The sequence below is a fragment of the Bos javanicus genome, chromosome 23 (assembly GCF_032452875.1).
Source record: "Bos javanicus breed banteng chromosome 23, ARS-OSU_banteng_1.0, whole genome shotgun sequence".
NCBI classification, from domain to species: Eukaryota; Metazoa; Chordata; class Mammalia; order Artiodactyla; family Bovidae; genus Bos; species Bos javanicus.
In genome coordinates, this window is record NC_083890.1 from 28,068,378 (window position 1) to 28,138,859 (window position 70,482).

General features: G+C 45.3%; 2 protein-coding genes, 1 long non-coding RNA gene, 1 other non-coding gene and 1 pseudogene across 5 annotated transcripts; 2 read left to right on the plus strand and 3 right to left on the minus strand.

The window, feature by feature from the left end:
- Positions 1–3,386: 3,386 nt before the first annotated feature.
- LOC133236501 (BOLA class I histocompatibility antigen, alpha chain BL3-7-like) lies at positions 3,387–9,045 on the plus strand. Of its 2 annotated transcripts, XM_061398561.1 has the most exons (8): positions 3,409–3,557; positions 3,847–4,116; positions 4,316–4,591; positions 5,204–5,479; positions 5,589–5,702; positions 6,141–6,173; positions 6,313–6,376; positions 6,540–9,045. In XM_061398561.1, exons 1-6 carry the CDS (start codon positions 3,485–3,487, stop codon positions 6,149–6,151), a joined length of 1,020 nt encoding a protein of 339 aa, XP_061254545.1. In that variant the 5' UTR covers positions 3,409–3,484; the 3' UTR covers positions 6,152–6,173; positions 6,313–6,376; positions 6,540–9,045. The 2 variants fall into 2 exon arrangements, with proteins under 2 accessions (XP_061254546.1, XP_061254545.1); XM_061398562.1 differs by lacking the exons at positions 6,141–6,173; positions 6,313–6,376; positions 6,540–9,045 and having other exon boundaries at positions 3,387–3,557; positions 5,589–5,845.
- A 6,142-nt stretch (positions 9,046–15,187) lies between these two features.
- Positions 15,188–15,260, plus strand: TRNAG-CCC (transfer RNA glycine (anticodon CCC)). Its single transcript has one exon. It is a non-coding gene; the product is annotated as a tRNA-Gly (tRNA).
- A 24,310-nt stretch (positions 15,261–39,570) lies between these two features.
- On the minus strand, positions 39,571–42,638 carry LOC133236506 (uncharacterized). The gene is made up of 4 exons (XR_009732913.1): positions 42,557–42,638; positions 42,291–42,420; positions 40,240–40,466; positions 39,571–39,946 (listed from the first exon to the last, which is right to left on the minus strand). It is a non-coding gene; the product is annotated as an uncharacterized LOC133236506 (long non-coding RNA).
- Positions 42,639–44,129: 1,491 nt separating this feature from the next.
- Positions 44,130–45,372, minus strand: LOC133236505 (histone deacetylase complex subunit SAP30L-like; annotated as a pseudogene).
- Positions 45,373–52,147: 6,775 nt separating this feature from the next.
- On the minus strand, positions 52,148–56,585 carry MUC21 (mucin 21, cell surface associated). Its single transcript, XM_061398565.1, has 3 exons — positions 56,267–56,585; positions 52,922–53,880; positions 52,148–52,564 (listed from the first exon to the last, which is right to left on the minus strand). The coding sequence occupies exons 1-3, from the start codon at positions 56,328–56,330 to the stop codon at positions 52,376–52,378; spliced, it is 1,212 nt and encodes a 403-aa protein (XP_061254549.1). The 5' UTR covers positions 56,331–56,585; the 3' UTR covers positions 52,148–52,375.
- Positions 56,586–70,482: the final 13,897 nt, after the last annotated feature.

The following is a 70,482-nucleotide window of genomic DNA, read 5'->3' on the forward strand; positions in this document are numbered from 1 at the left end:
AGCTCCCCCTGTACCCCCTACCCACCCCTCCACGGCCCCCCTCCCGCCTCTCATTATCTCTTCCTATGCTGACTGTATTTTCAAGTTAAATCTTCAATTTAACAATTTTACCACATCGAAATTTCCCTTATGCCAGTTTTTATCATCCTGACATTTATGTATTTGACTTTACTAGTAAGTTCTACTTTTTAAATACTTGCAGGTCTGTGATCCAGTTTCCAACCCTGCATTGTACCTCAGTGCCGTTCACAAATCGGGTATCAACTGCAGGCAGCTAAACACAAGCAGTGAATACTAATCAGAACAAGGAAGAATGGATCTGTTATGGTCTCAGGGTGAGAGAAAATGCCTCTGCTCCAAGCTCTCCTTGCTCGCTGCCCTTATGGTTACATGGCTGATAGTAAATGTCACTGCTGAAGGCTCCATGACTTTTTTAAGGTTCCCAAAGAAGGTGTAGAACATTAAGAAATTTAACAACTTTTGCATCTACCTGACAGCAATGTCCACCAGCTCCCCCCAGGCACCTTGAAGGCAAAAGCTGTTTATATGGCTCTCCACTGTGTCCTTGGAGCCACACAGAGTAACTGGCATATGTGTCCTTAGTCAAGACCCGATGGATGGTTAAATGAATCACCACATACCATCTCTCCCATGGGTTCCAAATAGGAAAAGGGGTACGTCAAGGCTGTATATTGTCACCCTGCTTATTTAACTTCTATGCAGAGTACATCATGAGAAACGCTGGGCTGGAAGAAGCGCAAGCTGGAATCAAGATTGCCAGGAGAAATATCAATAACCTCAGATGTGCAGATGACACCACCTTTATGGCAGAAAGCGAAGAGGAACTAAAAAGCCTCTTGATGAAAGTGAGAGAGGAGAGTGAAAAAGTTGTCTTAAAGCTCAACATTCGGAAAACTAAGATCATGCCATCTGGTTCCATCACTTCATGGCACATAGATGGGAAACAGTGGCAGACTTTATTTTGGGGGTTTCCAAAATCACTGCAGATGTTGATTGCAGCCATGAAATTAAAAGACGCTTACTCCTTGGAAGGAAAGTTATGACCAACCTAGACAGCATATTAAAAAGGAGAGACATTACTTTGTCAACAAAGGTCTGTCTAGTCAAGGCTATGGTTTTTCCAGTAGTCATGTATGGATGTGAGAGTTGGACTATAAAGAAAGGTAAGTGCCAAAGAATTGATGCTTTTGAACCGTGGTGTTGGAGAAGACTCTTGAGAGTCCCTTGGACTGCAAGGAGATCCAACCGGTCCATCCTAAAGGAGATCAGTCCTGGGTATTCATTGGAAGGACTGATGTTGAAGCTGAAACTCCAATACTTTGGCCACCTGATGTGAAGAGCTGACTCATTGGAAAAGACCTTGATTCTGGAAAAGATTGAGGGCAGGAGGAGAAGGGGCTGACAGAGGATGAGAGGGTTGGATGGCATCACCGACTCAATGGACATGAGTTTGGGTAAACTCCAGGAGTTGGTGACGGACAGGGAGGACTGGCATGCTGTGGATCATGGGATCGCAAAGAGTCGGACACGACTGAACGACTGAAGTGAACTGAACTGATGGAGCTAAAGTTTAAGGATGAGACTTAATTGACAAGGCCAAGAATTACATGGACAAGTAAAGGTCTACATGACTTAACTTGATGGTGTTGTTTTCCTGGAGCAATGAATGGTAAACTTGTGGCATAAAAGAGATTATGTTTTTTTCTTTGAAGTGAGTGTGCTTGGTGAACATTAGCTTTACTCTGATGATGCTGTAAAAGATCTGATACACTGCAAGAGGAACAGAAGTAAGTATATCATGTTATAATAGGGCATAGAATGGTATGTTAATTCTGCTGCTGCTGCTACTGCTAAGTCACTTCCGTCATGTCTGACTCTGTGTGACCCCATAGACGACAGTCCACCAGGCTACCCCTTCCCTGTTATTCTTCAGGCAAGAACACTGGAGTGGGTTGCCATTTCCTTTTCCAATGCATGAAAGTGAAAAGTGAAAGTGAAGTCGCTCAGTCATGTCCGACCCTCAGTGACCCCATGGACTGCAGCCTTCGAGGCTCCTCCATCCATGGGATTGTCCAGGCAGGAGTACTGGAGTGGGGTGCCATTGCCTCATCCGATGTTAATTCTACAATCTGCTATTATCCACTTGTGTTAGAGTAACTTAAGAAAACCTGGTGTGAATATCGGCCTCTCAGAATTCTCATGCTTAGATGAAATTCAAAAGATGGGGTTCTAATATTAATATAGGTATTGCACAAATATTGCTATGTTGTATTTCTTATTGCAAAAATGAGCTGCTTTTTTAAGGAAAATCAAAAGGCTTACGGTCATATTTCAAAATGCAAATTATTTTTCTAAAAAAAAATCTTCTAAGATGACATAGGAAGTACACATCAAGCACTTCTGCTACATTCCAAAGTATTATGTCCGAAGGAAAATAATTTGTGTGACCTGAAAGCCTCTCTTTCATGGAATACAGTGTTTACTGCAAAGAATGAATGACGCTGGAAGATCTACAAAACTTAGTGAAGCATTGTATTAGTTTTAAAAAATCTTATATTAGTATAAAAGACAGTCAATGTGCAAAATAAGCTTATGGATTTTAGTGTAATAGAATAGGAAATATTCAATAATATCATTTCACGTCCACTTTGAAAATAACCTTTGAGAAACTACCACTTTTGTAGTTTTAGTTTTGGATCAAAGATGAACTTAGATAATTATCTGAAAAGTTATTTAAAATACTATTACGTGTGTGGGGGCTTTTTATTTTCATAGACTTCAACCAAAATAATGGATTTAACATAGAAGCAAACGTAAACATCCAGCGATCTTCTAATGAGAATGACAAGAAGAGACTTGCAAAAATATAAAAATGTAAAAAGCTCCACTGTTCCCACTGTAGTGTTTATTTGGGGAAATAGTTATATTCCATGTTAACTGTGTGAGTTATTAATATTATTCTAAATAAATGAATAAGCAAATTCTAACTCTATTATTTCTACTATGCAAAATATCGATGGAAGTAACTATAAACAAAATTACCCTTGGGGTCCACACTAATTTGTTGGATTGTATAAATATTCTGACCAAAAATGTTTTGAAAATCGCTGCCAGAAGCCCTTGGGCCAGGACTCAGGGAGTGTGACAAAAAGCTCTCGGTGCAGGAGAGGAGGGATCAGGACAACGTCCCAGGTTCCCCGGCGGGCAAGGGTCTCAGGGTCTCATAGTCAAGGGCCATGTCTGGCTGGGGCCGGGACGCTCCATCTAGGGGCTTCCCGTCTACACGAGTTTGACTTTCTCTCTCACAACCTGTGTCGGCCCTCCTATCGGGATACTTGTGACGCGGCCCCAGGTCTCACTCCCATTGGGTGACCGATTTCTAGCGGCCAGTATTCATCCCCGCGGTACCAGGTTACAAAGTGTTCATCCACCCGCTGAACTCGCTTCTCCCCAGACCCGGGAGATGCGGGTCATTGGGCTGAGAACCCTCGTCCTGCTGCTGCCGGGTGCGCTGGTCCTGACCGAGACCTGGGCGGGTGAGTGCGGGGTCTGGAGGGAACGGGCTCTGCGGGGAGGTGGGTGGGCAGGACCTCCAGGGAAGGAGCGAGCCCGCCGCCCTCGCCCAGACCTGCCTCCTCCCCCTCTCCCGTCCTGTCCCTCCCTTGCTTCCCGCCCCCTCTTCTCTGCCCCCCAAGTCCTGGTCCTTCTCCGACCTTTTCCGTCTCACGAGCCCCTGGCCCTTCCCTCCTCCCAGTTCCGTCACCTCAGGCCCGGGACCCGAACCACGAGGAGGTTGGGCCGGGTCTCACCCCTCCCCGCCCCCAGGCTCCCACTCCCTGAGGTATTTCGTCACCGCCGTGTCCCGGCCCGGCCTCGGGGAGCCCCGCTTTATCATCGTCGGCTACGTGGACGACACGCAGTTCGTGCGGTTCGACAGCGACACCCGGGATCCGAGGATGGAGCCGCGGGCGCGGTGGGTGGAGCAGGAGGGGCCCGAGTATTGGGATCGGAACACGCGGAGAACCAAGGACTCCGCACTGACTTTCCGAGCGAACCTGAACAACCTGCGCGGCTACTACAACCAGAGCGAGGCCGGTGAGCTACGCGGGCCCGGGTCCAGGTCACGACCCCCATCCCCAGGGACAGGCGGGGTCGCCCCGAGTCTCCGTGTCCGAGGGTCACCCCAACACTGTGAGACCCGCCCCTCCCCCCGACCCGAGAGGAGCTCGCGGGGACTTGACCGGGTTTCATTTCAGTTTGGGTTTAATCCCTGCGGATGGTCGGGGCGGGTCAGAGTCTCACACCGTCCAGGAGATGTACGGCTGCGACGTGGGGTCGGACGGGGGTTTCCTCCGCGGGTATGATCAGTACGGCTACGATGGCAGAGATTTCCTCGCCCTGAACGAGGACCTGCGCTCCTGGACCGCGGCGGACACGGCGGCTCAGATCTCCAAACGCAAGTTTGAGCAGCGTGGTGCTGCGGAGCGTGTGAGGAACTACCTGAACCGCGAGTGCGTGGAGGGGCTCCGGAGACATCTGGAGAACGGGAATGACACGCTGCTGCGCGCAGGTACGAGGGGCGCGGGGCTTTCCTGATCTCCCCTCGGGCTGGAGCTGGCTTCCCACGAGGAGAGGAAAATGGGATCCCTGTGGGAATAGCGCCCCAGGTTCTTGTCAGGAGAGGGAAGAATGCGCCCGGATTTCCATATTCTGTACAAGACGGTGACTCGCCAGTAGCTTCATTTCTCTTGAAGGACAATTAAGGAATCCAGTGCCTTTGGGGAAGAAGCAGGAAACCATCCCTGAAATAACTGGTCAGTGGTGCCCTTTCACCCTGCCCGCCATCTTGTGACCCATGACTTTCTCAAGGCCTGTTCTCAGACCAAGAGCATCATAAGAGGCCAGACTCCAGCTTTTCTGAGTCATTCAGTTTCCAACAAAGTCAGGACCATTGCTCTGTATTCTCCCCCTTAAGGTGGAGCATCCTACCATGGCTCTCACCCTGACTCCAGAACTTTACAAGGACTAGGAGATTTTCCCACACACCAGAGCCCAGGCTGGTGTTTGTGCTTTTTCTTTTCAAACTCATGCTCTCATCATTTCTCAGAATGATCACGTGATGCTTCCTCTGTGCCCCATGGGAGTAACATAAAGTGTGAATTTTCTGATTCTTCTTCCTCAGACCCTCCAAAGACACATGTGACCTGTCACCCCATCTCTGGTCGTGAGGTCACCCTGAGGTGCTGGGCGTTGGGCTTCTACCCTGAGGAGATCTCACTGACCTGGCAGCGTGACGGGGAGGACCAGACCCAGGACATGGAGCTTGTGGAGACCAGGCCTTCAGGGGATGGAACCTTCCAGAAGTGGGCAGCCCTGGTGGTGCCTTCTGGAGAGGAGCAGAGATACACATGCCGTGTGCAGCATGAGGGGCTTCAGGAGCCCCGCACCCTGAGATGGGGTAAGGATGGAGATGGGATGTAGCTTTTCTCAGATAAAGCAGGAGCCCTTCAGGACTCAAAGGTCAGGACTCAAGCCTGAGGTCAGGGCCTCTTCCTTTTCCTCCACAGAACCTCCTGAGACCTCCTTCCTCACCATGGGCATCATTGTTGGCCTGGTTCTCCTCGTGGTGGCTGTGGTGGCTGTGGTGACTGGAGCTGTGATCTGGAGGAAGAAGCGCTCAGGTAGGGAAGGGAGGGAGGGATCTGAGTTTTCTTGTCTCACTGAGGGGTTTCAAGCCCAGGTAGAAGTTTGCCTGCCTTGTTCCTGGGAAATACCATCCACACATATGGGCTTGCTGGTCTGGAGCTGATGCTAACATTGACCCTTTTGTAAAGTACATGTGAAAATGAAAGATAGATTTTTCACCTTCATAATTCCAGTTGGGGTCTGTTTCTCAGCACTTGAAGGTCAGAGGGGAAGGTCCCCACTGAGTTCACACCTCTAGAAGGGTTGGAGATGGTCCAGACCCCCCACATCTCCTTTCTTTATATTCCTGATTCTGTCCTGGATTTTTGGTTACAGTTCCAGAAAGTTCTCTGGGGTCCAGAAGTAGGGGGTTTCTTTAGGATATCATGATTCAGTCTTCTCCATGGATTCTCCATGATGTTTTCTTCTTGCAGATGAAAAATGAGGGAGCTACACTCAGACTACAAGTAAGTGCAGAGAGGATGCGATTCCTGGGACCCTTCTGAGGGTGCAGACAAGAGGTCATGGGGGCTCATCCTCCTCAAAGTGCCTTCTCTAGTTTCTTTCCTGTGGATTCTGACCACATCCTGGTCTTTTCTCCCCCAGGCAGTGAACGTTTATCAGACTAGAGCTCTGATGTGTGGGACCAGAGCTCTCATGGATCCTAGAGGTGAGACCCTGGAGGTTCTTGACTGGGAGAGGAGTTGGTGCAGGGGGGACACACTGGGTGGTGGGGGTCTTTGAGTGGGACATGTGAGCATGTGGGGGGCTGTGGAGAATGTGAGCCCTTACATGACTGACCTACACTGGTTCATGATTCTTTTCTTTCACAGTGTGAAACAGCTACCTCGTGGGGACTGAGTGATGCAAGACTCCATATCCCACCCCTGCATTATGACTTGAAGATCTGACTTCACTTTCTGCAGAAGTCATCTGAATGTGTCTGTGCTGCTATTAGCATAATGTAAAGAAGTGGTGAGCCTGGCCCTCCTCTGTCCACCACGACCCCTCCACACCCTGGACTGTTTTCTCTGATGGTCCTTCCTGATCCAACAGAGGCCGGGCTGGGCTGTCTCCCTCTTTGTCTTAACTTCTTTTCCTTTTTCATATCTTATTGAAAATCAGGATCCAAACTACAGATTTCCCCCATAGGTCCTCATCAATCTAGTCCCCTAGTGTTTGCCTGTGTGGGTCTGTTTTGTAAAACTTAACAAATGTTTGTACAGTTTTAGTATGTCTAAATGTCTTTAATAATATTAAATTTAGTAAAAGCAAAGAAATTGCTTTTCTTTTACGATCATTTTAGTCATCTTCATATATGCTTTATCCTTACTAACCAAGTCTTTTATTTCATTTTTCTTTTTTTTTTTATTTCCCTCAAAATATCAATGTTACTGGTTTCTAAGAACTCATTTATGGCTAAGGATAGTAGCTATTTGTCATGCAGTGTAAATGAAATACCATGTTTTATTGCCACCTGGTAAGCCCTTAAAGCAGAGTCTAATTTGGGCTTATATTTGGTTAGAAAATAGGACCCATAAGTCAACAATAATTGTTTTCTGAAAAGAAAAATATCCTGTGATGTAGTGTGAAGGAGGGTTGGTTGCCTAGAAGGGAAGAACAGCACTTGTGAGAAACACACAAGTGGCACTGATGTCAGTGTGAGTAGATGTTATGCTGTAGCTACCACAATACAACATTTGGCCTGAGGTCACATTATAAAGATATAGGGAGGTGCTTCACATTGATCCTGCTTTCCAGGTGGCTCCGTGATAAACAATCCATTTGCCAATGCAGAAGACTTAGGAGATGCAGGTTTGATTCTTGGGCTGGGAAGATCCCCTGGAGAAGGGAATGGCAATCCACTCCAGTATTCTTGCCTAGAAAATTCCACGGACAGAGGAGCTTGGGGGGCTACAGTCCATGGGTCGCAAAGAGTTGGATGTGAATGAGTGACTGAGCACAGACACAGCACATTACACTGACCATCCATTCATACCAGCTGCATGCCACATACATGACACAGTATTTTATATCTGGGAAACATCACTGAAGTTAAAGAGAAAAGTTGCTGGCCTTATGGAGCATGTATTCAAGTGGTAGGAGACAGACTATGTCTTATCAGTAGGCTAAATAAGGAAAGTGTTCTGTTGTGAAAGGATGGGAACAACAGAAAGATGCAGTGGGGAACGTGATGCACAGTGTGAGTGTGAGGACAAGGAAGGTGGCTATTGTACTAGGGTGGTCACTGTGGGTCTCACCGGGAAAGTGGCCTTTGGGAAAGATTTAAAGGACAGGCTAGTTACCCCCGATGACTGGAGGAGGTTCTTTCCAGGCAGGGGGAACCTCCAGGCAAATGCACCAGGGCAGGAGTGCCGGGAGCCACCTCGGGAGATCCCACCCATGACAAAGGTCATGCGGAAGAGACCTGACAGGCAAAGGCAGATCGGGCCTCGAGGGACCCCCTGAATCTGCTCGAGCATCTACCCCAAAACCAGAATCTGTCTTACTATTTTGTGCCTTTCACCAACTCCTCTGACATTAACAGGGGGCTATCCCCGACCACCTTTCTCTGGAAAAAGTCAACTTAGGGCTTTAGTTAATAAGTCTCCTGGGCATGATAGGAGTGTTTCAATTCAAACCCCTCTGACGGCTTTCTAGCTTGCCTGGCAGGTTTATCTATACTCTTGCAATTAACACTCATGATTGTTCACAGCCTCCCAACCGTGAGAGACATACTAAACATTATAAAACATTCTAAAAATATAGAGCCTTTTGAAGAGTTAAAAACTATTAGAGTAGTGCTGGTGTAAGATTTCATTGTTGAGCCAATGCTTGCTGCCAAGTTCCCATATCCCTTATCCATTGTACACCTGGGAGTGCATTAGTTAATGTAGTTGGAATGTAAGAAAAACAAGTAGTAGCCTTGGAATTAACCTCATCAGACCTTTGAGCTAATTGGTTCTTTCTCTCTTGTAACCTGCCATACCTTTGTTCTATGAAATGTAACTTTGTTCAGTACTTTTTGAGAGTGATGCAGATTGGAAAAATAAAGAAAAAACACTTTAAAGGAGAAAACAAGTTTTCTGGTTGACCAACCTTTATCAGAAAAGAGTTATAAAATGTTGGCAGGCCACAGGGCCAGAAGATAATGTACATAACACAAAGACCCTTGTCAATGAAAAGGTATGCAGAAAACATCCTGGTCCCAGTGAAGGTCAAACTGATGTCATGTTGAGCTGCCTCTGTATGACTTTGTGTCCTTCACTTCTGAAAATGTGTAATTCAGGGTATAAAAGCTCCTTTTGAAAATAAAACTGCAAATCCCATTTCTCCAGAGCTCTGGTCTCTGTGTCTTTCTTTTTCTCTCTCTTTTTTTCTTTAGGCTGACCCCTTGAAACAGAGAGGCTCTCTGAGTTCACTTTTTTTGCCCGGGCTTCTAAGACCCAATCAGGAAGGTGCCCTGTGTCTTCACCCAGGGGAGAGGCTGCCCTGCATCTTCACCCCACCGAGAGGGCGCCTGCGGCCTCTGAGAACAGAGTAAGCCCCGTGTCAGGGACATTATTTGGCTTTCTGTGTAAACCAAAGAATATCAGCCTCCTGTTTTCTCTTTATTCTTTATTCTCTTATCGTTCAACCCCAGACTATCAGGTTTCAACCCATTATAAGACCCGTGTCATCTCTCTCTCGCCTGAGGGTACCCTAGGATCCTGCTGGGGCTGGACCCCGGCACAGGAGGATGTCTGTGTGTTTCTGTTAAGGTGAGGAGGCCAGTACGGCTGGAGCAGATTAACTGAGATGAGGTCAGAGGTACAGCCAGACCTTGTAGGCCTGGAGGGTGTTGGAACTGTTTTGACTTTTACTCTGAGTGAGATGGGAGTTATAAGATTGTTTTCAGCAGAAGAAGAATGTGGTACAACATTTATTTTTTGATATTTTAACTTTATTGGAGTATAGTTGACTTATAATGTTATAGAAGTTTTGGGTGTACAGCAAAGTGACTCAGTTATTCATATACATACACTCATTCTTTTTTAGATTCTTTTCTCATATAAGGTATCACAGAATATTGAGTAGGGTTTCCAGGGCTATACAGTAGGTCCTTGTTGGTTATCTGTCTTTTCTGTAGTAATGTATGTATGTTCATCCCAGGCTTCTGATTTAATCCTCCCCACAACATGTTCCCTTGGGAACCATAAATCTGTTTTTGATATCTGTTAGTCTGTGTCTGTTTTGTATAAGTCCAGTTGTATCTTTAAAAAAACTAGATTCCACATATGAGTGAATCTCAGGTGGAATCATTGTCTTTCTCTGACTGACTCACTTCACTTAGTGCGATAATCTCTAGGTCTGCCCTTGTCACTACAAGTGACATTATTTATCCAAATAGGTCCAAGATGGCAGAGGAGTCAACTTCTGCTAGACCCTGAGCCTCAGGATGCACTCCACATCAACAAGCTAAATGACACGCCCACAGGTGCTGTGACGGTTTCAAGGCAGATCATTAAGGTCAAAAGTCTGACCACGGTCCAGTTCCTTGAAATCCCACCACTTTCCCAAAATAGCTGGAATACTCCTCCCACTCATTAGCCTATGAAATCACCCACTCTCATAAAAATTGACAACTCCATGGCCTCTTGCGACTCTTGCCTTCTGAGATGGCTTACCCAATGTCTACAGAGTGTGTTTCTCTCTAAAAAATCCACTTTTTACCTATCACTTTGTCTCTCACTGAATTCATTCTGAGAAGAGACATCAAGAACCTGAGAATCAGTAAGTACTGAGACCAGATGTGATGTCAGTTAAAAGAACGTGGATTTGAGTCCCAATCTGAGTTGCCCAGTTTCACTTGGATTCTTTGTCCGACATCTTAGCTTCCAGATCTTCAGCTCAGACTCCCCAGGGCTCTGCCCTCCCCTTCATGTGATCATAGTGCAGGAAGGCCTGACCACCCAAGTGTCCACCAGCAAAAAAGCTGGCCTGCACAGATCCATCCTGGGACAGCACCGTGATGTTGTAACAAAGACTGTGGGATCCTGGGGAAGGAGGAACCACAGATGAAGCTGCTTTCTGGAGACAAGTGCACATCAGATGTTTCACAGACCAGTTCTGTGTCCTGACCTGCTCCAGGTGCTGAGGATGCAGAACATGCATGTGTACAAGGGACCAGAATGAGGATTTCCATACGGGAAAATGGGAAAGAGAAGGAGGGAGAGGGGAATCGAGGAGTGGAGGGAGAGAGTGGAGATGGACACACGTGTAGGACAAGTGCCAGGACAGGGAGGCACCGGCTCCCTAAGGGTCCAGGCAGGAGGGCAAGGGGAGAGGCAGGAAGAGCAGGGTGAGGGGAGGTGGAGTCAGAGGGAGGGAAGGGCAGTGTCAGACCCAGGACCAGAGGGATCCCTGCTCAGAGGGGGGCCAGGTGAGATGGAGAGCGAGGGCTGCTGCCCCTAGTGTAGGCTCATCATGGACAAGGTGGGCTCCAGGGAGGGTGAGGCAGGAGGCAGAGGGGCCTGAGGGACTGGGCTGTGGCCCCAAGAGAGATGAAGGTGGGCCAGTAACCTGGGGGAGGTGAAGGAGTGGGTCTGGGCGCAGAGTGCAAAGAGACATGGTGAGGCCCTCTAGGGAAAGACCAGTTGACCAAGTGGCATAAAACAAAGATCTTGTTGAGGTAGTGAGAGGCTGCTGGTATCCAGGAACCAAAGAGAGGGTGATGAAAGCCAAGGAGGTGGGCAGTGGATCAAGGGCAGTATTCCCACTGTGGAGGAGGGGCAAGAGGCTGCAGAGGAGATAGTGGTGAGGGCCTGGGACTGGGGCACAGGGCATCTGTTAAATGTCTGTTACCCAGGGTAACCCCCCTTGGGTTAGGGTGAAGACAGGAGAAGAGAGGTGCCCTGGGTGAGGGAGGGTGAGAGTGAGGTGGTGATTTGGGGAACCACAAGAGTGGGCCTGTTACTAATTACTTGGTGAGGGCCCAAGGCACTCGGACAAGGGTGGGAGCAGGGCAAGGTGTCATGGGGGGAGCTGGAGAGGGACCAGTGCAAGTGGACTCCAGCACCTGTGGCCTGGAGAGTGGAGGGATCCAGAGGGTTAGGTTTAGGATGCAGAAGTGGGGAGGGGCCGTGTTGGGGGAAAGGATCACCTTGGACGAGGGCCAAGAGCAGGTGCCTGCACAGGGGCGGAGGTAGGAGGATGGGTGTCAAGTGGGGGACTGGTCCTCCCCTCAGGGGCTGGGCACTTTGCTCAAGGCCCAGGGATCATTGGCAGGAGAGCTCCTCCTGCTGATGAAAATAGGGTAGTGAGGGTGGAGGGAAGTGCCCCTGAGCAAAAGTCTTCTGGGTGGGGGGCGGAAAAGAAAGGCTAGTGAAAGCTGAAGGGAGGTAGGAGCCTTGCAGGTGACTGATTCTCGCAGGAGAAGACCCATGAGGGGAGGGGAAGGACCTGTGGTGGGAAAGGGGATACGGGGGTGGGGACGCCCTAGGAAGGGATCAGAGAACTGTAGAGAGGAGGGGGCAGCAGGGAGGGGAGGGCAAATCCCGAAGGGGCACAGGAGATGGCAGGGGAAGAGGTGCGAAAACAGTTGTGGAACACCAACACAGCAGAAAATTTGAGTTCACGTTAGTGGGGAGGTGGGATGTGAAGAGGGAAGTGGGGAGTGGAGACCACAGAAATCGCAGGAAGAATCCTTTGGCCACAAAGCCACCAGACTTTAATTTCTGTCTGTGAAAATAATCAATAAACAGTCTGTAGTAATAAAAATAGAATGGAGTTTTATTTGAGCCAAACTGACTAACCTGTAAACCAGCTACTCAGATAACTCTGAGAAGCTGGTCCAGGGATTCAGAGTTTTCAGCACAGCTGGGTATTTTTTGTTGCTGTTGGTTTATTTTGTTGTTTTTGTTTTGGGTTTTTGTTTATTTTTTGGTGTTTTTTAGGCACACCAAAATCTTAGTTCCCAGATGAGAGACTGAACCCGGGGCCAACAGCAGTGAAAGTGCTGAGTCCTAACCCCTCCACCAGCAGGGAATTCCCTTTCACCACAGTTGTATATCTTGTCAGCGCAAAGAACATTCAACAAGTCAGGGATAGATTTCTCCAAGGTTTAAAAAACAAACCCAAATAGACCGCACGTGCGGCACGTGCAGCATGGCCTTGACACTAGGAGGTGAGTCTTATCATGAAAGGAGGACCAGGGTCTGCGGCCCAGAAGAGGGGCATTCAGTTTTTAGGAAGTGTGGTTCAGGGCCCTTGTGTCCTTCCCAGAGCTCCTGGTCGCTAGAAAAAGACCTTTAACTCCAAGGACTGAGGCCCCCTGAGCACAGTCGGCCTGGAAACTCCTTGACTCCGAGACCAGAAATGAGAAGAGGGCAGAACTGGGAACAGGAGGAGAGGACAGCACTCAGGGGCCTCGGAGGGCGCTGCACGACTGCTGGGAAGTGGTCACCTGAGCCTCGGCCCTCCAGGAGCCCTTGCAGGCCTCTGACAGGAGCAACGCGGGAGGTGGGGGGCAGCCTTCCACCCAGGGGGTCAGAGGACGGAGGTGTGTGAAGAGGAGGAAGGCGGGCAGGGCAGGTGCAGCAGGGAGAGCAGCGGCTGGGAACTGGAAAGAGACAGAAAAGCGGGATGTGCTGTGGTGGCAACAGGTGGTCGCAGCAGGCCGCGTGTAGACCTCGGCCGCTTCTCGACCTTACCTTGCCCCCCACGCTCCCCATCCTCGCGCTCCCCCCACCCCCTCCCCAGGCCCCACATGTGAGATGCACCGCATGTGAGATGGTCCCCACGACACGCACCGAATCCCACCCACACCCCTGAAACCGCCCCAGGCTCCCAGCTGAGGACCTCAGTGAACCCCACTCACCAGCGCGGTAGCCGGGGGTGTAAATAGGCAGCTCGGGCTAGAAACGGCGGGACGATGAGCCGCCCCGGCGGCCGCGCGGAGTCTAACCGCTAGAGGGCGCTGCTTCTCGCCGGGAGATGCCGCCTCCTGGCGTGTGGTCAAGAGTATCTCTGAGCGCTCTGCTCAGTTCCTCTGAAACTCGCTTCTCCTTCCTGCACCTTCCTCTTTCTAGCTTGTTCTATTCTTTTTCGCTTTTTACGCTCACCTTCAACCGTTGGAGGGTTTTAGCTGTGCTGGCCCAGGACCTGGGCATTTTTACCTTTTCTGTGGCAGCTTCTCAGGGGCCTGTCTGGGGCTGTGATGGGAGGCCCTGATGCGGTGATGGAGGCCATAACCCCGCCTTCTCCCTCTGGCTTCGTGGGACTGGGGCGGTTAGGGGAACACCCCAGCTAAGACAGACACGTGCTTGAATTTAACACACACGGTTGAGTTCCTGTGTTTCCGCGCCGGGCTTCTTAAAAGACAATAGTGTATCTCTTCAGACGGAATTTCATCCAGGAAAAAAAGTGTCCTGGAAGTACTAATGTTCCAGGAATTACTCTCAGGGCCTGGACTAGACAGATGTTTCTTTTGTTTTAATGATATTTTACACCACCTGAACTCATTAGGAAACCCACTGAGGTGAGAAATGTCTCATTAAAAACAATCCAGGTAACTTTTCCAGTAACCACCTACATTAGCCCACTAGCTCCCCTCCTTGCTGAAGGCCGTCTCTGGATTATCTTCTAAATCCATCAGTTCCACACTCTCTGGTGACCCTTTATGTTTCTCAGCTCTTCACAAGCAAACTAGACCAGAACACTGCTGAGTCTTCAGCCACAAGCATTGGCTTGGATTAGACTCAAAGCACTTCCTCTTCAAAGGGAAGCACTTCCTCTTCAAAGGGCAGCACTTTGAAAACTAGGAATCTATCACGTTAGTCATGATGGAAAGAGATTTCTGGAGTTTCAAGTACCAAGTTTACCAGAGAGGGAAAAAAAGGTTGATTCCCACTTTCGATAACCTGCTATAGTACCTGAGATGCTTTCACTGGGATAAGTTGGTTGAAGGTTGAGTGGGACATCTCTATTTTTGCAATAATTTTTGGTGAGTTTAGGATTATTTCAAAACGAAAAGGAGAGAATCAGGGAGAGGAAGCAGAGGGAAGAGAAAGGAGGTGGCGGGGAAGAGAAAAAAGAGGAGGAAGAGGAGGGACATTAAAAATGCCCTCCATGAAAAATTGAGGACATTTCAGGGAAAGGGGCTGTCTTTATTCCTGAGGTTTTGGCCCCAACTCTATTGTGACTTCCCACCTGAGTGAGTGAACTGGATCAGTGACCATGCCTGATCACAGTGACTTTTTCCTAGACAAGAGGCTGGGCTGTGTGGAAGCCTACCTCACCATGCTCTGTCATGTCCCATAAGTCCTTCCCTCTTAGGCCTCCACAAGAGGGGCACTGAGTCATCAGGAAGACTGTGGAGCTTATTTTTAAATCCACAGTCTTAGCGCTTAACGTATATTATTTCCCACATGTGTTTTTGTTTATTTGACTGTTTTTTAAAACTTTTACCAAACTTGTACATGTATATATTTTTAAAGGGACTTCCTTGGTGGTCCAGTGGCTAAGACTCTGCTCTCCCAAAGCAGGGGGCCCAGGTTCAATCCCTGCTCAGGGAACTAGATCCCACATGCCACAGCTGAGAGTTCTCATGCCACAACTAAAGATACCACAACTAAAGATACCACATAAAGACCTGGTGCAGCTACAAGACATAATGAAAAGCTGTGGTCCTTATACCACTTTCCAAATCCCTGATTCTCTTTTCTTAGATGCAGGCATTTCAATAATCAATTGGCTTTTATCTTCTTGTTTTAATAACAAATTATATCACGGGAGGAGAAATTGGGAGGTTGGGATTAACATATACACACCACTGTATATAAAATAGATAACTAATAAGGACCTACTATATAGCATAGGGAATTCTACTCAATACTCTGTATGGCCTAAATGGGAAAAGGCTCTAAAAAGAGTGGATATAAGTTTATGTATAACTGATTCACTTTCCTGTACACTTGAAACTAATTGTTGTTCAGTTGTTAAGTCATGACTGACTCTTTGTGACCCCATGGACTGCAGCACACCAGGCTTTCCTGTCCTTCACTATCTCCCAGAGCTTGCTCAAACTCATGTCTATTGAGTCAGTGATGCCATCCAACCATCTCATCCTCTGTCTCCCCTTTCTCTTTCTGCCCTCAATCTTTCCCAGCATCAGGGTCTTTTCCCGTGAATTGGCTCTTTGCACCAGGTGGCCAAAGTATTGGAGCTTCAGCTTCAGCACCAGTCCTTCCAATGGATATTCAGGGTTGATTTCCTTTAGGATGGACTGGTTTGATCTCCTTGCAGTCCAAGGGACTCTCAAGAGTCTTCTCCAGCACCACAATTCAAAAGCAGTAATACTTTGCATTCAGCCTTCTTTATGGTTCAACTCCCACATCCTTACATAACTACCAAAAAAACCGTAGCTTTTACTATGGGGACCTTTGTCGGCAAAGTGATGCCTCTTCTTTTTAATACACTGTCTACGTTAGTCATAGCTTTTCTTGCAGGGAGCAATGTCTTTTAATTTCTTGGCTGCAGTCACCATCCACAGTGATTTTGGGGCCCAAGAAAATAAAATCTGTCACTGTTTCCACTTTTCCCTCTTCAGTTTGCCATAAACGGGTGGGACAAGATGCCATGATCTTAGTTTTGTCCATGTTGAGTTTTAAGCCAGGTTTTTCACTCTCCTCTTTCTCCTTCATCAAGAGGCTCTTTAGTTCCCCCTCACTTTTTGCCATTAGGGTGGTATTATCTTCATATCTGAGATTGTTGATATTTGTCTTGGCAACTTTGATTCTACCTTTTGATTCATTGAGCCCGGCATTTAGCGTGATATACTCTGCATAGAGGGCTTCGCTGGTAGCTCAGCTGATTGAGATCCTCTTGCAATGCAGGAGACCCTGGTTTCATTCTTGAGTGGGGAAGATCCCCTGGAGAAGGGATAGGCTATCCGCTCCAGTATTCTTGGGCTTCCCTGGTGGCTCAGATGGTAAAGAATCTGCCTGCAATGCAGGAGACCTGGGTTTGATTCCTACGTTGGGAAGATCCCCTGGAGGAGAGCATGGCAACGAACTCCAGTATTCTTGTCTGGAGAATCCCCATGGACAGAGGAGCCTGATGGGCTGCAGTCCATGGGGTTGCAAAGAGTCGGACACAACTGAGCAACTCAACACAGCACAGCACTCTGCATAGAAGTTAAATAAGCAGCATGACAGTATACAGCCTTTACATACTCCTTTCCCAATTTGGAGCCAATCCATTGTTCCATGTCCAGTTCTAACTGTTGCTTCTTCACCTACATACAGGTTTCTCAGGTTATAGGTAAGGTGGTCTGGAATTCCCATCTTTTTAAGAAATTTCCACACTATGTTGTGAGCTACACAGTCAAAGGCTTTTGCATAGTCAATGACGTAGAAGTGGAGGTTTTCTGGAATTCTCTTGATCCAACGGATGTTGGCAATTTGATCTCTGGTTCCTCTGCCTTTTCTAAATCCAGATTGTACATTTGGAAGTTCTTGATTCACATAATGCTGAAGCCTAGCTTGAAGGATTTTGAGCATAATCTTACCATCATTCGAGATGAGCTCAACTGTATGGTAGTTTGGACACTATTTTGCATTGCCCTTCTTTGGGATTGGAATGAAAACTGACCTTTTCCAGTCCTGTGGCCACTGCTGAGTTTTCCAAAATTGCTGGCATATTGAGTGCAACAGTTTAACAGCATCATCTTTTAGGATTTTTAAATGGCTCAGCTGGAATTCTCAGTCCTTGGGGTTGCAAAAAATCATACAGGACTGAGTGACTTCACTTTCACTTTTCACTTTGAGCTGGAATTCCATCACCTCCACTAGCTTTGTTCGTAGTAATGCTTCCTAAGCAACTAATACAGCGTTGTGAATCAACTATACTCCAGTTTAAAAAAGAAAAGTTGTGGAAGGGAGGAGCCAAGATGGCGGAGGAGTAGGACGGGGAGAACACTTTCTCCCCCACAAATTCATCAAAAGAGCATTTAAACATCGAGTAAATTCCACAAAAGAACTTCTGAATGCCGGCAGAGGACATCAGGCACCCAGAAAAGCAATCCAACTCTTCAAAAGGAGGTAGGAAAAAATATAAAAGACAAAAAAAGAGACAAAGAGGGAGGGACGGAGTTCCGTCCCGGGAAGGGAGTCTTAAAAAGAGAGAAGTTTCCAAACACCAGGAAACCTTCTCACTGCCGAATCTGTGCCGAGCTTTGGAAGCACAGAGGGCAACATAACAGGGAGAAAAAATAAATAAACAATTAAAACTCGAAGATTGCGAGTCCTACGGTAACTCCCCCAGCGGAGAAGCAGCGCAGACGCCTGCACGCGCCATTAGCAAGCGGGGGCTGGGCAGGGAGGCGCAGCGCGGGCTGCATCGCTTAGAGTAAGAATCTGGCCTGAATACCCTGAGCACTATCTGAGCGAAATAATTTGGGCTAGCAAACCAGACTGTGGGATATCTACCACGCGAAAAGCCAGCCCCAACCTAAGACACCGCCAGGCCCGCGCACGGAACAAAGAACTGAACAGAGATAGCCGGCTGCAGACCTTCCCCCTCCGGTGACAGGCAGCCAGAGCCGGAAGGGGGCAATCGCAGCCCCAGAGAGACATTATCTACAAAACTGTAAGCAGGCTTCTTTGCTAACTAAAACTTCTTGGGGGTCTGGACGGTTAACATCTGCCTGAGAAGGTGCGCCGGTTTTACACCCAGATAACAGAGTGGCGAGGAGGCGATAAGTCGCAGCATTGGTGCTCGCCAAACACCTCATCACTTGAGCTGCTCGGACCTGGAAAGAGCACAAAACTCAGGCCCAACTGAGTCTGCGCCTCTGAGGACTACCCGAGTGCCTGAACCTGAGCGGCTTGGACCTGGGAGGTACATGCAGCCCAGGGCCAGCCTCGGATTGTTCCCGGCGGAACAACCTAGAGCCCGAGCAGTGTGGGCAGGGAGGCTACACGCGCCGTGAGCGGGGGCAGACCCAGTGTGGCTGAGGCACTGCGAGCACACGCCAGTGTCATTTGTTTGCAGCATCCCTCCCTCCCTCCCCACAGCGCGACTGAACAAAGAGAAGAAACACAGCTCCACCCATCAGAACACCGACACAAGCTTCCCTAACCAGGAAACCTTGACAAGCCACCTGTACAAACCCACACACAGCGAGGAAAAGCCACAATAAAGAGAACTCCACAAACTGCCAGAATACAGAAAGGACACCCCAAACTCAGCAATTTAAACAAGATGAAGAGACAGAGGAATAGCCAGCAGATAAAGGAACAGGATAAATGCCCACCAAACCAAACAAAAGAGGAAGAGATAGGGAATCTACCTGATAAAGAATTCCGAATAATGATAGTGAAATTGATCCAAAATCTTGAAATTAAAATGGAATCACAGATAAATAGCTTGGAGACAAGGATTGAGAAGATGCAAGAAAGGTTTAACAAGGACCTAGAAGAAATAAAAAAGAGTCAATATATAATGAATAATGCAATAAATGAAATTAAAAACACTCTGGAGGCAACAAATAGTAGAATAACAGAGGCAGAAGATAGGATTAGTGAATTAGAAGATAGAATGGTAGAAATAAATGAATCAGAGAGAATAAAAGAAAAACGAATTAAAAGAAATGAAGACAATCTCAGAGACCTCCAGGACAATATTAAACGCTACAACATTCGAATCATAGGGGCTCCAGAAGAAGAAGACAAAAAGAAAGACCATGAGAAAATACTTGAGGAGATAATAGTTGAAAACTTCCCTAAACTGGGGAAGGAAATAATCACCCAAGTCCAAGAAACCCAGAGAATCCCAAACAGGATAAACCCAAGGCGAAACACCCCAAGACACATATTAATCAAATTAACAAAGATCAAACACAAAGAACAAATATTAAAAGCAGCAAGGGAAAAACAACAAATAACACACAAGGGAATTCCCATAAGGATAACAGCTGATCTTTCAATAGAAACTCTTCAAGCCAGGAGGGAATGGCAAGACATACTTAAAATGATGAAAGAAAATAACCTACAGCCCAGATTATTGTACCCAGTAAGGATTTCATTCAAGTATGAAGGAGAAATCAAAAGCTTCTCAGACAAGCAAAAGCTGAGAGAATTCTGCACCACCAAACCAGCTCTCCAACAAATACTAAAGGATATTCTCTAGACAGGAAACACAAAAATGGTGTATAAATTCGAACCCCAAACAATAAAGTAAGTGGCAACGGGATCATACTTATCAGTAATTACCTTAAATGTAAATGGGTTGAATGCCCCAACCAAAAGACAAAGACTGGCTGAATGGATACAAAAACAAGACCCCTACATATGTTGTCTACAGGAGACCCACCTCAAAACAGGGGACACATACAGACTGAAAGTGAAGGGCTGGAAAAAGATTTTCCATGCAAATAGGGACCAAAAGAAAGCAGGAGTAGCAATACTCATATCAGATAAAATAGACTTTAAAACAAAGGCTGTGAAAAGAGACAAAGAAGGTCACTACATAATGATCAAAGGATCAATCCAAGAAGAAGATATAACAATTATAAATATATATGCACCCAACACAGGAGCACCGCAGTATGTAAGACAAATGCTAACAAGTATGAAAGGAGAAATTAACAATAACACAATAATAGTGGGAGACTTTAATACCCCACTCACACCTATGGATAGATCAACTAAACAGAAAATTAACAAGGAAATACAAACTTTAAATGATACAATAGACCAGTTAGACCTAATTGATATCTATAGGACATTTCATCCCAAAACAATGAATTTCACCTTTTTCTCAAGCGCACATGGAACCTTCTCCAGGATAGATCACATCCTGGGCCATAAAGCTAGCCTTGGTAAATTCAAAAAAATAGAAATCATTCCAAGCATCTTTTCTGACCACAATGCAGTAAGATTAGATCTCAATTACAGGAGAAAAACTATTAAAAATTCCAACATATGGAGGCTGAACAACACGCTGCTGAATAACCAACAAATCACAGAAGAAATCAAAAAAGAAATCAAAATTTGCATAGAAACGAATGAAAATGAAAACACAACAACCCAAAACCTGTGGGACACAGTAAAAGCAGTCCTAAGGGGAAAGTTCATAGCAATACAGGCACACCTCAAGAAACAAGAAAAAAGTCAAATAAATAACCTAACTCTACACCTAAGGCAACTAGAAAAGGAAGAAATGAAGAACCCCAGGGTTAGTAGAAGGAAAGAAATCTTAAAAATTAGAGCAGAAATAAATGCAAAAGAAACAAAAGAGACCATAGCAAAAATCAACAAAGCCAAAAGCTGGTTCTTTGAAAGGATAAATAAAATTGACAAACCATTAGCCAGACTCATCAAGAAACAAAGGGAGAAAAATCAAATCAATAAAATTAGAAACGAAAATGGAGAGATCACAACAGACAACACAGAAATACAAAGGATCATAAGAGACTATTATCAACAATTATATGCCAATAAAATGGACAACGAGGAAGAAATGGACAAATTCTTAGAAAAGTACAACTTTCCAAAACTCGACCAGGAAGAAATAGAAAACCTTAACAGACCCATCACAAGCACGGAAATTGAAACTGTAATCAAAAATCTTCCAGCAAACAAAAGCCCCGGTCCAGACGGCTTCACAGCTGAATTCTATCAAAAAATTTAGAGAAGAGCTAACACCTATCCTGCTCAAACTCTTCCAGAAAATTGCAGAGGAAGGTAAACTTCCAAACTCATTCTATGAGGCCACCATCACCCTAATACCAAAACCTGACAAAGATCCCACAAAAAAAGAAAACTACAGGCCAATATCACTGATGAACATAGATGCAAAAATCCTAAACAAAATTCTAGCAATCAGAATCCAACAACACATTAAAAAGATCATACACCATGACCAAGTGGGCTTTATCCCAGGGATGCAAGGATTCTTCAATATCCGCAAATCAATCAATGTAATACACCACATTAACAAATTGAAAAGCAAAAACCATATGATTATCTCAATAGATGCAGAGAAAGCCTTTGACAAAATTCAACACCCATTTATGATAAAAACTCTCCAGAAAGCAGGAATAGAAGGAACATACCTCAACATAATAAAAGCTATATATGACAAACCCACAGCAAACATTATCCTCAATGGTGAAAAATTGAAAGCATTTCCTCTAAAGTCAGGAACAAGACAAGGGTGCCCACTTTCACCATTACTATTCAACATAGTTTTGGAAGTTTTGGCCACAGCAATCAGAGCAGAAAAAGAAATAAAAGGAATCCAAATTGGAAAAGAAGAAGTAAAACTCTCACTATTTGCAGATGACATGATCCTCTACATAGAAAACCCTAAAGACTCCACCAGAAAATTACTAGAACTAATCAATGATTATAGTAAAGTTGCAGGATATAAAATCAACACACAGAAATCCCTTGCATTCCTATACACTAATAATGAGAAAACAGAAAGAGAAATTAAGGAAACAATTCCATTCACCATTGCAACGAACAGAATAAAATACTTAGGAATATATCTACCTAAAGACACTAAAGACCTATATATAGAAAACTATAAAACACTGGTGAAAGAAATCAAAGAGGACACTAATAGATGGAGAAATATACCATGTTCATGGATTGGAAAAATCAATATAGTGAAAATGAGTATACTACCCAAAGCAATTTATAGATTCAATGCAATCCCTATCAAGCTACCAACAGTATTCTTCACAGAGCTAGAACAAATAATTTCACAATTTGTATGGAAATACAAAAAACCTCGAATAGCCAAAGTGATCTTGAGAAAGAAAAATGGAACTGGAGGAATCAACCTACCTGACTTCAGGCTCTACTACAAAGCCACAGTTATCAAGACAGTATGGTACTGGCACAAAGACAGAAATATAGATCAATGGAACAAAATAGAAAGCCCAGAGATAAATCCACACACATATGGACACCTTATCTTTGACAAAGGAGGCAAGAATATACAATGGATTAAAGACAATCTCTTTAACAAGTGGTGCTGGGAAATCTGGTCAACCACTTGTAAAAGAATGAAACTAGAACACTTTGTAACACCATATACAAAAATAAACTCAAAATGGATTAAAGATCTCAACGTAAGACCAGAAACTATAAAACTCCTAGAGGAGAACTTAGGCAAAACACTCTCTGACATACATCACAGCAGGATCCTCTATGACCCACCTCCCAGAATATTGGAAATAAAAGCAAAAATAAACAAATGGGACCTAATTAAACTTAAAAGCTTCTGCACATCAAAGGAAACTATTAGCAAGGTGAAAAGACAGCCTTCAGAATGGGAGAAAATAATAGCAAATGAAGCAACCGACAAACAACTAATCTCAAAAATATACAAGCAACTCCTACAGCTCAACTCCAGAAAAATAAATGACCCAATCAAAAAATGGGCCAAAGATCTAAATAGACATTTCTCCAAAGAAGACATACAGATGGCTAACAAACACATGAAAAGATGCTCAACATCACTCATTATCAGAGAAATGCAAATCAAAACCACTATAAGGTACCATTTCACACCAGTCAGAATGGCTGCGATCCAAAAGTCTACAAATAATAAATGCTGGAGAGGGTGTGGAGAAAAGGGAACCCTCTTACACTGTTGGTGGGAATGCAAACTAGTACAGCCACTATGGAGAACAGTGTGGAGATTCCTTAAAAAACTGGAAATAGAACTGCCTTATGATCCAGCAATCCCACTGCTGGGCATACACACTGAGGAAACCAGAAGGGAAAGAGACACGTGTACCCCAATGTTCATCGCAGCACTGTTTATAATAGCCAGGACATGGAAGCAACCTAGATGTCCATCAGCAATGAATGGATAAGAAAGCAGTGGTACATATACACAATGGAATATTACTCAGCCATTAAAAAGAATACATTTGAATCAGTTCTAATGAGGTGGATGAAACTGGAGCCTATTATACAGAGTGAAGTAAGCCAGAAGGAAAAACACCAATACAGTATACTAACGCATATATATGGAATTTAGAAAGATGGTAACGATAACCCTGTGTACGAGACAGCAAAAGAGACACTGATGTATAGAACAGTCTTATGGACTCTGTGGGAGAGGGAGAGTGTGGGAAGATTTGGGAGAATGGCATTGAAACATGTAAAATATCATGTATGAAACGAGATGCCAGTCCAGGTTCAATGCACGATACTGGATGCTTGGGGCTGGTGCACTGGGACGACCCAGAGGGATGGTATGGGGAGGGAGGAGGGAGGAGGGTAAATTTAAAATTTAAGAATTGAAAAAAAAAAAGAAAAAAAAAAAAAAAAGAAATTATAATGTGATTCTAAGCCTTGTGAAAAAATAAATGAAAACTTGTTTTAATCTTCCAAAAAAAAGAAAAGTTGTATCAGTCAAGGTTGAGTGAAGGAACTAGAGGTTACTCTAGGTGTGTTAAATAGGAAGGGGTTTTACAAAGGCTGTTAGGAGCTTTTGAAATCTCTGCTGCTGCTAAGTCACTTCAGTCGTGTTCGACTCTGTGCTACCCCATAGACGGCAGCCCACCAGGCTCCCCCATCCCTGGGATTCTCCAGGCAAGAACACTGGAGTGGGTTGCCATTTCCTTCTCCAATGCATGAAAGTGAAAAGTGAAAGTGAAGTAGCTCAGTCGTTTCCGACTCTTCGCAACCCCATGGACTGCAACCTTCGAGGCTCCTCCATCCATGGGATTTTCCAGGCAAGAGTACTGAAGTGGGGTGCCGTTGCCTTCTCCATTTGAAATCTCTAGAAGGACTGAGTGAGCAGATTTCCAGCTAAGCCTGATGAAACTATTACCAGAACAATGTAGATATATTAGATGTTCCTCTGAAGCTTGTCTATAAATTTATCAGTAATTTGTTACCAAATTCTCCTTCAACAGTGTAATTTTCCTCTCCATTTAAATGCATGCTAATCAATCAGTTTCATCTTTTTCTTGGGCATAGCTTTCTGTAGCTAGTAAAAGAATTCTTTTTATTCCTGAGGTTTTGGCCCCAAACTCCTGTTTCAATGTGGACCTGTTGACCCCTGCTTAACATCTGAAAGTGACAAATTATTTCAGATTAGACATTTAAGTATATAAAACAATACTGCTTAACATCTGAAGGTGACAGGAAAACTCTGGAACTTTCTTGACCCAGGACAGAAAAGAAAGGACTGTTGGTTGCTAAGGACACTGTTTCCACTGCAGTTTTGACTGTCATTATGTGTAGTTTGAAGGATTGTGCTATGGAGAAAAATGTAGTTTTCCTTGATATAACAGTGATCTAAACTAAGGCTGAGCGAAATTACACTCTATTAAGCAGTGGAACTAGATTAGAACCCAGGTTTTCTGGCTGTTTCTTCTCTGGTGTCTATTTTCACTCCATAACTTACCTACACTCAAAAAATGACCGACTCATTTGTGGCAAAAATCATTAGAAATCCTACCCTAGAACAAAAACCCCTGCAGAAGTGGGACACCCGTCACTACTGTAGCCTCAGTGCTGAAGTCAATCCCTGTCCCAGAGCAGGTGCTTAATAACTGTGTATAGATGATTGAATAGGTAAACGAATGAGTGGTGTGGCTGTTTACAAGTGGGAAAGCACAACTCCTGAAATGTTAAGGAACTCGCTGAAAGCCAGTTATATTTTATAAATTACAAGACGTGTGTGAACATATGCTGTGCTCAGTGCCCAGCAAGTGCAAGACAAGGAGGGAGCTGGGGTGCGACCCTGTGAGATGCCAGCCCGCCTCCCCTGAGAGACCACAAAGGTGATGCATTTCCAGGAGAGGCTCCCCTCTCAGAGGATCACTACCAGCCACTGCCACTAGAGGGCGCATCGAGACATTTCATCAGGAAGATACAGGCAGCCCAGGAGCCTCTTTTTGTTCAGGCCTTTTGTTATCATTGGGAGTTTCATTGAAGTTTTTTACCATCCTTGCAGTCCTTCTCCCCCGGCCCCCCGCACCCCCTACCTCCGCCTCTCATTATCTCTTTTCCTATGCTGACTGTATTTTCAAGTTAAATCTTCAATTTAACAATTTTACCACATCGAAATTTCCCTTATGCCAGTTTTTATCATCCTGACATTTATGTATTTGACTTTACTAGTGAGTTCTACTTTTTAAATACTTGCAGGTCTGTGATCCAGTTTCCAACCCTGCATTGTACCTCAGTGCCATTCACAAATCGGGTATCAACTGCAGGCAGCTAAACACAAGCAGTGAATACTAATCAGAACAAGGAAGAATGGATCTGTTATGGTCTCAGCGTGAGAGAAAATGCCTCTGCTCAAGCGTGCGTCCAAGCTCCCCTTGCTTGCTGCCCTTACGGTTACATGACTGATAGTAAATGTCACTGCTGAAGGCTCCATGACTTTTTTAAGGTTCCCAAAGAAGGTGTAGAACATTAAGAAATTTAACAACTTTTGCATCTACCTGATAGCAATGTCCACAAGCTCCCCCCAGGCACCTTGAAGGCAAAAGCTGTTTATATGGCTCTCCACTGTGTCCTCGGAGCCACACAGAGTAACTGGCATATGTGTCCTTAGTCAAGATCCGATGGATGGTTAAATGAATCACCACACGCCATCTCTCTCATGGGTAGAGCATAGGCACTGAAAAACTCTCCTGGGTGGAGAAAGTCATAGTTCCTTGAATCTGCCCTGATTCAGGGCTGCTGCCTTGAAAACTCTTGGGGTGGGGTCCTGAACCAAAAATGGAGCAACTCTACTTGTGTCCAGGCTTCAAATTCTTTCGAGGGTGGAACCTGAGATGCTACAACTATTTTACAAAGCAGAATGCACCTGTCAAGGTAAATAAATGCCCTCAATGTCAAAACTGATGATACATTTCCTATTGTTCATTGCTCACATGGAGATGGGTTTATTTGTATCTGTGTGTCCCAAATTCATTTTCAGGCTGGGGTCTCCCCAAGAATGGGGAAGGTGTCCAGTTTGTCTTGCTTGGCTCAGAATTCAAAATGGGTTAAACGCTAGGTCTGAGGACCTGTCACTGCAAGCCTAAGAAGAAGAGGCTGAAGGAGAAAGGTTTACTGAGGAGGGTGCTGAAGTTCACTTGAGATTCAGCTCTAATGAGGAAAACAGTGAATGAAGACCTGAGTTTTACTCCACCTCTTTCCATCCAACTCTACCACTCACAATTCACGTGTTGTTGTTTAGCCACTGAGTTATGTCCACCTGTTTGCGACCCCCTGGACTATCGTCCGCCAGGCTCCTCTCCTTTGTCCATGGAGTTGTCCCAGGCAAGAATACTGGAGCAGGTTGCCATTTCCTTCTCCAAGAAATCTTCCTGACCTGGGGATGGAACCCAAGTCTCTTGTATCTCCTGTACTGGCAGGTGGATTCTTTACCACTGAGCCACCATTTGGAGACAAATTTATTTAACTCCTCTGAGCCTCAGTCTTTGAATTTCAAAAAGGGGGATGCTTTTCCTACCTCACAGAGCCGATGTAAGGATCAAAAGAGACCAAGTATGTGAAAGTGGCCCAGAGTGCCCATAGACATGTCATAAAGCTCAGGTCAATTACTCTCTCTCCCTTGGGATGATTTCCTGGGTCTGCAGCAGCTGAGGGACCCACCCTAGGCTTTGGGCCCCATCCCCATACATACGTCTATTAAAGCACCTTATAAGGGAATTGTTGGTTTTCTTATCCTCAAAGGCAAGAACTATGTCATTCACTTCTGTTAGTCTGACATCCTTGTTCTCAAAAGAATCTACTGGACACTTATTAAAGGAATTTTAATTTCTTTGTATTTCTGAACAAGACCAAAACTGAAGAAATAGCACCAAAAGCAAGCATGTGTTCATTTGTTTATCCCAAAATATGTTTATTTCATCAACTCTAAAAAGACACTGAGTTAAGATACACCATTACTCATGTTCCACTAAGAAAGAAAAAACGCTGCCAACTGAAGTAGGACATACCGCCAGTGGTAAGACATGTCTCCTACTTCTTTATTTATTTGCACCTCCTTTCCAGTGTTCTATTTTAATGTCAAACTGAAATTTCAATTTAAAATGATTTGTTTTATAATTTTGAGCGCACACACAGATAATAAACCCCCCAAAATGTAGTAAAGAATTAATATGGAAAAGACAATTAGCTAAGTGTTTACTGAAGTTGTTCCACAAGTGGGGAGGAGGGTGGTATATAGATTTTGTATTTTTAGATTCAGGCATTTGTTTATAACAATTGGAAAATTTTTGTTTGCTCAAGACAACCTTGATCTAATGATAATTTCATTTAATAGTTTTTAAAGGAAAACTGTTACCTTAATAGTTTGTTTAGAAGTAGAATAGGGTATTTTTTATTTCATCAAATTTTGGTGGAGATTTTTGGTACTTTTAGCTTCAGCAGTTATGTGTGGTTACAATTTAAAATCTTAAAGCTTCTGCTGTCTCCAATATCTTACTATTTGTTGTAGGAACTTTCATTAATACTAGACAAAGGCAAATACAGCAGTTAAAGGAAAGGGCTTGAATTGAAACATTTTTTTGAATTGAAACTTTTAAGATGAGACTACTCTGTTTTTGGAACTGAGGTATAGTTGAGATACGATATTATATAAGTTTCAAGTGTACAACATAGTGATTCACAATTTTTAAAGGTTAAATCCTGTTTACAGTTATTATAACATATTGGCTATATTCCTGGTGTTGTATAATATATCCTTGTTATTTTATTTTATATATGGTAGTTTGTACCTTTTAATCACTTGCCCCTATCTTTCCTCCCCTCTCCCTTCTCCCTGCTGGTAACCACTGGTTTATTCTCTATATCTGTGAGCTTGTTTTTTTTGTTGTTGTTGTTGTTATTGTTATAGTCACTAATTTGTTTTATTTTTTAGACTCCACATATAAGTCATAGCATATGGCATTTGTCTTTCTCTGTCTGAAATTTCACTTCTTATATTGCAAGTCCATCCATGTTGTTGGAAAAGGCAAAACTTTATTCTTTTTTATGGTTGAGTAATATTCCATTGCATACATATACCACATTTTCTTTTTGCATCCGTCTGTTGATGGATACTTATGGTGCTTCCATATCTTGGCTATTGTAAATGGTGCTGCTATGGACATTGGGGTGCATATATCTTTTTGAATTAGTGTTTTGGGTTTTTTTTTTTCAGATATATACCCAGGAGTGAAATTGCTGGGTCATATGACAGTTCTATTTTCAGTTTTTTGAGAAATTTCCATACTGTTTTCCACAAGAGGCTGCACTAATATACATTCCCACCTACACTGTACAAGGGTTCTGTTTTCTTCACATCCTTGCCAACATTGGTTATTTGGTTCTTTTTGATGACAACCATTTAGATTATGTTTAAAATTCTAATGTAATGGGGGAAAATGAAGAAAATGATTATTGAATGCCAACTCTTATTTCTTATATTTCTCTCAAGATCCCTATTCTCAAGGAACTAACATTCTAGTGGAAGGAGATATACAGTGAGCAATGGAAGGAGATATACAGTGAAAGTAAAACAGAGATTCAACTTGCGAACTTCTGTTGGGATGCTCCATAAAGGAAAAATGTATGGTGATGTATAGACTCTAGAGTTAGGGGTTTTAGATAAATCACAGAAAAGGTCATGACTAGATTAGAAAAATAACTATGTGTTATTAAGGTATCAAACAACACCTTCTGTAGGGAGAATGTTGAATCACTACTGCTGGACAACTTCACCAAACATTCTCGTTTGTAAAGACAGGAGACTGGGCTGGAATGTGCACTCACAGACATTTCTGTGAGTGGTGACACACCCAAACGGGCATAAATCCTGTTCAGGCACAATTCTTTAAGGGGTGTGCTTGCTCGATCTCCCTAGTCTGGGCAGCACAGTAACAGCATCTGGCAGTTGGGGTCACCTGGATTTTGTTCTTCTGCGTAACAATACCTAAAGAAAGACTCTCTTGAAATATTGGGCTTTATAAAGAAGGAAGGAGGATTAGCTGAGTGGGGCTGGACTCACACTGGATGAACTGTATGCAGTCACTACAGAGATGACACGCATAGATACGTGTAATAAATTATAGTGTCACAACAAGTATGAGTGTAATACGACGTGGAAGCCACTACCAAGCCTTGTAGGCCAGGGTCCCAGGAGTGGTCAGGGAGGGATTTCCCTGACTCTTTGAGTCTTCCTGTTTGTCCTTCGGGATGTTTCTGCAGCATCTTCACCTTGTCTTTTTCTACCTTCAGTATTATCCAGAGACCAGGTGGCCATGCATCTCTCTGTGGGCCTCCTTCCCAGCAGCACCTTGCAGAGGTGGTCACGTTCTAGAGATGGAGGCTAGATGGTAAGACGAGAGAGGTGGACTTGGCAAAGACCCTGTGCTTTTGGCAGAACTGCTGACCCAGAGGGACATGGGTGTCTTGGGGGTAATTGATATGGGCCAGTTGACTCTAAGAGTTTCCTTTACCCTGCGTATCCTTATGCCATTATCCTATGTAGTGATACAACCCCAGGATCTGTGGAAGCAGCAAAAAGAACGAAAATTGAATTTCCCTCTAGTCCACCTGGTAGTCAGTACATACTTGATGAGTGACTAGTTGGCTTCATCCTGTAGACGACTCTACATCCTTGAATGTGGTGCTCTTGAGAGAACAGAAAGCTGTATCCCTCACCTAGATGGACCGAGATGAACAGACAGAAAGGCATGGAGTGTTTGACCCATGCTGGGCCCTTAATAACTGTTTTGTTAAAATGACTGGATTTAGATACATGATCTAGACAGAAACAAGTATTTGCTTCATTTCTTTGATCAGACTTAATGAATATCTCTTATATTTGAGTTATGTGTATCTTCCTCAAATAGTTTTCACATCCAAACCTGGTAGATAGGTAAAGGTAATTTCCCTGAGGATATAACCATGGCCAGAATTAGGTGACACTCAAAGTGGACAGGCATTCTTCTGAGTGTCCCTAACATGCTTATTCTCAGGGCTGGCCACCTTCCTCATCTGGTGGTTCTGGGACTCTAGACTGGGAGGAGAGTGGAGGCCTGAGAACACACATTCACACTTCGAGGGCTCCTGTAGAGGCTGAGAGGAGTCTCATTTGCTGAAGAACCAACCGTAGGCACTGCTGGGATTCTCCTTATGGTGTACTCCAATCCATGACATGGGGATGATAAACAACTCTGGGGAGTGGATTTAACAGCTGCAGGAAATAATTTTTCTAGGGAGAAAGAAAGTGGTTTGTTTTTAGACTTTGTTCCTCTCTTAATCCTGGTGGTTGTGGTTTATAAAGACCTTCCCACTCATCTCTATGACTCCTTCCTATTTGTCACTTTCTTCAGATACTGGGACTTACTGCAAAAGATGAAGTTTCCAAAAACACTGAAGTCATGTGGCCAAAATAAACTATTTCGATCAGCGAATTTGGGGGAGGTATAGAAACACAGGTGATTCTTGTTTTCTAAACTTTTTGGGTTAAATATTTAAAAGTTAAGAAATCAGTAAGTTTAGGAATACAAACTTTCCTTCTATTTCCTGTACCCTGGGTCTTTGGAATCGTCTCTTGTTTTTAGTCTCTACAAGAGGTTAAGAGGTGCCTTGCTAGTGGTGACTCAGTGCCAGCACTCAGAGGCTGGTCTGGAGGGAGGAAAGGCTCCCCCAGCCTGGAGCGAGAGTATCTGACTTTTCATCGTGAACCACGTGATCAAAAGGCCACTTATTTGTGATTCCAATGAAGTCAAGAAGGGCCTCTATCTACTGATGAATATCGAACGTGATTCATGCATGTGTCAACTACATACGAAGGCTTTCATTCCTGTTTTCCTTTCATTCCTCAGCCATCTTTCAGAACACGCTAGTTTCACGGTGTGCTTTTGGTAGACTTAAACATGAACACCTCAACTGAATAAAGCGTTACGTTTGGCTTAATCACACAAACAGATCCTGTGCTATGAGTTTGCCTCTTGAGGCAGAGGTCCAATGCACACTGGCATCAATGACAAACAGGAATGAATGAGGTTTTAATGACCTGCGTGAGCTGGCTAATCATATAAGCCACCCCTGCTGAGATTCCAATGTGCATTTCATCCCTCAGTCAGGATGGCCCCAAAGGGCTGGGCCTTCTATGTCCAGCAGAGACCACAAGTTGAAGGCTTGGATTTTAGACCAAAGGTCAACAGGAAGTCTCAGGGCTGGCACAGAGTCCCTTTATCTCCTGTTTTAGAAACAAGGCCCCTCAGAGACAGAAAAACACCCAGAGCTCCCCTTGGAGCACTGACACCCATTGTCTCTCCAGGACAGATTAGCCCTGCTCATAAAAACCTACCCAATCTTGGTTTTTAAAAATCTGCAGAATTCCCCAGTGGGTAGCAGTTAATACAAAGTAACATAATTTCTGACATGAAGGATGTCTAAAATGCTTCCATTTTCTCCTCTTCTCTTATCCCTGCCCCACTTTCTCATCTTATAAAAATGTACAAAATTTTGCATCTGTACTTACTTAATAGTTCAAGCCTTACTCCAGCTCACATTATGTTTCAATATATTTGTGCTCCAATGGTCCTCTTTCTGTGCTCTTTTTCTCCCACCACACTTTCTTCCCCTTCCCTCCACTCTCCTTTTCCCTGTCCCTCACACCTTCCTTTCTCTCTCCGTTCTGCCCTCAGTTTTTATGCTTCTTGCTCCTTTTTCTATCTCTGTGTCTCTCTCTATCTTTGCAAAGATACATCTCTTCGCTCTCTGTAGGTTTCCTCACCTCTGACAGTTTTTTGTTTCAGCCCGCCTTGCCCACGTCATCCTCCTCAGATGCTTTCATTCCCATAATGTCCTTCACATTTCAGGGCCAAATACTTACCACTAGGAAGCCAAATCCAACAAAGAGTGCAACAGTGACAGTGGTAGCAGCCAGGGAAATGAGGATGATTTTGCTGGGCGTCAGGGGCCCCAGGGGTTTCGCTGCTGTTACTGAATCTGTTCCCTCCAGTTGAGTGTCTGGATGTTTAGTGGTGTAGTCCTCCGTGATCCCCGGGTCTGGAGTGGTGTAGTCCTCCATGGTCCCCGGGTCTGGAGTGATGTAGTCCTCCGTGATCCCCGGGTCTGGAGTGATGTAGTCCTCCGTGATCCCCGGGTCTGGTGTGGTGTAGTCCTCCGTGATCCCCGGGTCTGGAGTGGTGTAGTCCTCCGTGATCCCCAGGTCTGGAGTGGTGTAGTCCTCCGTGATCCCCAGGACTGGAGTGGTGTAGTCCTCCGTGATCCCCGGGTCTGGAGTGGTGTAGTCCTCCATGGTCCCCGGGTCTGGAGTGATGTAGTCCTCCGTGATCCCCGGGTCTGGAGTGATGTAGTCCTCCGTGATCCCCGGGTCTGGAGTGGTGTAGTCCTCCATGGTCCCCAGGTCTGGAGTGATGTAGTCCTCCGTGATCCCCAGGACTGGAGTGGTGTAGTCCTCCGTGATCCCCAGGACTGGAGTGGTGTAGTCCTCCGTGGTCCCCGGGTCTGGAGTGATGTAGTCCTCCGTGATCCCCAGGACTGGAGTGGTGTAGTCCTCTGTGATCCCCAGGACTGGAGTGGTGTAGTCCTCCGTGATCCCCGGGTCTGGAGTGATGTAGTCCTCCGTGATCCCCGGGTCTGGAGTGGTGTAGTCCTCCATGGTCCCCGGGTCTGGAGTGATGTAGTCCTCCGTGATCCCCGGGTCTGGAGTGGTGTAGTCCTCCATGGTCCCTGGGTCTGGAGTGATGTAGTCCTCCGTGATCCCCAGGACTGGAGTGGTGTAGTCCTCTGTGATCCCCAGGACTGGAGTGGTGTAGTCCTCCGTGATCCCCGGGTCTGGAGTGGTGTAATCCTCCATGGTCCCTGGGTCTGGAGTGATGTAGTCCTCCATGATCCCCGGGTCTGGTGTGGTGTAGTCCTCTGTGATCCCCAGGTCTGGAGTGGTGTAGTCCTCCATGGTCCCCAGGTCTGGAGTGATGTAGTCCTCCGTGATCCCCAGGTCTGGTGTGGTGTAGTCCTCCGTGGTCCCCGGGTCTGGTGTGGTGTAGTCTTCCGTGATCCCTGGGTCTGGAGCGGTGTAGTCCTTCATGGTTTCTGGATCTGGTGTAGTGTAGTCCTCCATGGTCACTGGGTCTGGAGTGATGTAGTCCTCTGTCGTGTCTGGATCTGGTGTGGTATAGTCTTCTGTGATCCCTGGGTCTGGACTGGTGTAGTCCTCCGTGATCCCCAGGTCTGGTGTGGTATAGTCCTCCGTGGTCCCAAGGTCTGGTGTGATGTAGTCCTCCGTGATCCCCGGGTCTGGTGTGGTGTAGTCCTCTGTGGTCCCCAGGTCTGGTGTGATGTAGTCCTCCGTGATCCCCGGGTCTGGAGTGGTGTAGTCTTCCGTGATCCCTGGGTCTGGAGTGGTGTAGTCCTCCATGGTTTCTGGATCTGGTGTAGTGTAGTCCTCTGTGATCCCCAGGTCTGGAGTGGTGTAATCCTCCATGGTCCCTGGGTCTGGAGTGATGTAGTCTTCCGTGATCCCTGGGTCTGGTGTGGTGTAGTCCTCTGTGATCCCCAGGTCTGGAGTGGTGTAATCCTCCATGATCCCCGGGTCTGGAGTGATGTAGTCCTCCGTGATCCCCGGGTCTGGAGTGGTGTAGTCCTCCGTGATTCCTGGGTCTGGAGTGGTATAGTCCTCCGTGGTCACTGGGTCTGGAGTGATGTAGTCCTCTGTCATGTCTGGGCCCTCAGTGACATGATTCTCAGTGGTCCCTGGGCCAAAAATGACAGAACTTTGGTGGTCCAGTGGTTGAGAATCTGCCTGCCAATACAGGGGACATAGGTTTGATCCCTGAAGATCCCATGTGCTGTGGGGCAGCTAAGCCCATGTGCCACAACCACTGAAACCCTGGCACTCTAGGGCCCATGCTGTGCACCAAGAGAAGCCATCGTACCACAACTAGAGCGTATCCCCCAGTCTCCACAACTAGAGAAAGCCCACACTCCGCAAAGAAGACCCAGGGCAGCCAAAAATTAAATTTAAAAATGATAGAGTTTTGTCTTGTCTTTGAGTCTCCAGGGCTGGTCTCTGGGTCTTTAGTGGAAACATTTTGGCTTGTTCCTACTCAAAAAAAAAAAAAAAATTCTTCTAATGTGGATCATTGATGGTCCATCATCATCTGCTCTGTTTAATAGTCTCCACGGCTATCTCACCCTTACAAATAACACATCTCCCTATATAATGAGATTAGATTTATTTGAGTTAAAGATCATCTGATATTTTAGATTTAATTCTGATAAAACATGTTCCAACAGCATGCTCGACAATATGGCATATCCAGAGCTGAGTCATGTCCTTGGAGGATCTTCTCGTGCAACCTTTGATTCTGCCCTTTGTGGTTCTGGTCTCTTCCTAAATTTCACTTCTCCTATTGGTGTTTCAGCAATCTGGGTATTCTGACTCCAGGTTTGTATGTGTCTCCACTCATCCAGTTATGCCTGGGTCTCTAGTAAACAAGTGAGACAGGAACCATGATTCCTACTAGAGACAGAATTCTGGTCATGGTTTGGTATATGATTTAGAATGAAGCAGACCCTGGGTCACATCTGGGTCTGAAGTGGCAAGATTGAGGGCAGGTAATATTCAAGGTTGGAGAAGGAAATGGCAACCCACTCCAGTGTTCTTGCCTGGAGAATCCCAGGGACGGCGGAGCCTGGTGGGCTGCTGTCTCTGGGGTTGCACAGAGTCGGACACGACTGAAGTGACTTAGCAGTAGCAGCAATATTCAAGGTGGTTTGAGGTCGTGTGTGTGTGCTCAGTCGCTAAGTCATGTCTGACTCTGTGACCCTATAGACTGTAGCCTGCCAGGCTTCTCTGTCCAGAGAATTTCCCAAACAAGAATACTGGAGTGGATTGCCATTTCCTCCCCCAGGGGATCTTCCTGACCCACAGATAAAACCCGAGTCTCCTGTGTTTCCTGCATTGACAGGCAGATTCTTTACCATTGAGCCACCTGGGAAACCCCATTTTGAGGGTAGGAGGAGTTATAAGGGGCTGTGGATATGGTCTGGTTGGGGTTGACAGCAGCATTAATTTAGGTACAAGTAGATGGAAGAGATGAATCTTTCCACCTCCCACCACCCCCACCTGCAGGATATCAGAACTGGGAGATTATGCAGCCTACATGGCATACATTTTGGAGTTCTGGGTTCCTCTGCTCAAAACAATTCTCTCCTACCTCCTGCCAATTCCTCAAATTCCTCAAAAAGGGCTCAAATGTTTCATTTCTCAAGGCGAGTTGACATACAGAAACATAAAGTCTAAATAATAAAAAAATAGAGCATTTCCTTAAAAGAGGATGTGAGAAAGATAATGAGCAGACCCATTGGAACCTGCTCCTCTGACCAGGAACTGGGGGCAGGTAGCAGGGTCAGGAGCTCCCAAGGTCCTCCCACCTCTTCCACACCCTCCCTCCAGGAGGGCCCTACCTGAGTCCTAAGAGGTTCCTTCTCCAGGGGTCCCGACCCCCAGCTCTCCAGATCCTGGAGAACCTTTGCACTCTTCTCTCCTAAACAGTTCACTCACCCAATTCCAAACACCCGAAGAGAAGCAGCAGCAGGAGAAGGGAGAGAGGGGGGCCCTTTTCTTTTCTTCATCTCAAGAGAATCCACATAGGCTGGAACCCAGGATGCCTTTTCCTCCTCCCTTCTCTCTACGTTTTCTGTCTTCCTTCTCTGTAAACGCACAGCGGGTGTGGGGTTTATATTTGCTGCTACCAAGGGAATCCAAGATGCCCGGGTCTTCCTTCCTTCTTTCAGGGAGGAACAGCCTGCTCTTTTACTGTCAATCAAAGGAAGAAGAATCTGATGCAGAGGAGTGGCAGGGTGGAAGAGATCTGTCCTAAGTGCGAGGAGACCTTGGTGCTGCCCAGAGCCGAGTTGGGCAGTAACAGGGGATCAAGCTTGTCAGTGTGAGTGGCATCGCTTTCTGACGCAGGGCCCTAGACAGACACCATGAGTTGGTGCTCAGGGAGGGGCTTGGACTCCCTCTTCCACAGGTGGAGTGGTAAAGTTGGGGTGACCATGGAAGGTTAATGGCAGGCCTGCCTGAGGGATAGGGGATAGTGAGAAGGGAGCAGGACATCCAAGGATGTTCATAGAGCACTTGGTCCTTACCAAAAAGGAGGATCACTGATGAAGGGGGAGAAATACCCAATCTCTCTACCTAAGAACTGCCCTCATTTCTCAATCATTCATTCACAAGTCCTTTCCAATAGCTCATCTCCCACCGGCAGATGCATCTCCTTGCTCCTATAACTTGAATGCCCTCAGTCCACCAAGCTTTCCTCAGTAACTAGATGAAATTAGCTCACCTCCGAAAGTTCCAGTCGTCTTTTAATGAGAATGGCCATACTGCTTCCTTTTCTGACTCCCACCCTGCCTTGTTCAGTGTTGTCCAAAAAACTATAGCTGCCCGTCCTCATTCAGAGGCAGGAAGTTTCCTGACATTTGTGGGGCCTATTTCTTTCCCAGTGTCCTCTTACGTGGAAGAGGAACTGGGGAATTACAGGAGGGCTGTAGATTCCTCAGATTCCTCAAAAAGGGCTCAAATGTTTCATTTCAGAGGGCAGCTGATTCCCTGAAAGTCAATTTAATGAATGGTCGGTTTACCAAATTTAATTGATTACTTCAACTACTGATTTTATTTGAATGAATTAAATATTTTCAAAGAGAATACTATTTAGATGAATTAAGAAAGTATTCCTATATGTTAACTATAACTAATGAATATATTTTAAAGGACTATCATAAGGAGTCAATTCAGTTTAGTTGCTCAGTTGTGTCCAACTCTTTGCAACCCCATGGACTGCAACACGCCAGGCTTCCCTGTCCATCACCAACTCCCAGAGTTTGTACCTCTTGACTTATTTTTTAAGTCAAGAGGTACTATTTGCATTTAGTAAGACCCACCTTTTTTCATGTATAGATCTGTGAGGCTTTGTGCTTTATTTAAATTTTTTAAATTTTGAGATAATTCTAGACTTACAGGAGAGTTGCAAAAATAGTAATGAGAAATTTGAAATTAAAAGACTCCTTGGAAGAAAGGCTGTGGCAAATCTAGACAGTGTATTAAAAAACAGAGACATCATTTGCCAATTAAATGTCCTAATAGTCAAAGACATGGTTTTCTCAGTAGTCATGTACAGATGTGAGAGTTGGACCATAAAGAAGGCTGAGCGCCAAAGAATTGATGCTTTTTAACTGTGGTGCTGGAGAAGACTCTTGAGATTTCTTGCAAGGAAATCAAACTGTCAATCCTAAAGGAAATCAATCCTGAATATTCATCATTGGAAGGACTGATGCTGAAGCTGAAGAAGCTCCAGTACTTTGGCCACTGATGCGAAGAGCTGACTCACTGGAAAAGACCCTGATGCTGGGAAAGATTGAGGGCAGGAAGAGAAGTGGGAGACAGAGGATTAGATGGTTGAATGGCATCACCAACTCAATGGACATAAGTTTGAGCAAACTCCAGGAGCTGGTGAAGGACAGAGAAAGCCTGGGGTGTTGCAGTCCCTGGGGTCAAAGAGTCGGACATGACTTAGTGACTGAACAACAAATACAATGATAGAAACTAAGAAATTAATTTTTGTATAACACTACTCACTAAATTACAGAATTTATTCATATTTCACGTGTTTTTCCATTGATGTCATTTTTCTGTTCCAGGATCCAATCCAGAATTCCACATGGCATTTATTTATAGGTCTCCTTAGTCTCTTCTAATCTGTGACAGTTCCTCTGTCTTTGTCTTTCATGATGTTGACACTTTTGAAGAGAATCATCATTTTATAGGATATCCTAAAACTTTTTTATTTTTTATTAGATTATAGTTGATTTACAATGTTGCATTTGTTTCTGCTGTTCAGCAAGGTGTATCAGGTATACATATACATATACCACTCTTTTTTAGATCTTTTTCCACATAGGTCATGTCATTACAGAGTATTGAGAAGAGGTTCCTGTGCTATACAGTAGGCCATTATTAGTTATCTATTATACACACACACACACACACACACACACACACACACACACATAGTAGTGTGTTTATGTCAATCCCAGTCTCCCAATTTATCCCCTACCTTCCTCCCTAGGAACTGTCAGTTTGTGTCTTCCTGTTAAGAAGTCTCCAGCAAAGGTCCAGGCTTTGAGAACCACAGCAAAAGCCAAGTGAAAACATGAAACAAAGGTGAGTGATTCATTGGCATGAGAAAGGGTCAGTGAATGTGTGTGATGAGCAAGTTGCACCAGAATCCTAAACGAGGCCTTGGCTTTCAGCATGGTTGGGTGCTGACACATGGATTTTTTGGCCCTGTTCTGAGACCTGGCTTTGTGGGAAGTGCCAAGAACTTGGCTCCTGGCCGCGGAGGCTGAGCCCACCCTTGCAGAAACTGGGATCACACTTCTCTGCCCAGGACGGCTGCTGGGGCTGCGAGCCCGCAGGCGAGAGAGGTGCCAACTCACACCTGTCTTTCCAGTGAAGAGCAAACCTGTGTGGCCAGGGAACCACGCAATGTGCCACCTCTGGGGGCAGCCCTGTGAGCAACACCTTCTCTGCTTCACTATCTGGGAACTTGTGCTCTGAACTCGCACAGCAACTGTTTTCTGATTGTGCAACACAAACCTGTGAAGCCCAGCACTTTCTCCCCCCACCCTTTCCTGATTCCATTCTTCCATCAGCCTGGAGACCCTCAGGGAATGGGGAAGAAAAGGGGATAAATACACAGTCTGGATTTCACTCTAGGGATTCCTGAGCTGGGAGAACATAGGAAAGGAGGGTCTTTACGAACCTTTATTCACAGCAATGTATAAATACATACCCACAGTGTCTGGTTCCACATATATTAAATGCATTTATTCAACAATTCAGTCACAGCTACAGCCTCCTTTTGTTGGAAGAATCAAGCTGGGAAGGAGGCTGAAGAAAAGTTGGGAGGAGCAGGAACGGGGGGGCACTTAACCTCTCGATTCAGGTCAGCAGCCTCTCTGCCCCCGAGGACTGTGTTGCTTCTGCCTTCAGGGACGCTCAGGGCCATGCTTGTCTCCCAGTCAGCTCTCTGGCTGAAGGAGAAGACAGCTCTCCTCTGAAGTCAGTTACGGTCGCCCTGGACCCTTCTGGGACTTCATAACAGCCGTGAAGGGCATAGCAGTGGGGGCGGCAAGAGATCTACGTTGAAGAGGTTTCTTAGGCTTGGAGAGTTTCTCTAGAAGACAAGAAGCTGAGTAGTTTCAGAGTCTTGTCCCCCTCCTCCAGTGCTCGCCCCCTCCTCATATTTCTTTGGCTCCCATCTTCCCCTCATCACTTTCCCCTGAATGTCTTGGCTTTGTGACCCTCTCTTGCTGACTCTAACCTGCTGTTTCTGTCTTTCCTGATTTTCTTATCCCGTTACTCCCGCAGTCACCCTGCTGTCTCTTGCCTAGTTCCTCCCTGACTTCCCTGCTCTCTTTCCCTCAGGAAAAAAAAAAGGAGTTTCTTTTTTTTTTTTCAGACACTCACGAAATAGAAGAGAAGCCCAGTGAGGAGAATCACAGCCATTGCAACCGAGGCCAGAGTAACTAGGACGACCTCCCCCGGCCTCAGGTGTCCGCTAGGGTTTTCCTCTTCCCTTGGTGGAGCGGTACTTGAGCTGGTGACATTGGAGATGGTAGCGGTTGTGACAGTTCCACTGGATAGTGTGGTCAATCCAAGGGAGGTGGTTGTAGTGTTAGCAGTAGAAGTTACGGCTTATTAACAAAGGATGGCTGGTTAGTTCCACTGGAAGTTTTGTTTGATTCTGCAACTACTACTACCACCAATGGCAATAACGTGTGTGTGTGTGTATGTGTGTGTGTGCACGTACACATGCACATGTGCTCAATCACACAGTCAGTGGCAATAATAACTATCATCTATTGAATAATGACGATGCTCCTAGTTGTGCTAAGTGCCACATATGAATTAGTACTTCAAATACTCACAATACCTCCATGAGATAGGAACTTTCAGCACTCCCATTTTATAGATAGAGAAATTGAGGTTCAGAGAAGTTAAGCCTGGTCCCAAGTTAGACAGCTAGCAGATCATGGAGCAGGAATTTAAACCAAGGCTGACTGACACTAGCTCCAGCCCTTAACCTGTGTATTCTACATCCTAGGTCACGTGACCTTGGAAGTCACATGACCTGGGGTCACAGGTATTATTCCTTCTCTAACTATTCATGATTCTCTTCAGATAAAGAACATAAAAGAGCTTGTTGAAGGGTCCATGTGTATATACACATGTATATATTGAGCTACTCTCCAAGCAGAATTGTACCTGTCTTCCAGGGGAGGAATAATCAAGGGGAGGTTTGGGAGGGGAAATAGTATGTATTTTCACTACTGTCAGGTAATTCTTATGCACACAAAAGTTTGGGAGCTGCCAGGTACGGGACCCCAAGTGACCTTGACACTTGGCCTGGCTTAGAACTTGCTGCAGGTAGCCCAAAATGATAAGATCTCCCAGGATTCTGGGAAGGGACCCAACTTCCTTACTTAGTAAGTGAGCATTAAGATGAGGCTTGTGCTTTTCCCCTCTATTTCATGGCTCTTTCCTGCCCTGTTCTGATTTTCCATCCCAACAACAACCAAGCTCTTGGCCTCCCAGCTGCATATATACCCTCACCTCATCTATGGAGAAGGAAATGGCAACCCACTCCAGTATTCTTGCCTGGAGAATCCCAGGGACGGGGGAGCCTGGTCGGCTGCCGTCTGTGGGGTCGCACAGAGTCAGACACGACTGAAGCGACTTAGCAGCAGCAGCAGCATCTATGGCTCTGTTCTCCTGCTAGGATGTGGTTTTCTTCCCCTTACTTATTCCTTTCATAGTATCATCTGGACTAGCATAAATATCACAAATTAGATTTAGAGGAAGAGTCCAAAAATTCCTTGTTAATGCCTCTGATTAGGGTTACGATCAGGGTCAAGAGAAAAAAGAGGAATTTCCTGGTGATCCAGTGCTTAGGACTCTGTGCTTTCAGTGCCAAGGGCATGGGTTCAATCTGTGGTCAGGGAACTAAAATCCTGCAAACGCAAAAGAGAGAGAGGGAGAGAGAGAGAGAGAAGCTAAGTGAGAAATTGAGATGAGAAGTTGGCCTATGGAGAGGGATAGATTTGTTTTGTTCAGGGGCATAAACAGATGAGTCAACATCATGATGGGGCAAATTCTAGAAAGAATCCAATCTGTATGAGTGTGGAACACTTACAAGCTTAATTAGAGACTAGGTGACCACTCTCAGGAATGTTGGAAATGGGTTCCTGCCTACTGCGGGTGGTCAGACATTAAGATACCTTCCAACTCCAATGCATCTGTCCTTAGGGTTGATTTATTACAGAGGAAATAGGCCAGACTTCTGGGCAGAAGAGTTGTTACTGGGAACAGAATAGAGAGCAAAGGCTAGGTTGGATGGAAGAGAATAAAGCAAAATATCTGTCCTTACTTCTTTGAGATCTAACAGGCAGAGTGTGTGTGCCAGGACTGGACAACATTTTCCCCAAATGCTATTCAGACTTCAAGATTATATCACTCACCATTTCCTATAAGTAGTAGAAGATGAAACAACAGCCAGCATTCAAGGGAAAACGCTTTTTCCTTCATCTTGAGATACTCTGACTGCCACGCCTGGAAAGGAGGTTTCCTGAGTCCCAGATGTGATTAGGCCTAGAATGGAAAGAAAAAATTCTGAGATTCTTCTTTCTGAAGAATCTCAAGGTGGATATCTGAGACTGGAGTGCTGGGAGTTTGGGTCTCCAAAGAATGGGTCCTCAACCCAAGGAAAAACGCCAGTAGGGGGCACCTGGGGCTGCAGACTGGATGCCTGGTCCCTTAGGATCCCTCCACAGAATGTCACCTCTTACTTTCTCTTTCGAAGAAGGTCTTTATAGTATCACTGGGGCTGGGCATGGGCTGGGTATGTGACCTGTTGTTCTTCCAGCTATGGGGAGGTAACAGAATATCTGAACTCAGAGAAGAGGGCTGTAGAGGCCAGGAGATGCATGAGAATGGAAGATGACGTGGTCCCCTTAGGCAGGGCCTGGGGAGGAGCAGGAAGTTCAAGGGGATCAAAGTGTCATGGTGGAGGGAACTCCTCCTCTGAGGCACAGATGGGGTTAAAAATCTGTTCAGGTCAAGACCTTGCTTCCTGGAGAGAAGTCCTGAGTAACCGGGGTGACTGGGCAGGGCAGGGAGTGTGAGAAGAAAGACTTGATGAACAGAACTTAGTTGGGAGGACACATAAAACGAGATTCACTGTCACTGTGAATCTCATTGTCCAGTATCATCCAGACTAACATATCCAGATGACATGTTAACTTATCCACCCAAGGAACTTCAGTTGGTTCTTCTCATCAGTGCTGCATGCCAGACAAGTGAAATGATCGAAGAAATTCCTACACTTAGGACCATGCCAGTTTGCCAGAGAGCTGAGGGCACATTACCACCTTGTTTAGATAGTAAATGAGACCAGCAGAAATGAGACAAAGACAGCTGGAAGAGGAGGATAAAACAAAGACAGTAATGGGGCTTTGACAATCCCCTGACGGGATTGATAGTGCCTTCATTCACAGTTCACGGCAAAAAAATCAGGGAAGGATTCTATGGGAGTTTTAATTTGATATTATGGGTAATCAAAGCAGGCTGTCTCCACCTTCTCCAGCCACAGAGGTTTTCTGGTAGAGGAACGATTTCAGATTCTTTTTTTAGGGAGGGCTGGTCATCTTATGAGATTTAGTTCCCAACCAGGGATCAAACCTGGGTCCTTGGAGTGAGAGTATGGAGTTCTAACCACTGGATCGCTAGGGAATCCCCTCCATTTCAGATTCTTTAGATGTTTGGGTGAAAGAATATTCATTGCCTGTGAAGCTGGAGGAAACTGAGCTGACAAGCAGGAGATGTATATTCATCCCACAAATATTTAGTGATTTCCTACTATGTGTCAGACGTCGTACTCCAGTAAACAAAACAGATTTGTGTTATTTTGGAGCTTATATTTAAGATAGAAAAGAATTGTGAATGAATGAGTTTTAAAAGCAGGAAGAGAATGGGTTGTGGTAGAAAATGAGCTGTTAGGTGGGAGGAAGCAGATTCTAGGATGTCCTAGGAAAGGCCTTGGTTATTGATCTGTCCACTGTCTGTGATGGGAAGTCCCATGTGGGGATGGATGAGGAGTGTCGTCAGTAACAAGTTGGTATTGGGATCTCAGGTAAAAATCCCAGGAACAGTTCTAGGTAGAAAGATGTTTTCCTCTACAACATATTGGAGTAATAGGACTTATCTTACAGCTCAGGTTTATTGATATATTAGCTGTTTTTCTTTTTTTCATCTTTCAAACTTTTTTATTTACAATAAAACTTAGCAGTCATTATGGACTTAAATGGAGCAGATGTCAGCTGTGTATTAAGCATTATACTTCATTCCTTGAAGTATAATGTGCCTCATCATCACTCAAGCTGCTTGCCACCCTCTGACTTCTGGTCCAGTCTACTCTTGTTACTCTTCACCATGTAGATGAAGTAAGTGAGGGTCTCCTTTTCATTCACAGGTGTGTTCCTGAAGTGTTGGCTGACAGTGTCTGCTAACTGGGCCTTAGTGAAGCCTGATCTGGTCTGCAATTTGTAGTGTCGTTTATAACTCGGAGAGTATTCACCTGCAGCTGGAACAGATCAACCTCAGGAATGTCTGTGTCGTGCTCAGGAGAATCTCCGCCATCGTCAGTTGTCTTTCTCTGCCTTTTATTTTGTACACTCTGGATGAAATTCTCGTGGAAATCACAAATATACAGGTGCTAAGGCTCTCGTCGATGTCCGGCTTGAGTTTCTTCTGTGAGATGCTCTTCTGGACTCTACTTGAAGGAGGCGTTGCCCTCGGGCGGGACCCAGCGCTCGCAGTCCTAGCTGAGGAGGCAGCTCAGGCCGTAGCCCGCGGCGGCGGCGGGGGGCCCTTCACGGCAGTTCTTCTCGGTGCTAAAGCCGTTCATCTCCTGGTCCCGGGCCGGCCTCTTTGGAGGAAGGTCCCCTAGGCCACTCCGTAGCCGTGCTCCCCGCGGGGCAGGTCGCCGAGGCCCCCCCGCACAAGAGAGTCCCAGAGCCCGTCTCCAGCCGAGGCGCTGCCGGGCCCCGCTCGCGGGAGGCTCGGCCCCGCGCCGCCGCGCTCCGGTTGCTTTGGTTCCCGGCCCGCGTCTCCACCGAGCCCCTTTCTCCCTGCTCGCGGCCGGAGGGTGGTCTCCCGCGGCCTGCAGGGCTCCGCCGGGCGTCTCCCTGAGGCGCCTTCTGCCGGGGGCCCTGAACCGTTACCCTTCCGCGGGGACGTCCAGGAGGGCGTCCCAGGAAGCAGCTGCTCCCCGAAGACTCCGGGCCCGGTTGCCAGAGGGTTCTGAGGGCCCCCGCCGGCTCCAGCCTTATTTCAGCTGCGGGGCAAACTCGCCGCCGGGCAGCTCCCCCGCGGGTGGCGCGGCCTCCTTGCGCGGCGCCCGGCCTCGAACCCGCGGCACCCGGTCCCCTGCTACTCGTCTAGCCCGCCCCACCCCTGCAGCAGCTCGGTTGCGCCCTGAATCCCGGTCCCGAGGCAGTGCCTGGGCCGCCCGGCCTCCGCCCGCCCAAGGCTCCGCACCTTAGCTGTTTTTCTGAGTGACATTTTTCTCATCTACTTAATAGGGATTATAATTTGAACTTCATGGGGTTGCTGTGAGGACTAAATGATGGTATATTAAAAAAAATCGTAGAAGTCACTCCGAAGCAAAATGATAGCAAAACAAAGTTAAAAAAATGACCATTTCATCTAAATACAACATGCATTAATAAACTTTTATTTCTTCAGTTCAGTTCAGTTGCTCAGTCATGTCCGACTCTTTAGAGTGGCTAGTAATTTTCTTCTTCATCACACAACGTCTGGAGGAGACACAAGAAGGGAGGAAGACTCTTCTTAAAGACAAAGTCAAGCTCTGGAGGGCACTGAAATGAACTGAATGGAGGAAAGATGGGGAAGCAGTGACCATAAGAGCTGTTACTGTGCCCATCCCAATACCCAGTCAAGCAACTTCCTTGATCCTAGAATTCTAAGTTATGAGGAGAGCCCTGGGAACATACTTACTTGACATCATTGCTAAGCCTGATGAAGCTATGAGTCTCTTCTGAAACAACACTCTGCTCCAACACTGTAACTTTGGTTGTCAGACATAGGAAGGCTTTGGTTATTCTTGTCCTCGATACAGGCTATAATCTATGGCTATTCCCTGGGAGCATTCTGGTCTTCCATCATGACTCACTCCCTCATCATGGTTCTTTGTCTTCACCTCCATTATCCTCTTCTCCATCAAGGTTTCCTCCCTTAAAATGTCTCCCACTCCCCAGCATCTATGGCCATGCCCTCTTCAAGGACTCCACTAAGATCTGCTCTGTGGCTATCACTGGTGTGTCCTCTTCCATGGTTTCGTTCGTGGCCCCAAGCCTGTGGTTTACATCATGGCCTCTTCAGTAGAAACCTCAGTGACTCATTTTCACAATCACCTTCATGACTGTGACTCAATTCATGGGCCACATTGTAGCTTTCTTCATGGCCAAGGCCACAGGCCCCTCCATGACTCAGTTTATTGTTGAGGCTGCAGAACAGTGGACCCAGGCCAAAATCATGGGTATAATAAGTGTTTCTCAGAGGCAGAAGAGTATCCCTCTAAAAGAGAAAGATGTGAATATTTCTCACATTTCACAATCCACCTGGTTGGTTGACTAAAATCACAAACTCTCACTTTTTTTTCCAGGTATTTATTTTACACAAAGTGAACTTGAAATTAACAACAGTAAGCAAAGCAAAGCACAGCAAATGTATTGTAGAAGATCTAGATTAAAAAGTCAGAGGTATAAAAATGAATGGTTTATCCTTTTCCAAGGTTTTCCCACCTTGAGGATTTTTTTTTTAATTGAAATATAGTTAATTTACAATGTTGTGTCAGTTTCAAGTGTACAGCAAGTTGATTCAGTAATACATATATATATATATAATATATATTATACATATTCTTTTTCAGATTCTTTTCCATTACAGATTACACTATATTATTATTATAGATATTGAATATAGTTCCCTGTGTTATACAGGAAGCCCTTTGTTGTTTACTTTTTTTATATATAGTATCGTGCATATATTAATCTCAAACTTCTAATAGATCTCCCTGCCCCAACTGTCTTTTTGGTAACCATAAGTCTGTGAGTCTATTTCTGTTTGGTAAATAAGTTCATTTGTGTCATTTTTTAGGTTCTATATATTTAGGATTGGCTGCTGCTGCTAAGTCACTTCAGTCGTGTCCGACTCTGTGCGACCCCATAGACGGCAGCCCACCAGGCTCCCTCGTCCCTGGGATTCTCCAGGCAAGAACACTGGAGTGAGTTGCCAGTTCCTTATCCAAAGCATGAAAGTGAAAAGTGAAAGTGAAGTCGCTCAGTCGTGTCCGACTCTTCGCAACCCCATGGACTGCAGCCTACCAGGCCCCTCTGTCTTTTCCAGGCAAGAGTACTGGAGTGGGGTGCCATTGCCTTCTCCGTAGGATTGGCTAGTATGAATAATTTCAGCAGGCTTGGGCAATAGGGGTGGTCTTTAGTTGTCTGGTATCTGACTCTTGGTGATAGTGGTTTAGTCTCTCTGTTGTGTCCAGCTCTTGTAACCCCATGGACTGCAGCCCACCAGTCTCCTCTCTCCATGGAATATCCCAGGCAAGAATGCTGAGGTGGCTTGTTATTTCCTTCTCCAGGGGATCTTCCCAATCCAGGGATCATACCGGGGTCTCCAGCATTGGCAGGCAAATTCTTTACCACTGAGCCACCTGGGAAGCCATATAAGTGCTATCATATGATATTTGTGTTTTTCTGTCTGACTAACTTCACTGACTATGATAATCTCTAGATCCATTGATGTTGCTGCAAAGGGCATTATTTCCTTATTTTTTTTTATGGCTGAGCAACAGTCCATTGTATATATAGACCACATCTTCTTTATCCATTTATCTGTCAGTGGATATCTTCCATGTCTTTTTTGGAAGTTTTCTTCCATGTCTTGGCTATTGTAAATAGTGCTGCTATGAACATTGGGTTTCATGTATCATTTTGAATCAGAGTTTTCTCTGGATATATGCCCAAGAGTGGGATTGCAGGATCAATTGCAGGATTGTAACTCTCTTTTCAATTTTTTAAGGAACCTCCATACTGTTTTCCATTATGGCTGTACCAATTTACATTCCCACCAACAGTGGAGGAGGGTTCTCTTTTCTCCTTCATTTATTATTTGTAGACTTTTCAAAAATATATTTATTTATTTAGCTGCATTGGGCCTTACTTGCAACACATGGAATCTTCATTTCATTGTGTGGAATCTTTTCTTGTGGCACCTGGGCTTAGTTGCTCTGCAACATGTGGCATCTTAGTTCACCAGTCAGGAATTAAACCTGCATCCCCTGCATTGGCAGGCAGATTCTTAACCACTGGACCACCAGGGAAGTCTGCACCCTGGAATTTTCTGCAACCCAGGGAAATGCACCATAATAATATAGGGGCTGGAAGGTAAAGGGTGGGTGGCTGTAGAAGGGGAACTAGAAAAGTATAACTAGCTGATGCTTTGACCACAGAGAAAGAAAACCATATGGAAGTTGAAAATTGGAAAGATGATTCCCACCCGTTAAGACACTCTACTCCTGCATACTCTTTAGAAATCTTCATATACCTCCAAGAGTATGCACAGACTCCATTTAAGGATCATTGTGCTAGGCCAGCAGTGCAAAAGTGCTTAATCCCATCCACTGCCTAGACCTCTCTCTGCTTGGGTCAAACCTGCTGGGTGAGCTGGGGTTTTGTTGGGTTAAAATGTGTTTCGTTCATGTAAGTGGATCCCACGATGAAAGCTGAGTCATGATGCTTCTTAACCCTATGTACACACTCCAGTTGCTGGGAATAATGAGATGTTCACAGCATAACTATGTGAATTAGCCACAAGCTGAGTTACTCACTGTGGTGCTCTCCCTTTCATTTCCCTCTATTTTGAAGTGCCTATTGCTGTTTATCTTTGGAAGTCAAAATTTTTAGTCAGAAGTTATGCCTGCTGGATAATATTTTTACAGCTTTATTGATATATAATTTATATCGCATATAGTTTGTCTGTTTAAAATAGATATATTAATGCAGTTTGCAAAGTCAAGTGGGCCTTAGGAAGCATCACTATGAACAAAGCTAGTGGATGTGATGGAATTCCAGTTGAACTATTGCAAATCCTAAAAATGATGCTGTTAAAGTGCTGCACTCAATATGACAACAAATTTGGAAAACTCAGTGGTGGCCACAGGACTGGAAAAGGTCAGTTTTCATTCCAATCCCAAAGAAAGGCAATGACAAAGAATGTTCAAACTACTGCACAATTGTACTCATCTCACACACTAGCAAAGTAATGCTCAAAATTCTCCAACTCAGGCTTCAACAGTATGTGAAAAGCTGGGTTTAGAAAAGAGATCAAATGGCCAACATCTGTTGGATCATCAAAAAAGCATGAGAGTTCCAGAAAGATATCTACTTCTGCTTTATTGACTATGCCAAAGCCTTTGACTATGTGGATCACCACAAACCGTGGAAAATTCTTAAAGAGATGGGACTACCAGACCACCTGATCTGCCTCCTGAGAAATCTATATGCAAGTCAAGAAGCAACAGTTAGAACCGGACATGGAACTGACTGGTTCCAAATTGGGAAAGGAGTATGTCAAGGCTGTATATTGTCACCCTGCTTATTTAATTTATATGCAGAGTACATCATGAGAAATGCCGGGCTGGATGAAGCACAAGCTGGGATCAAGATTGCCAGGAGAAATATCAATAACCTCACATATGCAGATGACACCACCCTTATGGCAGAAAGTGAAGAAGAATTAAAGAGCCTCTTGATGAAAGTGAGAGACGAGAGTGAAAAAGTTGGTTTAAAGCTCAACATTCAGAAAACTAAGATCATGGCATCTGGTGCCATCACTTCATGGCAAATAGATGGGGAAACAATGGAAACAGTGACAGACTTTATTTTCTTAGGCTCCAAAATCACTGCAGATGGTGACTACAGCCATGAAATTAAAAGACACTCGCTCCTTGGAAGAAAAGCTATGACCATCTAGACAGCATATTAAAAAGCAGAGACATTACTTTGCCAACAAAGGTCCATCTGAAGTGAAGTGAATTGAAGTCGCTCAGTCGTGTCTGACTCTTTGCGATTCCATGGACTGTAGTCTACCAGGCTTCTCTGTCCATGGGATTTTCCAGGCACTGGAAACCCACTGGAGTGGGTTGCCATTTCCTTCTCCAGGGGATCTTCCTGACCCAGGGATGGAACCCAGGTCTCCTGCATTGCAGGCAGATGCTTTACCCTCTGAGCCACCAGGGAAGCCCTAAGGTCCATCTAGTCAAAGCTATGGTTTTTCCCATTGTCATGTATGAATGTGAGAATTGGACTATAAAGAAAGTTGAGTGCTGAAAAATTGATGCTTTTGAACTGTGGTGTTGGAAAAGACTCTTGAGAGTCCCTTGGACTGCAAGGAGATCCAACCAGTCCATCCTAAAGGAAATCAGTCCTGAATATTCATTGGAAGGACTGATGCTGAAGCTGAAACTTCAATAGTTTGTCCACCTGATGCAAAGAACTGACTCATTTGAAAAGCCCCTGATGCTGGGAAAGATTGAAGGTGGGAGGAGAAGGGGACGACAGATGATGAGATGGTTGGCTGGCATCATTGACTCAATGGACATGAGTTTGAGTAAACTCCAGGAGTTGGTGATGGACAGGGAAGACTGGCGTGCTGCAGTCCATGGGTTTTCAAAGAGTTGGAAATGCTGAGCGACTGAACTGAAATGAACTGAATGGGGCTTAGTATATTTACAGTCATTAATAAGCCCTTTCGAATTGCAAACTAAATTCTTTCTTCCCTCTTGTTCTTTTACTTCCTCTTGTCTATCTCTTCCTTTTTTCTCTGTTTTTAACTTTACACTAAATGGCAACCCACTCCAGTATTCTTGACTGGAGAATCCCATGGATGGAGGAGCCTGGTGGGCTACAGTCCACAGGGTCACAAAGAGTTGGACACAACTTAGCAACTTCACTTTCACTTTCACTCATGTGTTAGTCCTGAATCAATCCTTTAAGTGTCTTCTATTTTCTGGGTGATTTTCATCTCTGATTTGTTGTGTCTAATTGAGCTACTTTTCCCACTTGATCTTCCAGATAATTAATTTTATTCTCAGCCAACTTCCTTAAATTTGTGTATTACAATTTAAATGTGAAAATGCATGTTTTGGCAATTTTTAATTATTTAAATGGACTACCTTTAAATAATTCCCCAATCTCATTTATTTTTCACATTTTTCACATTATATTTTCCACAGTTCACACCAGTGGGAGGCAACTTTCTAGGGGGTTCAACTCAGATTCTCCTTCTGGTTGCTGGGTCCCTTTAGGTAAGAGGATGGTGGTGGTGGTGGTGGTAGGCCTGCGTATGGCTCATCATGGACTCATTGACTGGGATCAACTGTCTGGTGTGCTGACACTTGAGAAACCCAGTGAGTGGTGGAAGGCAGAGCAGTTCCCACTGCTGTGAGTTGGGGTGAATCCACCAACAACCTGCTAGTTCTTTCCTGAGGGCTCTGTCCCAGGTGGAAGCCCTGTCACAGCCTCGTGGATTCAGAGCCACTAGCCTTTTTCAACACAGCTCTTCTCTGTCTTCCAAGACCTGTAGGATCAGGTAGCCTTCTATCCTAGACATCGAAAGGGGTATGCGCAGCCCCTGTGGAAGGGGAATTCATGAGAATCTCGGCTTTACCCCAGATGTTCCTGCCATGAGCCTCTTGGTAAAGTCAGGAAGTCTTTCCCTCAATAAAAACAGGAAGCACTTTCTCTCTGCTTCCAAAGGCAGCACTTTCAGAGTGAAAGTATCAACTAGCACCTTTACTCTGACAAGTAACCCAAGTCAGGAGCAAATGTAAATGGCCTGGATACTGCGACTTTGAGTGACGCCACCCTGCCCACAGGGTGGGCACTGGTGGCGTCACTACCTGTGGTGCTCTGGGTTCTGCATGTGCTATAATGCAGTCTCTATAAACCGCAGGCCTAATCCCATGAGCCTGTAGCATCCTGGCAGCTGCCCTCCTTTCTCATCCCTCCCAATTCAGTTTTGTCAGTCTGGGAGAGTCTTGTGGACATAGGGTTCCTGCTTGGGGCAAAAAGGATTAGAAAAAGGGGACAGATATGAATGAGGTGTCCAAATTTTACCATGGAGATTCTGAATGCCAAGTGGATTCCGGCATGGGGTTCTCTCATACAACTGGGAGATTCAATTCAGCGCGGCAGATACCCACTCATGTGCACACACAAGTTCTCTCTGTGATTTAATTTCATGTGTTTATTTCATAGCTTAAAGACCAACAGAGTCTCTTCCCAACATCTGGTAAAAGCAAGAGAGAAAGAGGAAGTGTCTTCCTCAAGCCTGGCAGAGACCCAAATGAAGCTGAGAAGGGGCTCCTGGGGACGAATGAAAGAACACTCAGATCTCTGGTCCCCCAGGCTGGCTTTCTCTCTGAGGAATGTGGCTCCATGGCTTCAGCAGCCGCTCAGAACCCACTGTGACTTTCTCTCATCTCCATGGTTACTGAGGATATGGGTCTGTTCCAGGACCTGGCAGGGCTCCGCCCAGGCCTGTGATGGGCTCCGTGATTCCCTCCAGGGCCCCGGCCGAGGTTGGGGCCATGGGGGCGGTAGACAGCTGTGTCAAGGACATTTCTCAGGGACAGGGAGTTCCTCTAGAAAAAGAAGGCAGAATCCTTTCAGAATTGGGTCCCCTACCCCCAGCAAGCCTTCACCAGGGACTTTTGCTGGAATCTTCTCCCCCTTTAAACCATCTCCCTCACATGGTAGCTCTTTCACCAGTCTTTACAGTCTTTATTTCTTCTTTTGCCCTCCTTTCCCCACAAGTCAATAGTTTCCTCTGCACATTGATTGGTTCCTCTGTTTCTAACTTGCTGTTTCTCTTTAGAACCTTTCTCCTGATCTTTCTTTCCTACTCACCCCTAACTTGATGGTCCTACTATTCACACTTCATTTCCTTCTGTTCCTGCTACTCCTTCCCCCAGGCACTTTCCTACGTATTAGGCACTCACCACGCAGAAGAAGAGCCCAGCAAAGAATCCCACGACCACTACAAGTGAGACCAGAGTGATGAGGAAGATTTCCCATGGCTTCAGGGACCCACTGGGCTTCACATCCTCCACTGGAGTTCCAGCACTTGTGCTACTTTTGTTAGAAGTTGTGTGTGTTCCAGTTGGAAAAGATGTATCAGAGCCTCCTGTGGTTGCACTGGATCCAGTTTTGGAGGCCGTGCTGGTCCCACTGGAGGCTGTGCTGGACCCAGTATCAGAGGTTGTGCTGGCCCTTCCAGAGGTCCCACTGGATCCAGAATCAGAGGTTGTGCTGGCCCCTCCAGAGGTCCCACTGGATCCAGTACTGGAGGTTGTGCTGGTCCTTCCAGAAGTCCCACTGGATCCAGTATCAGAGGTTGTGCTGGCCCCTCCAGAGGTCCCACTGGATCCAGTACTGGAGGTTGTGCTGGCCCCTCCAGAGGTCCCACTGGATCCAGTACTGGAGGTTGTGCTGGCCCCTCCAGAGGTCACACTGGATCCAGTATCAGAGGTTGTGCTGGACTCTCCAGAGGTCACTCTGGATCCAGTGTCAGAGGTTGTGCTGGACTCTCCAGAGGTCATGCTAGATCCAGTGTCAGAGGTTGTGCTGGACTCTCCAGAGGTCACACTGGATCCAGTATCAGAGGTTGTGCTGGACTCTTCAGAGGTCATGCTAGATCCAGTGTCAGAGGTTGTGCTGGACACTCCAGAGGTCACGCTGGATTCAGTACTGGAGGTGGTGCTGGATCCACTGGAGGTCCCTTGGGATCCAGCATTAGTGGCTGTGCTAGGACCACCATGGGTCGTGCCGGATGCAGTGTTCGAGGCTATACTAGTCTCACTGGAGGTTGCATTGGATCCAGTGGTGGCTGTATCGGGTTCACTGGAAGCTGGGCTGGATTCATTGTTGACAGCTGTGCTAGTATTACTGGAGGTTATGCCTAATGATAATTATAAATGATGACATATATTGAGCATATATACTTTCTGCTCAATGCCTGGTTAAATTCATTACCTGGATAATTCTATTTAATGTTTCACTACAGCCCAGTGAAATAGATATTATTATTATCAACAGCTAAGATGAAAAAACTGAGGCTTAGAAATGTTGACACTTGCCCAAGTTTATACAGCTAGTAAGTAGTAGAACAGGAATTTGAACCGAGGCTATTGAATCTGCATTTTTAACCACCAAGCTAAGTCATCCTCCACATCCACCTCTAAAACCTGGGTTACATGAACTAATTTCACTGAGAATGAGCTTATTCCATCAACTGCTGTACAATATTTAACGCAGATAAAAAGTATTATAAAGGAATTGTAGAACCCAGGTGAAATGTGTATATTGGCTAATTCACTTTTAAATTGGTATAGCTTCTTTCTTGAAAAATATTTCTGTGTTATTCAGAAAACATCTATATCAGAATTATCTGGGAAGCTTGTTAAAAATAAAGATTTCTAGGCAAACCACTCCAGACTAAATGAATCAGAATCTGAGATGAGACTAGGTATCTGGGTGATTATATATGTATTTAAGTTCCAGGAGCTCCTGAGCACAAGGCAAAGATCGAAAAAGAACAAGTTATATGTAGCTGAAATATAAAAGCTCTCCCAGGATTAAGGTCTGCAAATCAAAATCTACAGGTACAGGGAAGCATTTCCACCTTCCTGAAGGCTCAGGTGGAGTTAAGTTTGTGCCTGTTTTTGCCTCTCACTACCCTGAAGGACAAAGACACTCAGGCTCCCCACATGAAATTTATCTCATTTCTGGTTCATTTTACTACTAACTCGGACCTGAGTGCCTATCACCTCACCCCACACAGGTGTATTTTCCCCTCGGGCTTATTTGAACTAACATAGGATTAGAAAGGAAGAAAGAAAGCACTAAGTTGTGTCTGACTCTTGGGATCCCATGAACTGTAGCCTGCCAGGCTCCTCTGTCCATGGGATTCTCCAGCAAGCATACTGGAGTGGGTTGCCATTTCCTTCTCCAGGGGAACTTCCCAACCCAGGGATTGAACCCAGGTCTCCTGCATTGCAGGTAGATGCTTTACGTACTGAGCTATATAATATATGATTAGAATTTAGTTCTATTTGGGGAAAGCCCCGCTCCCTGCTGAAGTCTGCAATGGAGTACAAATTGAAGTTAAGATCAGAATCATGAATAAAACTAAATAAGAAACTGAGATGAGGACTTCCTTGTGGTCCAGTGGTTGAGAGTGTGCCTGCCAAAGCAGGGGCACAGGTTTGATCCCTGGTGTGGAAGGATTCCAGGTGCCACAGGGCAACTAAGCCCACTTCCCACAACTAAACCCATGTACCGCAACTACTGAAGCCTGTGTACTCCAGAGCCCTCAAGCCACAAGAAGAGAAGCTGCCACAGTGAGAATCCAAGCACAGCAACTAGAGAGTAGCCCTCCCTTGCTGTAACTAGAGAAAGCCCGCTCACAGCAAGGAAGACCCAGCACAGCCAAAAACACATACACACATAAGGTATAATTTTAAAAAAGAAATGGAGATAAACAAGAGTAGGGGTGATATGTAAAAGAGGAAATGGATTTATCTGAGAAGTTTTGAAGAACAGAATAGGTGCATCAAAATTCTATGAGGGCTAATTTTGATTCAAAATGATGAATTCTCAGGGAGTTCCCTAGGGTCGAGTGGTTAGGATTCGGCACTTTCACTGCCAAATGGCTCAGGTTCATTCCCTGTTTGGGGAACTGAGATCCTGCAAGCCATGTGGCACAGCCAAAATAAAAATTAAAGGATTCTCTAAGAAGCCATGCTTCCTAGTTGCACAATAGAAGATGGCCCAAGGAGTGTTTAATAGAGTGTCAGAAGTGTGGAACAGAGTGGGGGTTCGTTTCGACTCTTAAATCCTTTTCTCCTTGGTCTGAGGCTGACTTAGGCTGACTGGGGAATCAGGGTTAAGGACAGGAGAAAAATTAAGTCTATAGAATATAGAAGAGGGATATTTTTAAACAAGTCAATTCTTCTTGTTACTAATGTTTAGCCCTCTAGCCATATCTCATGGATTATTGCCATTTTATAGATGCATAAACGGAGGCACAGAGCAGCTAACTAACCTAAAGTGCGTAGGTAACAGATGGAGCCATGATTCAGACATTGACAACTGGACACCAAGGCCACAGTTCTAAGCACTGTGCTTGACTGCCTCCTGGGTGATACCTTATTAGACTGAAGTGATCGGAGTGAAATGACCCTCAGTCTATGGAGGAAAACCAGAGCTGTTCCTAGTGGTGATCATCATCTCCCATGATCTCTCAAAAGTTCACAGACCACCCACCTTTAAAGAAAAGCACTCACCATGTTGTAATAGCAGGAGATGCAACAGTAAGCAATACTTAAGGCAAATGTTTCTTTTCTGCATCTTGATCTTCCTCTTCGTGGCTGGTAAACAAGGTGCTTGGATCCCAGATGTGGCCAAGACCTAGAAGACAAAGAACAGTATCTTGAGAAAGGAGAGTCCAAGGTGAAGAGATAAAGGCTGGAGCTTCCAAGAGCTTAGGTCTCCTAAGTATATGTGCTTGGAAAGAATCTTGAGCTTGAGTGGTGGGAGATGAGATCCCTGGGCTACTTAAGCTTTCTTCACACGATGTTGTTGCCTCTTTCTTTATCATGGATAAGCTGCAGGGGCCTTTATAGCTTCATATAGGTTGGGGAGGAGTTGGGAAATTGACCTGTTTTTCAACCAACTGTGAACAAGTAACAAAACAATACTGAGTCTGGGAAGGAATAGGCTGGGGGTCAAGAGGAAGGTGAGAAAGGAGAATGATGTGATCACACTAGGCAGGGCATTGGGCTGGGTTTGAGCAGGAAGTAGGATTGGATAAGAAGATCAAGATTGTCAGAGTGGAAGGGACCCACCCTTGAGGCAAAAATGGGGTCAGAAACCTGTTCCAGTTCACGACTTTGTTTCCTAGTCACGAAGTGCTGTGTGTTTACTTTTAGCATGAAAGAAACCCTAACAGACTGAGCTGAGGGGCAGGACCCCACATCTCCGAATCAAAAAAATATGAGACTTCAAAGAGAGTAGTAACTAGGGATCTGGGCTCCTGGGATACAAGCAGAAGACAGATGGTACATTGCTGAGTATGCAGTAGGCACTCAACAATGCACAATGACTGAACAGGGAAAGAGAGACCCATGGGCAATGTAGTTATCTTTGGGGTCTCTGGGGCATGGGGGATGAGGGTGGGAGAGAGTGTTAAATATGCAGGAACAAACTACTTGTCATATTCATAGCAGGCGAAGGGGTGATATAGGCCCTCCCTTTTAAACATTTTATTGAAGTATAGCTGATTTACAATGTTGTGTTAATTTCTGCTGTAAAGTGATTCAGTTACACAGATACATAGATTCTTTTTCATATCTTTTCCACTATGATTTGATATAGTTTCTTGGGCTATACAGTAAGATCTTATTCTTTATCCATCCTATGTATAATAGCTTCTATCTGCTAATCCCAAACTCCCAATTTTTCCCTCCCCCCGCTCAAGGGCCACCTTTTGATTCTCAACCATAGGGGTTCCCTTCTTGTTTGTCTTCAGAGTAATTCATAGGAGCTTTTCTTCCCTGGGACCCTTCAAATGTTGCTTCTCATCAGACTTAATGAAGCATCTCCCAGGAGGGTATAGCATGGGAACCACATCAGGAGACCTCAACTCTGTCGGGGGAGGGAGATACATGGTCCAAGTTCCTTAGGAACTTCAAGTTGGGTGTGGACGCAGATCCAGCGGGAGAAAGGACACACAGTTGGCTAAATGAGCATGACTGAAGCGATGTGAATGAGTGGAGGGTTTGAGGAGTTCATGGGGAAGACTTCTTGGGGCCAGGGCGAGGCAGTGGGATTGATGGGAGTTCCAGTGCTGTCTGCATGATCAAAGTCAGCTGTCTCCATTCCCTGTCAGTGAGGAGAAGCTTCATGGAAGAGGCAATGTCTCAGGTAGTTTATTTATAGGTGAACAGGCATCCTTGATATGTCAGACCTGCAACAAAGAAGCTGGCAAGTAGGAGGTGGCTGGAAACATGAAGGTGCTTGGAATAATTAAGTCTGAGAGCCAGAAGGGACAGAGTGTGCTGGGAAAGGCTTGCACGCAAGCCTGGATGGTTTCTGAGGCTGAGGTATGAGGTGCCAGTCAGGGACAGGCAGGCTTCTGGACCCCCAGTAATCCTGTCCTGTGGCCAGAAAGCCAATAGCACTCTAAGAAAGAAAATTTCTTCCCTCTAGAATTATTTGGAGGAGGAGGAGGTCCTAAATTCAATTCCAGATTTCACCTTTTAGACTTTTCCTAAAAGACATGCATACTTATCAGCCTAAATATAATTAATATCTTTATGTTCCTTCAAACAATATAAGGACCTTGGAACACTTTCATTCTTATTACATCTTATTATGTCTCCCAACTCATACTCTTACATTATCAAGTATGTTAAATCTATCTTGTTTGTTTTTTTTTTTTAACTTCACAAGAGATTATTGCTTACACACCATAAGAACATGGTCACACAGTTGACCTTTGTTGGCAAAGTAATGTCTCTGCTTTTTAATACACTGTCTAGGTTTGTCATAGCTTTTCTCCCAAGGAGCATGTCAGTTCAGTCACTCAGTAGTGTCCGACTCTTTGTGACCCCATGGACTGCAGCACACCAGGCTTCCTGTCCATCACCAACTCTAAGAGTTTGCTCAAACTCATATCCATCAAGTAGGTGATGCCATCCAACCATCTCATCCTCTGTTGGCCCCTTCTCCTCCTGCCTTCAATCTTTCCCAGCATCAGGGTCTTTTCAAATGAGTCAGTTCTTTGCATCAAGTGGACAAGTATTGGAGTTTCGGCTTCAGCATCAGTCCTTCCAATGAATTTTTCAGGACTAATTTCCTTTAGGATGAACTGGTTGGATCTCCTTGCAGTCCAAGGGACTCTCAAGAGTCTTATCCAACACCACAGTTCAAAAGCATCAGTTCTTCAGCGCTCAGCTTTCTTTATAGTCCAACTCTCACATCCATACATGACTACTAGAAAAACCATAGCTTTGACTAGATGGACTTTTGTTGGCAAAGTAATGTCTTTGCTTTTTAATATGCTGTCTAGGTTGGTCATAGCTTTTCTTCCAAGGAGCGAGTGTCTTTTAATTTCATGGCTGCAATCACCATCTGCAGTGATTTTGGAGCCCCCCAAAAATAAAGTCTGACACTACTTCCATTGTTTCCCCATCTATTTGCCATGAAGTGATGGCACAAGATGCCATGATCTTAGTTTTCGGAATGTTGAGTTTTAAGCCAGCTTCTTCACTCTCCTCTTTCACTTTCATCAAGAAGCTCTTTAGTTCTTCACTTTCTGCCATAAGGGTGGTGTCATCTGCATATCTGAGATTATTGGTATTTCTCCTGGCAATCTTGATTCCAGCTTGTGCTTCATCCAGTCTGGCATTTCACATGATGTATTCTGCATATAAGTTAGATAAGGTGTATATATATATATATATATATATATATACCATTATTTAATATAATAGTATATAGTCACACAGCTACAGTAAGCTGCAAGAGAGTCTGGGAAATATAGTCCTTTGCTGGGTGGACATGTGCTCAACTAAAACTTGAGAATTCTATTGTCAAAGATGGAAAGTGGATATTAGTAGACAGCCATAAAGCTATGACAATACCTATGATTTTTTGTGGATCTGATCCTGCTATTTGTTTTGTTTTGTTTCTTGCTGGTTTTCACTTGTGGTACCTCATTAGTGCTTTGAGATTTATAACTATAAATTTATTTTTCTTGCGTTATTACGTGTGTAAGTCCTCTGAAGCCTGAAATGAGTTCTGACCATCCACAGTAAATTTGCATGTTTTTGCTAAGCATAGGGAGGCAATCCCACTTGAAGATTCCTTTAAATTAAATCATAGGCTGGAGCTCTTTTGAATCACCAAGTTTGCATGATTTGGGGCTGCAAACCATGTAAAGTATTGTGTACAAATTATTTCTCAAAAGGTACTTCCCCATCCTTCCTTCCTCTGCGTTGAGTTTAGAGGCAGACAATTTTGCTCACATTTCCTTAGAGGAAGAGTGGGTTAGTTTTTACACTCTCCCTGAAGGTTTCAGTTTTATGTGAAGGTCTACCGAGAGAGTCCTTACTTGGGTCAGTCTGACTGAGGCTGTGCTACCAGAAGCTTAAGGTCAACTGATTGGGCAAACGTTGGCTTGAGTATTCATTCCCCTTACTCCTTGGGTTCCTACTTTAACTTTAGTCTTTCCTTTTAGTATTTCTTATTGTCCTGCTGAGTCACTGATACATCTAAGAAGAAGTTTTAGTCCACCATCTTTAGTTTTTCAGCGTATTTTAAGTCAAGGCAGGGAGGCCATTATAGAGCCAGACATTTAAGTTTTCATTGGATTGTTCTGAGAAATAAATGATGGTGTATTTAAAGGCACAGTACAGTGTTTAGTGGGGGCTTCCCTGGTGGCTCTTTACTGCTCAGGCGGTAAAGAATCTGCCTGCTAATGCAGGAGACGTGGGTTTGATCTCTGGGTCAGGAAGATCCCCTGGAGAAAGAAATGGCAACCCACTTCAGTATTCTTGCAGGGAAATTCCATGGGTGGAGAAGCTGGGCAGGCTACAGTCCATGGGGTGGCAAAAGAGTTGGATATGACTTAGCGACTAAACAACAACAATGTTTTGTACATAATAATACAGGACACAATAATAAAGGACAAAGGAAAACCATAGATATATAGATGCTAAGTGTATTTTGAGATTTTAACTGTAGCATGTGGCAGTGATTTTCTCCTTACTTGTCATATAGCATTTGGAAAAGACAAAGTGGGAGTGAGAATCTCCCCAAAAATAAAGGAGACCTGGAAGATATGAGTAGGTCAAAGATGGCTTTCTGTCTACCCAGTTTGTATGATTTGAAGCTACAAGCCCAAATGAAGAATGTCATGCAATTACAAATTTTCAGGGGAGGTTCTTAACTCCCTCCACTCAGTGTCAAGTTTAGAGACAAACATTTGTCTCAATTGCCAATATGCAAAGTGGGCGATACAATTTCATTCTATTTAACCACAACACTGAGGCTTTAACCCTTTTAGGTCTCAGCTTTCTTTAGTCTCCTGTTGGACTCCACACCTTATGTAGGTCCTGGACTTTGTTTCCTGTACCTTACATGCAAAAAAGCTGTGAGAAGGTAAGTTTAAACACAAATATGATAAATGCCTTCAATATGAAGGTTGGTTCAAAGCTTTCCTCAGCCTCTCTGAGTCTCCGCATTCTCTTGGTTGTTGATCTAAATATTACTTACTATCTACCCAGCTGATTGATAGTTTCTACCCAGATGACTGACACATTTACAAAGATTTTTTTCAATATTTTATCCAGCAATGTTTGTTGCTTTCATTAAGAGGGGTGGTTAATACATCCTGTCCATTACCTTGCCAGAAAAGTAGAAGTTCTCAAAAGATTGTTTTGAGATTACAATTTCAAACTTGTTAAATGATAGTGCATTTAAAGTTACCTGGTACAATCCTAAGCACATAGTAAGCACTCAGTAACAAACAGGAAAAGGAGGGGAAAGAAAGAATGCTCAAACAGATGAACGAAAAACAAGTCATCTTGCCACCAGAAATACGAGTTGTTGTGTTTTTTTAAGCTGAAATAATATTATCCTTCTTCCTGCCAGTCACATTGTGTCCTGAGGAATAAAAAACAATTCCAAATTGAAAAGGGCACACGTGATTACTTGTGCATTACGAGAGCAAAGAGAAATCGTTGCACGGTTGGTCACTGTGACTTCTTAAGAGGTTCTGAACTGTGGTGAAGCTTTGGAAGTATCTTAATTTGAGCTCCTGTCCAAATATGATGAGGCTGCAGGTCTCCTCCAGAACATTCTCTGTATTTCTGGCTGTCCTGCCTCTGTGACCTCTGTCTTTTCTCTGGCTCTTGTTTTTTGTTTTTCTACCTTGCTCATGACCATCTCCATGGCCGATTCTCTGAAGACCATTGGAAGCCCATCTCGACCCATTTTATAATCACTCCCCTCTCTTCTGTAACCCCCTTCTTCTGTGATATTTCCTTTTCCAAAGCCTCCCTCATATCCAGTCTGTGTCCGTACTCCCCCTTCCTCTTAGTTTTCCTTGGTGGCCTTGTCTGTGATACACTTTATGCCCCTTGTCATGGCTCCTTCCATGTCTTTGACTTCCTCCAGGATTCATGCCATAACCACCTCCTTGGTGGTTGTTCAGTCACTCAGTCATGTCCAACTCTTTGCAACTTTGTGGACTGCAGCATGCCAGGCTTCCCTGTCCTTCATCAATTCATGGCACTGTCCATGGCCTACCCTGTGTCTAAAGCCTATGCTCCTCCATGATCCAGTTCATTTTCTAGGCCATGGAACATTCCAGAGCCCAATCTTGAGTCAAGGTCCAGACCAATGTCAATTCTGTGGTCATGGAGGTTGTAAATGCCTCTTTTTTTATCAGGGAAATAGAAATGTCCTTCTAGGGGCTTCCCTGGTGGCAGGTAAAGAATCCACCTGCCAAAGCAAGGGACACGGGTTCGATCACTGATCCAAGAAGATCCCACATTCTGCGGCGCGTCTAAGCCCGTGCCTACAGCTGTTGAGCCTGTGCTCTAGAGCTCTAGAGCCCGGGAGCCGCAACTACTGAAGTCCGTGCATCCTGCTAGATTCTGTGCTTCACAAGAGAAGCCACTGAAATGAGAAGCCCGAGCACTGAAACTAGAGAGTAGCCCCTGATCTCCACAACTAGAGCAAAGCCCACACAGCAACAGAGACCCAGCACAGCCAAAAACAAATAAATAAAATTATTTTAAAAGTTCTTATAAAAGAGAAAATATATATATTATTAAAGTTAAATCCTTTTCTTTCAGATCATTAAAACTTGGATTGCCAAAAATCACAAATTTTCTCTTTTCATCCATTCTTGGTGTGTATCTCTCTTCCTCTTATTTTTTTTCAGCATCTCTGAGAAAACAGTAACAGTGATTACTGCACTTACATATTCTCTATATGAATGCTACGATCATTGCCCTCTACCTTGGCAAATCCACAGCCAAGAGTCTCCCAGAAATAGGGAGGCTTTCATTGTGTTTATCAGCCAAGAAAGTCACATGTTGATGAGGGCAAGTAAAAACAAGAAACTTATGAGAGTTCATAAATTAGAAGTCAGAATAATAGTTGGTCAGGCAGGTATTGACAGGGAGTAGACACAGAAACTACTCAGATGCTAGGAATGTTCACTATTTTGAATGGGTTGGTGGTTATTCGGGTGCGTACACATTTTTAAAATAATCAAGATGTACACTTGAGATCTGTGCACTTCTTGTAAGTTACACTTCAATTATTTTTTAAGATAAAGGAAGGCCCATTAAGAACTAAAAGTTGGAGAACCAGCTTTAAACACTGAGGCTAAGAGCACAGACTCTCCTGTGAAGCAGACTTGAGTTAGAGCCCCAGTTCTGTCACCACCTCGCCCTGTGATCTTCAACAAGCGCCTTCAGTCTCTGACTGCAGTGTCTAGCCTGTAAAATGGAATAATAAGAGTAAGCAGAATTAAGGAGAAACAATGCTTTTTTGTACTTTAGACCAGGACCTACACAGTTAATAAAGTACTAGTTATTATTATTACATCTTTACCTTAAACAATTAGAGGATTGTTCATGGCTGGTAAGTCACATTTTGTTCTCCCCACTGGGAGGGATCAGAGAATCTGAAATAAGAAATGCAAGTATGTTGATTATAAATTATGCCAGCCATTTGTGGCTGGTGTGTGGATTTTTCATTTATTTATTGTGTATTTACTCTGGCTTATCCTACATACATTGAAGTCTACTTCAGGAATACATACTGCCAAAAAAGGAAAGTATAGATATATATATATATTTAAATATTTCGTCTGCACTGGGTATTCGTTGAGGTGTACGGGCTTCTCTATAGTTGTGGCTCATGGGCTTATAATAGTTGCCCTGTGGCATGTGGGATCTTAGTTCCTCGACCAGGGATTGAACCCACATCTCCTGCATTGGAAGGTAGATTCTTAATCACTGGACCACCAGGGAAGTCCCCAGACAGTATAAATACATTAAAAAAAAATTAAACAAGAAAGATATATTAGAGGGTTAAAACTAGGATGGAGAATAGAATGCAGAAACGCCTTCTGCCACTGGCATGTGGCTGTCACTCCTCTCCCACCCCCAGAGAACTGCAGGGGGCTTTAGGCCTCCAAATAGGTCAGCTCTCAAAGCTCAGAAGCCTCCTCTATACAAGAATGGGGCTCTGTCCTTGCTAAGGGTATTTTCTTGTTACCCTCCCTTAGTGTGTCCAACTTATTTGATGTGTGCTAAGAGGTACCCCTGGTGGCTCAGATGGTAAAGAATCTGCCTTGCAGTGCAGGAGACCCACGTTCGGAGCCTGTGTCAGGAAGATCCCCTGGAGGAGGGCATGGCAACCCACTCCAGCATTCTTGTCTGGGAAATCCCCTGGACAGAGGAGCCTGGTGGGCTACAGTCCTTGGGGGTCACAAAGAGTCAGACATGACTGAGTGACTAACACACACACACAAGAGGCACCTACAAAAGTGAATTTCTTTTCACTTAGGTAAAATAATAAAAACAGGGGAAAAGAGCCCCTTACTCTCATCCTGGGAATTAGCATGTAGGGATATCTATGATAGTGAAAAATCTGTTGGGGGCCAAATGTTCATCCCTTCTAAAGATCCTTTTTTTAGTGCATAGTTCCAGCTTTTTTTTTTTTTTAACTGCTAAATGTTATTTTATTTAAAGCTTTACAGTCACACTCTTAGATGGGCATGTTCAACATGAATGGCAGCCACACTTGAGGATCTACCTGGGAGTACCAAAATGAAAATCACAGCCAGACATCACCTTAAAATTACTGGAATTCAGGACGTAGGGAAGATGTTTTGAATTTATAGTGCTTCATACTCCATTCTAGACTTACACCCAGATCTATGCTTAAAGGTCAGGTCACATCAGTTGTTAAAATATTAAAATTCTTCTCTACCAGTTGATAAATAACCACTGTACACAGCCCCCTGAGCAAAGTCCCTCCAATCAAAGACCTTCCCTCAGGACCCCAGGACTTGCCACAGTCAGACGAAAGAAATAACCAGACACAGTAGGATTCTTCTCAGGCTCTGCACCAAAACCAAGGTTTGTGCCATTCTGCCGGTAAATATTTTAAATATTGCTCCTGAAATGAGAAATGGAGAACTTGAGTGGGCTGGATTTTAGATAAGATCAATTTAAGAAATGCCCCTTTTTATATGTGCTTTGGATCTTTTACAAAATCATAGTGGAAGACGGACTCTATTATGAGTCTGCTGTCTCATTACAGGATTCATGTAATAAATTTCTTGATTTCTTTGAGAGTGCCTTTTTTCTGGAAATGCAATTTGCTTCTCAGGAAATCTCTTGTGTCTTTAGTTTGGCAGAAGGAATACATTACAGTGTAGTTGTCTTTTTGCTTTATTTTTTAGGAATTCCAGAATTAAAATTAACACTTAGTTTTAGTTCCAGCTATTTTTTTAAAAAAAGATATGCTTTCCTTTATCCTCGCCTCTGTTCACACCACATAGACCCATGCATTTACCTTTCTCTTGGGCCGCCACTTCATCTTTGTTTTCTTTTTTTCTACTTCTTGCTGTATAATCTATCATTTATATTTTCTGTTTTGCTCCCTCTTGTGGCCTTTGTATTATGTCATGTGAGAAAGTAAAACTCTGACGGAGAAGGTAACAGTCTATCTTATAGTTCACCAGGCTGGGATAACAATGTAGATCAAACCAGATGCAAAGATCACTGAAAGTATTTTTCCCAAGGACACACTGCAGCTGTGAAGCATCAAAACAGCCCCCTTCTTTGAGTGACTTACTCACTTTCAATGATTTTGTCAATGAAAAATTTAGTTCTGTGAAATCATAGACTATTGAAAATTTGCCATTTGAATCAGTAAGAAGGAAATAGCCCATTCTTATCTGGAGAATCTAAGTCACTCTGCCATAGAGAAGCAGCCTGGAATTCCTACCCTGGGGGAGATGAGACTTTCTGAATAACATTCCAGGTCTCTTGTAATTATACAGTTTCCAAGGAAACCAGGTCTACTTCACAGTCTCCCGTCGCTGTGGATCCTTGTACACACAGTCCTGCTTTGTTCTAAGCTTATTAAAACTGCTTCATTTAACTTGCACCCAAACTCCACGCTTTCCTCAACACTACAATGCCTCTTCCTTAGTTGATAAGAAGCTCCTTAGTCCCTCTAGTGTACAGTCTCTTTTGGTACAACAAGCCAATAAATCTGACTTAGTGAGACAAGTTTGCTCCCGCTGATCTCGTGTTGATGAGGCTAGCATGCGTGAGTTGCCACACATTGCTTTCTCGTTCTGAATGTCTTACTGGTCCCATTTCTATTATTCTGTTCCCATTCATGATCCATCTTCTAGGTGGGTCCCCCCCTCTCCGTGCACAGTAATTCACCAGACAAAACTCAGTCCTGCGTTAGTCCAACTCAGCCACAGCTGCAGCCAGAGAAATGAGGGTGATGCCTCAGGCTGCAAATATCCATTCGGTTGAAGCACATGGGTTGGCATGTGGTTCACACTAACTTATGTTTGTGCCCATGCTGACAGGGCTTGTTTCATGAGAGATGGTGCTGATTCCAGGACTGCTGGTTGGCTCGTGGGGACATCCTGTCCTGGTGGTCCTAGTACCTGGCACTGTGGTGGTGGATGATGCTCCAATAATGGATGTGCCCAGGCCAGAGGTATATGGGGCATCAGGGCTATCCCAGGGATGGTATTGCTGGTAGCAGGAGATGTGGAGTTTACTCCAGGAGCGGGGGTGACGGAAATGGGGATATCTGGGTTTTGTTGCAGGGATCCTAGTGCCTGGGAAATAGATTACCCAACATGATGGACTTGTAGTGGAGAAAATTAATGGAGAGGCAGGTGTCCTTAGAGCAGAGGGGTTGACTCTAACACAACTGTGGTGCTGGTTTGAGGGGAGGTGTTGCGGTGGGAAGAGAGACAGTAGAAAGTGATTCTCCCGAGGCCACAGTCCCCAGAATGGAGACGAGTGTCTTTCAGAAGAGGAGGTAGAATACATGCATGGATGGTACTGCGGATGGTGGAGGCAGAAGATTGAGGAAATGTGACCATGGCTGATGGAGAAGTGGGAGATCTATTCAATTATGGAAGTGGCCACCCACAGAGAAGAGGGTGTGCAGGAACAGGGTCTGATACTCTTGTGATCTAGTCACTGGGTATAAGGATAGTGCTGGAGGAAGAGATGACAGAATAAGATTTACCCATGGATGAGGCAATGGTCATGACTTGGAGCAGAGGTGATATAAACTGAACACATTCGTGGTGATCAACAAAGTCGAGCTGAGTGTGCTCCAAATAGATGTGGAAGAACCTGATCCTCATGAAGAAGATGGTGACCCCAGGGGCCGGGGCAGGAGGAGAGGGGACTCAGACAAGGGGGGAGGACCTGATATAGAAGAGGCATTAGAGATGGTGGTGTCCACAGCAATGTTGTGTTTAGATGGGAAGTGGCTATGCTGATAGAACAGTCTCAGTCACTGGAATAGCAGAAGGTGTCGGAACAAAGTGGGTAGAATCAGTTCCATTATGAGTGCTGATGGCAAGTGCAGAGATGGGTTTTTTTAACAGCAAGTGCCGGAGTATGAAAAAAAACTAGTTTTGGTCTTGGACTAGAGCAAGGTTGGCAAACTCTTCCTGTAAAGAGCTAGATGGTAGATTTTTAAGCCATTTGGTCACAGTTTCTGTCACAATTATGCAAAGTAGCTGGAAAGCAGCTATAAATGTAAACAAATAGGCATGGCTGTGTTCCAGCACTTTATTTGGAAAGACAAATAACAAGCAAGATTTGACTTGTGAAGTATCCTTCACATCCCCTGGACTAATACCAATACTCAGTATTTTGAGATGGCCACAGTAGTTTCAGAGGCCTGGGTGGGCACAGACTCCACAGGGGTTCCTGAGGCTATGGTAGAAGCCATGGTGGGTGGTCTCAAAGCCTGTGGTGGTTTCATTGGTGGAGACTGTGATGGGCACAGATGCCACCATGGAAGCTGTGGTGGTCTCAGTGGGCACTGTGGTAGCTGTGGCGGGGGCAGAGGTTTTAGTGGAGACTGCTGCGGTATCACCCCACTCCAGTACTCTTGCCTGGAAAATCCCATGGACAGAGGAACCTGGTAGGCTGCAGTCCATGGGGTCGCTAGGAGTCAGACACAACTGAGCGACTTCGCTTTCACTTTTCACTTTCATGTATTGGAGAAGGAAATGGCAACCCACTCCAGTGTTCTTGCCTGGAGAATCCCAGGGACGGGGGAGCCTGGTGGGAGGCCGTCTCTGGGGTCACACAGAGTCGGACACGACTGAAGCGACTTAGCAGCTGCGGTATCAGAGGCTGTGTAAGCAGCCGTCCACCTCTCAGGATTGGGGGCGGAGGCCATGGTGCTCTCAGATGTTGTGGTCCTGATGGTGGAGGCTGCGGTGGACACGGATGTTGTTGCTGAGGCCCGGTAGTCTTAGAGACTTTGGAGGAGGCCTGGGTGGATTCAGAGATCAGAATAGAGGGTGCCGGAACTTTCCCGGTGGTCCAGTGGTTAAGACTCTAGCGCTTTCAGCACAAAAGGCTGGGGTTCGATCCCTGGTCAGGGAACTAAGATCCCATAGCTTTCCCGCACAGCCAAAAACCAAATAGGGCGTGTCGTGGGCACAGACGTTACGTGGAGGTTGTGGGGCTCTCAGCGACTGTGGCTGAGGCCAGGAGAGGGGACTCGCCTGAAACAGCCCCCTACCGCCTTTTTCCTCGTCAGAGGGGCTTCAGGGCGGTTGGAGGGCATCCGCCGGAGCCCGCCAGGCCGGGCGTTCCGCTGGGGGAAGCGAGGGTGGTGAGTCCGCAGCCGGGGACTGTCGCCCTCTGGTGTCGCCCTCCGCCGTATGGTGAGCCGGATTCGGGCTGACGCTGAGCTGTTAGGGAGCGAGTTCCGCAGCCGCAGGTCAAGTGTGGCCTCCAGGGACGGAGGGCCGCGTCCCCGCCTGGGGAACCCGGCGCCCCGGCTGCTCTCGCACCCGGAGCCCCCTCCAGCCCTTGGGGTCTTGGGCGCCCTCGGCCAGGGCAGTGCTCTCCTCTCCCCCGGAACTGGGGCCCCGGGAGCGGGGGCAGCGATAAGCCTGTGAGCCGGGAGCCGATTCCCTGGCTTGCCACTCACTCCTTAAGTAATTTTTCCTAACCCGAGCCCAGCTCCAGATCTTGTTAAAGGATTTGTCCTTCGATTTCCAAGTGATCATTATCCTGGGAGAGACAAGTGAGAAGGGAGACCTTCAAGGCCGCGCCCTGGGGCCCATAGTCCCCGTTTGCTTTGGGGAGATGAAGAACCATCCCCACTCCCCCAAACACGGGCCCTTTGACCCCGAGTGCTCCATTTTGGTGCCTTGAGGGGCAGGCATTGGTCGGGTTGGCTGTTTTGCTCTGTTTTGTTTAAGTTCTTTGATTAGGGTCCGGGCTGGGAAAATTCAGTGTTTAAGAGTCTGGGGTTAGGGGGTATCTGCTTTCCTCCCAGGGCGAGTGACCTCCTGTCCTGGCAGCTGTCACATGATCAGTCACCATCTGTCAAGAGTCTGGAAACCCGGCTGCCTCCTCCTTTCTTCCTACAGCATCCCAGCCTTCTCTGGAAACCAGGCGTCCCTCTCTGCCTCCAGGCTCTCTCCAGGCACATATGTTGGGGCCCCCTCTGCACCTGGCTTGCCTGCTTTTCAGAACCCACGTTAGGGATCTGCAGCGGGAGATGCAGAGAGCTCCTCAGGCCTGAGGGCCCTCCCAGCCCAGAGCTGGGTCCTGGCAGATGATCCAGTGATAGGAAAATCCAGACCAGGAGTGGTGTCCATGATGGCCTTCCAGCCTCTTGCAAAGGGGGTTGCCAAAAAGCTGCCCACGACCCTGCTGCTTGATTCTGGACGGAGTCAAGGTTGGAAGGCCTTTGGCAAACCTAGAGAGCCTTTCTCTTGCCTTTCTCTCTCACTCTTGCCTTATCCTCTTCTAGCAAGGGTGAGACCCAAGGCTACATGGATGACCGGCAGATGTTCTGTCGGGACCTACGTCTGGACACAGAATGATTTTAGAGCAGGGCTGCTGTCTTAACGAGTACTGGACATGGCAGATGTGCATAAATTTGGGCTTAATTAATTGGAGTCTTGTTTTATTTTGTGTAGTACTGCCTTGTGATAACTCTTATTGAATTAATTCCTACTTTCCTGTTTTGGTGTCTCAGATGAGAGCAATGTCTTATACTTTTTTGTAGTCCTCAACAGAATGTATAATAGGTACTTAGAAATACTTGCTTACTAACCCATTTTCTCCTCATTTTGTCACCATTCAAATGAGCCAAGCATGAATTCAGGCTGGCTCTTCTCAAAATCCAGGAATAAGCCATTTTAGGAGCAATGGAGATTCGGCCTTCT

Excerpts from the sequence above, each read along its gene's own strand:
- LOC133236501 (XM_061398562.1), top strand. The coding sequence starts at position 3,485 with ATGCGGGTCATTGGGCTGAGAACCCTCGTCCTGCTGCTGCCGGGTGCG. Across the intron at positions 4,117-4,315 it reads CTACAACCAGAGCGAGGCCG|AGTCTCACACCGTCCAGGAG; the intron begins GTGAGCTACGCG and ends GGGGCGGGTCAG. Across the intron at positions 4,592-5,203 it reads TGACACGCTGCTGCGCGCAG|ACCCTCCAAAGACACATGTG; the intron begins GTACGAGGGGCG and ends CTTCTTCCTCAG.
- MUC21 (XM_061398565.1), bottom strand. The coding sequence starts at position 56,330 with ATGCAGAAAAGAAACATTTGCCTTAAGTATTGCTTACTGTTGCATCTC. Across the intron at positions 53,881-56,266 it reads TCTCCTGCTATTACAACATG|GCATAACCTCCAGTAATACT; the intron begins GTGAGTGCTTTT and ends AATTATCATTAG. Across the intron at positions 52,565-52,921 it reads CTGGGCTCTTCTTCTGCGTG|AGGAACTCCCTGTCCCTGAG; the intron begins GTGAGTGCCTAA and ends TTCTTTTTCTAG.